General features: G+C 38.1%; 3 protein-coding genes across 6 annotated transcripts; all 3 read right to left on the bottom strand.

Annotated features, from left to right (window-relative positions):
* Window positions 1–32,028: 32,028 nt before the first annotated feature.
* Window positions 32,029–36,625, bottom strand: LOC145086499 (FKBP-like peptidyl-prolyl cis-trans isomerase family protein). 2 transcript variants are annotated; one of them, XM_079024268.1, is made up of 7 exons: window positions 36,471–36,625; window positions 35,708–36,006; window positions 34,715–34,807; window positions 34,439–34,488; window positions 33,859–33,907; window positions 33,297–33,371; window positions 32,029–32,349 (listed from the first exon to the last, which is right to left on the bottom strand). In XM_079024268.1, the coding sequence occupies exons 1-7, from the start codon at window positions 36,499–36,501 to the stop codon at window positions 32,227–32,229; spliced, it is 720 nt and encodes a 239-aa protein (XP_078880394.1). In that variant the 5' UTR covers window positions 36,502–36,625; the 3' UTR covers window positions 32,029–32,226. The 2 variants fall into 2 exon arrangements, with proteins under 2 accessions (XP_078880394.1, XP_078880396.1); XM_079024270.1 differs by having other exon boundaries at window positions 34,715–34,798.
* A 1,283-nt stretch (window positions 36,626–37,908) lies between these two features.
* On the bottom strand, window positions 37,909–44,307 carry LOC145086498 (diphthamide synthesis DPH2 family protein). Of its 3 annotated transcripts, none has more exons than XM_079024265.1 (10): window positions 44,151–44,307; window positions 43,602–43,819; window positions 42,789–42,897; window positions 41,893–42,190; window positions 41,435–41,504; window positions 41,262–41,329; window positions 40,970–41,085; window positions 40,413–40,519; window positions 39,351–39,493; window positions 37,909–38,472 (listed from the first exon to the last, which is right to left on the bottom strand). In XM_079024265.1, exons 1-10 carry the CDS (start codon window positions 44,229–44,231, stop codon window positions 38,222–38,224), a joined length of 1,461 nt encoding a protein of 486 aa, XP_078880391.1. In that variant the 5' UTR covers window positions 44,232–44,307; the 3' UTR covers window positions 37,909–38,221. The 3 variants fall into 3 exon arrangements, with proteins under 3 accessions (XP_078880391.1, XP_078880392.1, XP_078880393.1); XM_079024266.1 differs by having other exon boundaries at window positions 37,909–38,469; XM_079024267.1 differs by lacking the exon at window positions 44,151–44,307 and having other exon boundaries at window positions 43,664–43,815.
* Window positions 44,308–52,911: 8,604 nt separating this feature from the next.
* LOC145089372 (uncharacterized) lies at window positions 52,912–53,863 on the bottom strand. The gene is made up of 2 exons (XM_079027816.1): window positions 53,473–53,863; window positions 52,912–53,321 (listed from the first exon to the last, which is right to left on the bottom strand). Exons 1-2 carry the CDS (start codon window positions 53,861–53,863, stop codon window positions 52,912–52,914), a joined length of 801 nt encoding a protein of 266 aa, XP_078883942.1.
* Between the last annotated feature and the right edge of the window lie 18,226 nt (window positions 53,864–72,089).

Raw genomic sequence — 72,089 nt, 5'->3', positions numbered from 1 at the left:
CAGCTGTTATGTTTCAAAGGAACTCGGATGGTTCCGGTGGTACTCAAACTCAAAACCAAGAAAACAGTCGGGGACACCAAAAAGGGGGTTCCTATAAAGACTTCATGAACGCGAAACCCACATCCTTCGATGGAACTGGAGGTGTCATTTCCCTACCTCGCTGGTTCGAGAAAATCGAATCAATCTTTGAAATATGCGCCTGTGCGGAGTCTGACAAAGTTAAGTTCGCCGCCTGCACCTTCCTTGATAAGGCCCTGACTTGGTGGAACGGCTGAGTCAAATCTTTAACTCTACCGGTAGCGAATGCTATGGGTTGGGAAGCTATGAAGGAGCTTCTACTCGCAGAATATTGCCCTCGGGGCAAACTCCAGAAACTAGAACACGAACTCTGGAACCTAAAGATGAAGGATTCCGAGATAACCTCTTATACTTCAAGATTCGATGATCTGGCGTTACTCTGTCCGGGAATGGTTACCCTGGAGAGTAAAAAGATTGAGAGGTTCATCTGGGGGTTGACCTAGCCAACCAAAGGGAATGTCTTGGCTGCGAAACCAAACACCTATGATAGTGCTAAATGTCTTGCGAAAATCTTGATCGATCATGAAGACAACTCTGATAAGGAGGCTACCACCCCTGAGCCAGTCACAAGTGGAGGTGGAAGCAAAAAGAAATTCTGGAAGAAGCGGAAGGCCTAGAGTACGCAAGGGTCTTCTAAGAAACAGCAAACAGTAGCAGTCCATGCTGCTACTGCCCCTATTGCTGTTTCGGCTGTTGGTTCCACAGCCCAAACTCCTACCAGTGGATACACTGGTACCCTTCCTTGGTGTGATAAATGCAGCTACCATTACCGCATTCATGGTCCGTGTCGCGAAAGGATCTGTAACAACTGTGGCAAGAAGGGCCATCTTGCTCGAACCTGCAGAAAACCAGCCAAATCAACGGACCAATCATCCGGAATGGGAATCAGTCCAGCCTGCTACAATTGTGGTGAAGTAGGGCACTTCAAAAGAAATTGCCCCAAAGCAGCTACAACCGCTGACCCCATTGTCGCCGCAGGTATACTTCTCTTTGATAATTCTTATACCTACAACTCTTTACGATTCTAGTATCAGAAGGGAAACTTTTCACGAAATACTTTGATGCTATGTTGAACATGTAATGACCGAGTCTCATTCATGTTGTTATCCTTGGTTTCGAAAGGGTCGCTCGCCTAGATCTTTTCCTCGACCCGTCTCTCGCGATCTTCGGCATCAAACCTTCGTATCATTTCATGCCTTAAAGCTCAAAAGTTTTCCCGATATGAATTGCCATGCACCCCTCGTTCCTGTAATCATTGAGAAACGGGAAGTCAGCAGCTCTTTCCCCTAAATGTCTTTCTCGAAGAATTCCCGAGAATTCCTTTCGAACGTTTAGCTTAGTTTCGCATCGGCCTAATCTCTAGATCTACTTCGTGACCGAACCTCAGTGAGAATGACATGTTCAAAACGGTGACCAAGAACTGATATAATCACTACGGATTAGTAGTGATATCCTTTCGGTCAAATCTCTTTCCCTCGATCATGTAGCCAAGCAAACTAGTCGTAACCGTGTACTTCTCCAACGTCTAAGGCAATAGGGATATTGTCGGCACTGGAAATACCCATAGAAACCTGTCGATTCTTGGATCCCATCGACTAATATCGCGGTCTTACCCATAAATTCTTCTAAAGCCATCAAACCCTTAGCTACCCGGCTCCTTGAAGATGTACTTTCCTGTTGGAGCGTATGTTCTGTTGATGGCTTTATCCCAGAAAAGCATGATATGCTTTGAGAAGTGTGAAATACTTCCCTCGTGATACAGTAGACTCTTCGTGATCCTCATAGAATCGATTTCGTAACTTTCCAACTCCGGCTACCCTCAGAACTTAGTAACATCCATCCGGTACTTCACGTCTCGAATTCTTAGAAGTATTTACCCAACGAAACCCTAGTGATTCCTTTGAGGAAACCGAAGTCGTCCAGGGTTGAAACCTTCATGAGAGAACCGATTGAGATCGTAGATTGAGAGAGAGTCAATGTGCGAAACAAAGTCACGTCCCGATAGTGAGAGATCGATAGAACGCCTAGTGTAAACCCGACTCCGCTTGAGAGCATGATCGTTCGAGGCAACAAATCCATTCGTGTCTTATTCTAATTCATGATCTATATCTTAATCTTTGAATTTCGGGACGAAATTCCCTCTAACAGGGGGATAATGTAACAACCCGAAGTTGTTCATCGTCGAAAACCCATTCTACCCGTATAACTCGCCGTATATCGAATTGTTCCGATGTCGTTTTGGGTTTAGTTAATTAAACGTATATGTTTAATTGATGCTAATGAGTGTCCAAACCTCTTAGGGTGCGACCAAAAGCCCCGTTTAATGCCGGTATCGAGTAGAATTCCACCGTGTCCAAGTTTTGCAACCTATATAAACGTGTTAAACCTTTCATTTGAAGCTTTTTCTCTCTCTCTAACCTCTCTCCTAAATCCAAGTTTAAGGGTCCAAAACTCAATTTTAAGGCCTCAAATCCCTAAGGTACCTTCCTAACCTTAATGTATAGCATATTTGGCTTCCAAATTCGGGATTTAATCATGAAATAAGGCCTTGAATGTGAGTTTACGGCCTTGGTAGAAGCTTAGGCCGTAAACACATAGTTAAGGGGTTTTTAAGCCATAAAACCCTTCCAAACCACAACTAGACTTTAGATATGGCTTAATGACTTCATGGAATGGACTTAGAACATTTTAAACATGGATTTTGATGGATTTGAAGGAGTTTACGGCCAAGGCACATGCTTGGGCCGTAAACTCATATATATATATATATATATATATATATATATATATATATATATATATATGGGGTTTTTGTGACCTTAAACGCTTCCAAAACACTAATAAGGCTTAGATATGAATTATGTTGCAAGTTAAGAGAATGAAGAAATGTTCGAAGATGCACCATTGGATTTTGATCCAGCATATCCACCTTTGGAGAAATGGACAAGAAATCACCCAAAAGAACAAGCTCTTGGAAATATACAAGATAGTGTGTTAACTAGAGCTCAACTTCATGCAAAGAATGAAGTTATTAATACTCATCAGGAGTTTTGCATGTTTAATATCTTTATTTCGAAAATTGAACCAAAATCAGTTAAGACTGCATGGCATAGTTAATTAGGTATCTCTTAGTTGGCATAGTTAATTAGGTATCTCTTAGTTGGCATAGTTAATTAGGTATCTCTTAATTTCTTCTACCGTTAGATTGTAAGGCTATATAAAGTTGTTGTAATTTGTAACAGTTAATGTATTGTGTTGAAGATATAAAATTGAACTGTTGTTCATTCGAGTTCGAACTTGTAACAACCCGAAGTTGTTCATCGCCGAAAACCCATTCTACCCGTATAACTCGCCGTATATCGAAACGTTCCGATGTCGTTTTTGGGTTTAGTTAATTAAACTTATATGTTTAATTGATGCTAATGAGTGTCCAAACCTCTTAGGAACTCATGAATTTAGTTCAACATGTTTAATTCATAAATTTAGAAATGTCCTTGCCGGGTTACGGTAACTTAATCGGGTGCGACCAAAAGCCCCGTTTAATGCCGGTATCGGGTAGAATTCCACCATGTCCAAGTTTTGCAACCTATATAAACATGTTAAACCTTTCATTTGAAGCTTTTTCTCTCTCTCTCTCACTACTCTCTCTCTCTCTCTAACCTCTCTCCTAAATCCAAGTTTAAGGGTCCAAAACTCAATTTTAAGGCCTCAAATCCCTAAGGTACCTTCCTAACCTTAATGTATAGCATATTTGGCTTCCAAATTCGGGATTTAATCATGAAATAAGGCCTTGAATGTGAGTTTACGGCCTTGGTAGAAGCTTAGGCCGTAAACACATAGTTAAGGGGTTTTTAAGCCCTAAAACCCTTCCAAACCACAACTAGACTTTAGATATGGCTTAATGACTTCATGGAATGGACTTAGAACATTTTAAACATGGATTTTGATGGATTTGAAGGAGTTTACGGCCAAGGCACATGCTTGGGCCGTAAACTCATATATATATATATATATATATATATATATATGGGGTTTTTGTGACCTTAAACGCTTCCAAAACACTAATAAGGCTTAGATATGAATTTTAGAATATTGGTTTTAGCCTTAGAACACCTTAAACACATTATTTGAAGGATAATTGAGAGTTTACGGCCAAGACTTATGCTTGGGCCGTAAACCCTTCATTTTGGGGTGTAAACTCCTTTAAAGGTGTTAGAAAGCCACTTTAACACCCCTAAAGCCTTAGAATAATTTTTAGAAGTGCATACAAACAAGTTTTTGGCCTTAAAACATAATGAATCACACTTTAGGAGAGTTTACGGCCATGAGGGGGGTCTCATAGGCCGTAAACTCCAAAAACAACTCAAAAGTCCCATAAAATTTCATGTAAGGCCTTGGAACAATTTTAGAAATCACATGTGATTGATTTGGAAGCATTAAAACAATTATTCATGGGTATATAGGAGTTTACGGCCATGATTCCCATGCTAGGCCGTAAACTCCCTTAAGTATGTCCATTGGTGTTTAAAATTCATTCCAAGCCCTTAAACCAAACCTAGAAATTTTCCCTAAGTGTTTCAAGCCAATTTGCACCATAAATCACCCCACCATGAGTTTACGGCCGTAAACTCATGGGGAAGGGGTCATTAGGGCCATAAACTCCCTAAAGAGTTTACTCTTGAAGTCCAAATTCAATATCCTAGCTATATGTGTCCCCAAATGCCACCCGGGTCCCTCCAAACACTTGTAATGGGGTGTTTCCGCGACTAAAAGTGTTTGTCCCTAACAATCAAATAATCTAAGTCCTAATTAGATACAAATGTGTATCTTTGCATTATACTTAGGAACCTCGTGCGTTTGCAAGCCCCGAACCAACGTTTAACATCCTAAATCGTCATGTTTCTCGTCCGGTGAGTTCATACCCCTACGCTTTTCCGTGTTTTTCAATGTTTTCAGGGGGGAATACAAGCAAACTATAACTGTTTTCACAACATAACATTGATGTGTTTCAAATAATATCTGGCAATTTTATAAATACTTTTACTCCTTATGTATTATGTTAAGCATAAGGAATGATCTATCAACTACAACTAAATGGATTTTAGTTAAGAAAATAACCAAACTAATCAAATTATTATGGGAATAATTTGGGGGTTCTTTAGTTCTCGTTTTATCATGTACTGATATGTTTACAAAGTTATTAGATAAACTATGTCTGATTCAGTTTATCTCTGTATCATTTGAATGTATTGCCAGATAGTTTCATTGTATGTATCCATATTCATTGTATTATGTTTCATAATCTTTTGTATGTTTGATATCGTATGAGAACCCTGTGAATAGTTTAGTACTAGTTTGTGAGTTAGTCACTACCCTTTATGGATGATCAGTAAATCCTCCCCGGAAGTGTAATCAGAGTCTCCTGGAGGTAGAGCGAGGAATTTGTGAATATATCTATCTATTCGGGACTGACAATCCCACACCTTAACTGCTAGCTACAGTTAGGAGGGCACGCCTGAGGTGACAAATTCTGGATATCGTCCGACGTCTGACAAGCGTCAAGGAGGTCTCGTTGTCGTATCAGCATGGTTACCCGACTCACAATATGTATTAATATAAGTTCATTCACGGCTTTGGTTTTAGATTTGATTTTATATCAATCTTCTATCTTTAGATCTTATATCTAGTTCGGGACGGTAATCCCATGGTTTATAGTCTATAGGGTTCATATCGATTTCAGGATGTTATTCCTATGGTTAGAATCTATATCTAGTTCGGGATAGTAATCCCATGATTTTATCAAAACATCTTATATCTAGTTCGAGATAGTAATCCTATGGTTTTATCAAATTATCTTGTATCTAGTCTGGGATGGTAGTCCCATGGTTTTCAATCTATATTTTCAAGTATATCAAACGATCTTGTATCTAGTCCGGGACGATAGTCCCATGGTATTAAATCTATATGTAGTACGGGATGTTAATCCCAAGGTTTTCAAACTATTTTTACATCCACAGTTCACGTATATTAAAGTATTTTATATCTAATTCAGGATAGTAATCCCAAGATTCTCAATATATTGTTTTGTGTATTAAACTATACTATGTGATATTAAATCGGTCTTGTACTTAGGAAAATATGGGATTTTCCTGGGGTAACGTATAACACGTAATTGAACTGTAATGAAGGACGACTAAACTGTTTTACATAAGAAAATATGGGATTTTCTAGGATAACAAACCTTTTCGGAAAACTAAAGGAAACTGGTACATTTTTCAGCAAACAAACATCTTATGAACTCACCAGCTTTATGCTGATTTTCAAACCGCTTGTATTCTCAGGTCCACGTTAGACAGGTACCCGGCGATATCTTTTGGTGAAGACGGAGTGCTCAGAAGACTCGTCTCAACTTTTGTTCATATGATATATGTATAAAACTTGTACAATTTACTTTTGAAACAAATGTAAACTTTCAAATATATGTAATGTAATGGTTGTTTACTGTGATTACTATGTACACTGGATTTGATACTCAACGTGGAGTCAACCCCGGAAATGTTTCCGCCTTTGGTTTTCGGGGTGTGACAGATTGGTATCAGAGCCCTTGTTTATAGTGAACGGAGTATACCAAACCTTACATGGTATAAAACTATAAACATTAAGGGGCCTAAGTGCTCTGAACTAAAAGTATCCTTCAAAATATAAGTATTTTCAAAAGTATACAAGTATACCGAGCCGTCGAGATCCGTAACTACAAGTAGAACAAAACATAAGTAAATGGGTGTTGTACGGTGCAGTTAAACCTAGGCAGTTATGTAGTCGTGTCTAGGGTCAATATAGCCTGGCCAACTATATTCATTCGAGACACGGCCAACATGTGCTTGGGAGTGACTGTGGCATGCGGCATACCTAAAACTTACCCAATACCCCAAACAACGAGTCGTCGTTGCAGTGAATCATGAAATACTATGGGAGTATTTCTCGAGTCAATCCTTTGTAGAAAATCCTCGTATACGCGTTGCTCCTTGATCATTCCTCTAGCGATAAAATGTTCTGTCTTGATAACTCTTTCCTGCTTTATCGCTTAATATGGTGTTATATCTGTCTTGATGAGATATCCCTTGTTACATATCTCTTGATTCAATTCAGAGGACTTATGATCTTCTCTTTCCTGATCTTTTTAGATCACGATGCCTCCAAGAAAGAGACCCAGCTCGAAGAACACCAACAACCCTCCGCCACCACCTCCTCCTGAATTTGACCCTGTGATGTTCCAGGCAGCTGTCAATGCCGCGGTGGCAGCTGCTATGTTTCAAAGGAACTCGGATGGTTCCGGTGGTACTCAAACTCAAAACCAAGAAAATAGTCAGGGACACCAAAAAGGGGGTTCCTATAAAGACTTCATGAACGCGAAACCCACATCCTTCGATGGAACTGGAGGTGTCATTTCCCTACCTCGCTGGTTCGAGAAAATCGAATCAATCTTTGAAATATGCGCCTGTGCGGAGTCTGACAAAGTTAAGTTCGCCGCCTGCACCTTCCTTGATAAGGCCCTGACTTGGTGGAACGGCTGAGTCAAATCTTTAACTCTACCGGTAGCGAATGCTATGGGTTGGGAAGCTATGAAGGAGCTTCTACTCGCAGAATATTGCCCTCGGGGCAAACTCCAGAAACTAGAACACGAACTCTGGAACCTAAAGATGAAGGATTCCGAGATAACCTCTTATACTTCAAGATTCGATGATCTGGCGTTACTCTGTCCGGGAATGGTTACCCTGGAGAGTAAAAAGATTGAGAGGTTCATCTGGGGGTTGACCTAGCCAACCAAAGGGAATGTCTTGGCTGCGAAACCAAACACCTATGATAGTGCTAAATGTCTTGCGAAAATCTTGATCGATCATGAAGACAACTCTGATAAGGAGGCTACCACCCCTGAGCCAGTCACAAGTGGAGGTGGAAGCAAAAAGAAATTCTGGAAGAAGCGGAAGGCCTAGAGTACGCAAGGGTCTTCTAAGAAACAGCAAACAGTAGCAGTCCATGCTGCTACTGCCCCTATTGCTGTTTCGGCTGTTGGTTCCACAGCCCAAACTCCTACCAGTGGATACACTGGTACCCTTCCTTGGTGTGATAAATGCAGCTACCATTACCGCATTCATGGTCCGTGTCGCGAAAGGATCTGTAACAACTGTGGCAAGAAGGGCCATCTTGCTCGAACCTGCAGAAAACCAGCCAAATCAACGGACCAATCATCCGGAATGGGAATCAGTCCAGCCTGCTACAATTGTGGTGAAGTAGGGAACTTCAAAAGAAATTGCCCCAAAGCAGCTACAACCGCTGACCCCATTGTCGCCGCAGGTATACTTCTCTTTGATAATTCTTATACCTACAACTCTTTACGATTCTAGTATCAGAAGGGAAACTTTTCACGAAATACTTTGATGCTATGTTGAACATGTAATGACCGAGTCTCATTCATGTTGTTATCCTTGGTTTCGAAAGGGTCGCTCGCCTAGATCTTTTCCTCGACCCGTCTCTCGCGATCTTCGGCATCAAACCTTCGTATCATTTCATGCCTTAAAGCTCAAAAGTTTTCCCGATATGAATTGCCATGCACCCCTCGTTCCTGTAATCATTGAGAAACGGGAAGTCAGCAGCTCTTTCCCCTAAATGTCTTTCTCGAAGAATTCCCGAGAATTCCTTTCGAACGTTTAGCTTAGTTTCGCATCGGCCTAATCTCTAGATCTACTTCGTGACCGAACCTCAGTGAGAATGACATGTTCAAAACGGTGACCAAGAACTGATATAATCACTACGGATTAGTAGTGATATCCTTTCGGTCAAATCTCTTTCCCTCGATCATGTAGCCAAGCAAACTAGTCGTAACCGTGTACTTCTCCAACGTCTAAGGCAATAGGGATATTGTCGGCACTGGAAATACCCATAGAAACCTGTCGATTCTTGGATCCCATCGACTAATATCGCGGTCTTACCCATAAATTCTTCTAAAGCCATCAAACCCTTAGCTACCCGGCTCCTTGAAGATGTACTTTCCTGTTGGAGCGTATGTTCTGTTGATGGCTTTATCCCAGAAAAGCATGATATGCTTTGAGAAGTGTGAAATACTTCCCTCGTGATACAGTAGACTCTTCGTGATCCTCATAGAATCGATTTCGTAACTTTCCAACTCCGGCTACCCTCAGAACTTAGTAACATCCATCCGGTACTTCACGTCTCGAATTCTTAGAAGTATTTACCCAACGAAACCCTAGTGATTCCTTTGAGGAAACCGAAGTCGTCCAGGGTTGAAACCTTCATGAGAGAACCGATTGAGATCGTAGATTGAGAGAGAGTCAATGTGCGAAACAAAGTCACGTCCCGATAGTGAGAGATCGATAGAACGCCTAGTGTAAACCCGACTCCGCTTGAGAGCATGATCGTTCGAGGCAACAAATCCATTCGTGTCTTATTCTAATTCATGATCTATATCTTAATCTTTGAATTTCGGGACGAAATTCCCTCTAACAGGGGGATAATGTAACAACCCGAAGTTGTTCATCGTCGAAAACCCATTCTACCCGTATAACTCGCCGTATATCGAATTGTTCCGATGTCGTTTTGGGTTTAGTTAATTAAACGTATATGTTTAATTGATGCTAATGAGTGTCCAAACCTCTTAGGGTGCGACCAAAAGCCCCGTTTAATGCCGGTATCGAGTAGAATTCCACCGTGTCCAAGTTTTGCAACCTATATAAACGTGTTAAACCTTTCATTTGAAGCTTTTTCTCTCTCTCTAACCTCTCTCCTAAATCCAAGTTTAAGGGTCCAAAACTCAATTTTAAGGCCTCAAATCCCTAAGGTACCTTCCTAACCTTAATGTATAGCATATTTGGCTTCCAAATTCGGGATTTAATCATGAAATAAGGCCTTGAATGTGAGTATGGCCTTGGTAGAAGCTTAGGCCGTAAACACATAGTTAAGGGGTTTTTAAGCCCTAAAACCCTTCCAAACCACAACTAGACTTTAGATATGGCTTAATGACTTCATGGAATGGACTTAGAACATTTTAAACATGGATTTTGATGGATTTGAAGGAGTTTACGGCCAAGGCACATGCTTGGGCCGTAAACTCATATATATATATATATATATATATATATATATATATATATATATATATGGGGTTTTTATGACCTTAAACCCTTCCAAAACACTAATAAGGCTTAGATATGAATTTTAGAATATTAGTTTTAGCCTTAGAACACCTTAAACACATTATTTGAAGGATAATTAAGAGTTTACGGCCAAGACTTATGCTTGGGCCGTAAACCCTTCATTTTGGGGTGTAAACTCCTTTAAAGGTGTTAGAAAGCCACTTTATCACCCCTAAAGCCTTAGAATAATTTTTAGAAGTGCATACAAACAAGTTTTTGGCCTTAAAACATAATGAATCACACTTTAGGAGAGTTTACGGCCATGAGGGGGGTCTCATAGGCCGTAAACTCCAAAAACACCTCAAAAGTCCCATAAAATTTCATTTAAGGCCTTGGAACAATTTTAGAAATCACATGTGATTGATTTGGAAGCATTAAAACAATTGTTCATGGGTATATAGGAGTTTATGGCCATGAGTCCCATGCTAGGCCGTAAACTCCCTTAAGTATGTCCATTGGTGTTTAAAATTCATTCCAAGCCCTTAAACCAAACCTAGAAATTTTCCCTAAGTGTTTCAAGCCAATTTGCACCATAAATCACCCCACCATGAGTTTACGGCCGTAAACTCATGGGGAAGGGGTCATTAGGGCCATAAACTCCCTAAAGAGTTTACTCTTGAAGTCCAAATTCAATATCCTAGCTATATGTGTCCCCAAACGCCACTCGGGTCCCTCCAAACACTTGTAATGGGGTGTTTCCGCGACTAAAAGTGTTTGTCCCTAACAATCAAATAATCTAAGTCCTAATTAGATACAAATGTGTATCTTTGCATTATACTTAGGAACCTCGTGCGTTTGCAAGCCCTGAACCAACGTTTAACATCCTAAATCGTCATGTTTCTCGTCCGGTGAGTTCATACCCCTACGCTTTTCCGTGTTTTTCAATGTTTTCAGGGGGGAATACAAGCAAACTATAACTGTTTTCACAACATAACATTGATGTGTTTCAAATAATATCTGGCAAATTTATAAATACTTTTACTCCTTATGTATTATGTTAAGCATAAGGAATGATCTATCAACTACAACTAAATGGATTTTAGTTAAGAAAATAACCAAACTAATCAAATTATTATGGGAATAATTTGGGGGTTCTTTAGTTCTCGTTTTATCATGTACTGATATGTTTACAAAGTTATTAGATAAACTATGTCTGATTCAGTTTATCTCTGTATCATTTGAATGTATTGCCAGATAGTTTCATTGTATGTATCCATATTCATTGTATTATGTTTCATAATCTTTTGTATGTTTGATATCGTATGAGAACCCTGTGAATAGTTTAGTACTAGTTTGTGAGTTAGTCACTACCCTTTATGGATGATCAGTAAATCCTCCCCGGAAGTGTAACCAGAGTCTCCTGGAGGCAGAGCGAGGAATTTGTGAATATATCTATTCGGGACTGACAATCCCACACCTTAACTGCTAGCTACAGTTAGGAGGGCACGCCTGAGGTGACAAATTCTGGATATCGTCCGACGTCTGACAAGCGTCAAGGAGGTCTCGTTGTCGTATCAGCATGGTTACCCGACTCACAATATGTATTAATATAAGTTCATTCACGGCTTTGGTTTTAGATTTGATTTTATATCAATCTTCTATCTTTAGATCTTATATCTAGTTCGGGACGGTAATCCCATGGTTTATAGTCTATAGGGTTCATATCAATTTTAGGATGTTATTCCTATGGTTAGAATCTATATCTAGTTCGGGATAGTAATCCCATGATTTTATCAAAACATCTTATATCTAGTTCGGGATAGTAATCCTATGGTTTTATCAAATTATCTTGTATCTAGTCCGGGATGGTAGTCCCATGGTTTTCAATCTATATTTTCAAGTATATCAAACTATCTTGTATCTAGTCCGGGACGATAGTCCCATGGTATTAAATCTATATGTAGTACGGGATGTTAATCCCAAGGTTTTCAAACTATTTTTCCATCTACAGTTCACGTATATTAAAGTATTTTATATCTAATTCGGGATAGTAATCCCAAGATTCTCAATATATAGTTTTGTGTATTAAACTATAATATGTGATATTAAATCGGTCTTGTACTTAGGAAAATATGGGATTTTCCTGGGGTAACGTATAACACGTAATTGAACTGTAGTGAAGGATAACTAAACTGTTTTACATAAGAAAATATGGGATTTTCTTGGATAACAAACCTTTTCGGAAAACTAAAGGAAACTGGTACATTTTTCAGCAAACAAACATCTTATGAACTCACCAACTTTATGCTGATTTTCAAACCGCTTGTATTCTCAGGTCCACGTTAGACAGGTACCCGGCGATATCTTTTGGTGAAGACGGAGTGCTCAGAAGACTCGTCTCAACTTTTGTTCATATTATATATGTATAAAACTTGTACAATTTACTTTTGAAACAAATGTAAACTTTCAAATATATGTAATGTAATGGTTGTTTACTGTGATTACTATGTACACTGGATCTGATACTCAACGTGGAGTCAACCTCGGAAATGTTTCCGCCTTTGGTTTTTGGGGTGTGATAGAACTCAAGTTAACAGGTCTTAACTTGTTTTCACTGAACTCAAACCAATAGGTCATGGTTTATTATCACCGAAATATCAAACTCTACGTCTACCAAAATATTCACACTATCCCTTTGTTATCTTGTTCTTGTCATTGTTCTTTGTTCTCGGCAATCATCTTTGTTCTTTGTGTTATTATGTTGCGTATTCATACCATTTGGGTATCATTTGAGGCTTCAAGCTCCATATTTGAAGTATTTGTGGTGATAGAAATCAGATTCATGTTGGTTGGATTTTGGAGCGGTCCAAACGCACATCAGTTGTGGTATCAGAGTTAAAGGTCACCAGAAGTTCCTATCATAGCTGTTTTCGATTGGGTGTTACTGATTTCTTGCCAAATTTGTTATTGTTGTTCTTGTTTTAAAAAAGAAAACAAAAAAATTATGTCGAGTTTGTCAAAGAAAAGTTCCTGGTTCAAAATGTCTCCAATGAGCAAGATTCGAATTCGTGGATGTTTACTTCTCAATTTTGTTGAACAATCGTCAAATCTTATAAAATATGTTAGGTGAAGACCAGAATAGTCATTTTGGCAACATTGACTCTGTTGAAAAAGATCTCGGACCCATCTATGACACCGATGGGGAAGAATAAATTAAAGAATAAGAAGAAGAAATGGAAGAAGAAGAAGATGAAGAAGAAGAAAAGGAAAAATATTCTAGACCCATCTACGACACTGACAGGGAAGAATAAATGTTGTAACATCTGTCTAATTAATAAAAAAAAAAAATTTAATGAACGAATAGTCGCAATAAATTCATATGATTTAGGGGATTATTGGTTTTGGGAAGCCAAATGTTATAAATCGGATCATTCGGGGGTTAAAAAGTAATTTTGGAATTTATTTTGAAAGGATTTTAGAGGCCAAGGGGTTGTTTGGTAAGTATTAGACTTAAATTGTAAAGGATTTCAGAAGGTTGGGTTAAAAAGGTAAATTTCAGACTTAAAATGAAAGGAATTGGGGGAGCGGGGGTATAAAGAGTAAATTTTAGGCCTTTGTTGCAAAAGTGTTTATGGGGAGGGACCAGTTCTGCCATTATTGCAAACTTCTAATATGGAGCGGGTATTTAAGGGTTCTAAACCCTAACCCTAAGTGAAAGAATCAGCCGCCACCCCACCTTATCTCTCCATTTATGGCCGCACACCTCACGAACCCTTCCATCACCGATCATCGTCCCTTGCTTGTTAAAGTTGGAGGACCACCGAGACGCCTCGTTGTGGCTGCTACCGCTGGCGAAGCCGTGAACACCGAGGATAGTCGTCATGATTGTATACTGCCATCTCTCTCTCTTTCTCTTCCTTACCGTTTCTCTCGGTGTTGGACATTGGAAACGTTGTTGCTGCTGTTGGAGGTTATGGCGCTGCTAGGGTCGTGTCTCGGTGATGGATTGTCACCGTTTCCCAACCGTAATCACTTCTTAACTTCCGTTCACGGTTGGACCTACCGCGTGTCGCTGCTGTCGCCGTCATAGTACACCTTCGTCGCCGATGTCAAGCAAAAACCAGTTGAGCCCTCCTCCTCTTCCGTAGATGTTTTGATTATGGTTTTTGGTGGTGGACTGTCACCATTCCTCCCCACCGTAAGTGCCCCTTCGATTTCCGTTCACGACTGGGCTCGTTCACGGACAAAAGTGGACATGGTGGTGTTTGTGCCTGTATGTTGTGATGGTTGAGGCTGCACGAGCCTTGCTTGGCCAGAGATCTGAAGAAAGACCCCACTGCCACCACTCGCCACCACCGGCCACCACCAGGTGGTTATGTGTGTGTATGCTAGTTTAGTGTGTGTGTGTGTGTGTTATTTTTGGACAAAAGCCTTGTAAAATGTAATAGAAAATGGAATGATGAAAGAAAGGAACCCCAACCACCACCGTGAGGTGGCGGCTGCCACCACCAGCCGTCGTGTCGGTGTAACAACCGAGATTCAGGTACAACCGATTATGTAGGCTCGGATTGGACCAGACCTCGGTCCAATGGGAAGAGGGCACGTGCGAAGGGGGTGTCCGAGGAGCGTGTGAGGGGTGTCTCCGGTGTGTCTCATGCGAGGCTGTCCGGTTCTAAGTGGACCTCGGACTTGGTCGAATCAGGAGGTGACACGCGAGGTTGCGGTCCAATCAGAAGATGCCACGTGGAGGCTCGCATGCGAGGGTGACGTGGCAGTTACTGTTCATGCAAATATTCCCGGTTTTTGCTATTTTTCTTTATTTTTTTTGCCAAAACTTGTAAAATTCATAACTTTTGCATACAAACTCCGTTTTTGATGTTCTTTATATGCACGCGTATGTAAAATTATACTCTACGACTTTCGTTTAGACTTCGTCGGCTAATTTTGATTTATTTTTAATATTATTATTTTAAACAGACCGGGACATGAATCCGTTATAAATTCACAACTTCTTCATACGACGTCCGTTTTTGGCTGTTTTTTTTATCGTTTTTGTCTGTTTTTTTATCGTTGTACTACTATACTGAAACTTAGAAAAATCATAACTTCCTCATACGAAGTCAGATTTTGGCGTTCTTTTTATGAAAGTTTTTGGTTTAACATAAACTATAACTTTCATTCAGATTGTTAAGGCTAGAAAGCCTTTTATTACAAATTCAGTTTTCACACTTAACAGTGTTTTGTCGGTTTTGTCGCGGATTTTCGATTGGTCATAACTTCTTCGTTATAACTCGGATTTCAGTGTTCTTTATATTTTTGGAAACCTTGTTACAATCTCTATCACTTGGTTCAACCCAATTTAGATTATTTAATAATTTATTTTTGAGGGTCAATTATGTAAATATACATAGTATGCCAAAATTTCTCTTTATTTATTTAAAAAGAAGTACAAATTGACCTACACTATTACATAAGTTTGAAATAACGGTTTGTTACATTATCCCCCCGTTAGAGGGAATTTCGTCCCGAAATTTACTTTACAGATAGACTAGGGAAAAGATGTGGGTATTTTTGTTGCATTTTATCCTCCTGCTCCTATGTGAATTCAAGTCCCCGCTTTGCATTCCAGCGAACCATCACTATCGGGATGCGGCTTTGTTTGGTTTTCTTAACTTCCCTGTCTAGTATCTCTACGGGTTCTTCCAAAAAATTGAGGCTCTCGTTTAACTCGATTTCCTCGAGTGGTATCACAAGAGTCTCGTTGGAAAGACACTTTTTCAAGTTCGAAACCTGGAAGGTAGGATGAATGTTACTTAGTTGTTGGGGTAATCGAAGTTTGTAAGCTACAGGGCCGATTCGGGCAAGAATCTCGAATGGTCCTATATACCTTGGGTTCAGTTTGTCATGCTTTCCAAAGCATATCATTCCTTTCCAGGGTGAGACCTTTAGCGAAACTCGGTCGCCAACCTGGAATTCCAAGGGTTTTCTCCTTTTGTCTGTGTAGCTTTTCTGTCTATCTCTAGAAGCTTTAAGTCGTTCCCGAATTTGCACAATCTTTTCGGTAGTTTCTCGAATAATTTCTGGACCAATGAGAGCATTGTCAGGAGTTTGACTTCTAGCTAGCTGCGTGTCACCCACTTCAGCCCAGCACAGAGGGGATCTGCACTTGCGGCCATAGAGGGCTTCGAATGGAGCAGCTTTTATGCTAGTGTGATAGTTGTTGTTATAAGAGAACTCAACAATGGGTAAATGAATATCCCATGCCTTTCCAAAGTCTCTCACGCAAGCTCGTAACATATCTTCTAACGTTTGAATTGTCCTCTCACTTTGTCCATCAGTTTGCGGATGGTAGGCTGTACTCATGTCTAGCCTAGTTCCCAGAGAGTTTTGTAAAGACTGCCAAAAACGAGAGGTGAATCTACTATCTCGGTCTGAAATAATAGATATTGGTACACCATGTAGTCTAACAATCTCCTTGAGGTATGTTCTGGTTAGCTTTTCCATCTTGTCAGCCTCCTTGATTGGTAAGAAGTGTGCGGATTTGGTTGATTTATCGACGATTACCCAAATAGTATCATAACCACTTGATGTCTTGGGTAACTTTGGTTATGAAATCCATTGTAATCCGCTCCCACTTCCATTTAGGGATTTCAGGTTGTTGTAATAAGCCTGAAGGTTGCTGGTACTCTACCTTAATTTTGGCGCAAGTAAGGCACTTGCCCACAAAGGTAGCGATTTCGGCCTTCATGTTAGGCCACCAATATAGCTTCTTAAGGTCCAGATACATCTTTTCTGAACCTGGGTGGATGGAGTATCGGGTTTTGTGTGCTTCATTCATAACCACATCTCTGTAACCACCGAACTTTGGTGTCCAGATCCGGTTCATGAAATAATAGACTCCATCATCCCTAACTTCGAAGTTCTTATCCATTCCTCTCAGAGTTTCACCTGCTACGTTTTCGGGTTTCAAGGCTTCAAGTTGAGCTTCCTTGATCTGCGTGGAAAGATGCGAATGGATTGTCATGGTCAACGACTTTACCCGGCGTCCCGAGTATTCTTTTCTACTAAGGGCGTCAGCTACTACGTTTTCTTTACCGAGGTGATAAAGAATTTCACACTCGTAATCGTTCAGTAGCTCCACCCATCGTCGTTGTCTCATATTCAGCTCTTTCTGATCGAAGATGTGTTGGAGACTTTTATGGTCTGTGAATATTGTGCATTTCGTGCCATATAAGTAATGTCTCCAGATCTTCAGAGCAAACACCACTGCTCCTAGTTCAAGGTCATGTGTTGTATAGTTGACTTCATGTGTCTTTAGTTGTCTTGAGGCATAGGATATAACCTTTCCTCTTTGCATAAGAACACATCCAAGCCCTTGATTAGAAGCATCACAGTACACTACGAAATCCTCTACTCCTTCAGGGAGAGACAACATCGGTGCACTACACAAGGCTCGCTTCAGCATTTGAAACGTTGTTTCTTGCTTTTCTCCCGAGCTAAAAGTTACACCCTTTTGGGTTAGAGTAGTAAGAGGCTTAGCTATTCGAGAGCAATTTTGAATGAATCTGTGATAATAGCCAGCAAGACCTAAGAATTGACGGATTTCTGTAGGTGTTTTAGGTGCTGACCAGTTTTCAATTGCCTTTATTTTGGAAGGGTCGACGTGTATTCCTTCTGAACTGACCACGTGACCTAGGAAATCTACCTTCCTGATCCAAAATTCACACTTTGAAAACTTCGCATAGAGCTTCTCCGATCTAAGAGTTTGTAATATTTGACGAAGATGTTGGCCATGTTCCTCTTTTCTCTTTGAGTAGATAAGGATATTGCCAATGAAGACTATAACGAATTTGTCCAAGAATGGACGACACACTCTGTTCATTAGGTCCATGAACACTGCAGCTGCATTCGTCAATCCGAATGGCATCACTATAAACTCGTAATGACCATAACGAGTTCTGAACGCACTTTTGGGAACGTCTTCCTCCAAAATTCGTAACTGGTGATACCCGGATCTTAAGTCTATCTTCGAGAAGTAGTTCGCTCCTTGAAGTTGGTCGAACAGATCGTCAATGCGAGGCAGAGGGTATCGATTCTTGATAGTAAGTTTATTCAGCTCGCGGTAGTCTATACACATGCGGAATGATCCATCCTTCTTCTTTACGAACAAAATCGGTGCTCCCCAAGGTGAGAAGCTTGGTCTTATGAAACCTTTGCTTAGGAGTTCGTTAAGTTGGCTGGATAATTCCTGCATTTCAGAAGGTGCAAGACGATAGGGGGATTTGGCTACAGGGGTAGCTCCAGGGATTAAGTCGATTCGGAATTCGACTTGTCGCTCGGGAGGCACCCCTGGAAAATCATCGGGAAATACATTGGGAAAGTTGCAGACCTCAGGAATGCTTGCAATGTCTTTCACTTCTTGCTTTTTGTCTACCACATGAGCTAGGAATGCACAATACTCCTTGCGAAGGTATTTATGTGCCTTGATGCATGAAATGATTTGAAGGTTCGTTCCGGGTTTGTCGCCATAGATAATAAGAGTTTCGTTAGTTGGCAAATTCAAACGAATAGCTCTTTCATAGCATAGGATGTCGGCATGGTTGGGGCACAACCAATCCATACCTATTATGATGTCAAAACTTTTGATAGAGACCGGCATAATGTCTATTGGGAAAGACAAGTCATTTAAGGTAAGGGTACATCCTATGTATATATCATTGGTGGATTCGGATTTCCTGTTAGCCATTTCTACTGTGAAGGTTTTATTTAGTGGTTGGGAGTTCTGATTTAGTAGATGTTTAAAGTTATGGCTCACGAAGCTCCTCTCGGCACCACAATCAAAAAGAATGCATGCATAAGTATTGTTGAGAAGGAACATACCCATGACCACAGCAGGGTCTGCCACCGCTTCTTCGTGACCTAGTGCTAGAATTCTCCCAACCCCACCGACATTTCCAGCTTTTGGACAATCTTTCTTGAAATGCCCCATATCACCGCATTGGTAGCATGCTCGACTTACTCCAGCGGCAGGTATTTGGTTAAGGGGTTGAGGTGGTGTTCTACAGAATCGGGTAGTATGCCCTTTCCTGTTGCAGTTACGACACTGCATTTCAGGGCAATTTCCGGTGTGGTGAAAATTGCACTTGTTGCAATTAGGGAGGCTACCGGCATAGGGCTTAGTTGGTGCTGAGTAGTTAGGGGCAACAGCAGGTTCAGTAGTAGGTATGGTAGCAGGCACAGTAGTAGCATGGACTGCCACCATTTGTTGCTTCTTTGAAGGTTCTAGAGGAGATTTTCCCTTCCTTTTGTTCCAACCCTTCTTCTTGTTGTTGTTGTTGTTCTCCTTAGGTTGTTCTAGGGCAGTAACCACAGAGTTTTGACGGTTTCCGTGGACAATAAGTGACTGTGCCAGTTCCTTGGCACTGTCAAAAGTGACAGGTTTAGATGCAATGACACTTGCTTGTATCTGGGGCGACAGTCCCCAAATATACCTTTCAATCTTTTTGCTCTCTGGAGCAACCATCTCCGGACACAGAATCGCCAAGTCACAGAATCGATTCGTGTAAGTTGTTATGTCAGCACCGGCCATAGTAATACCCCAGAGTTCTTCTTCCAGTTTCTGAATTTCCCCTCGCGGGCAGTATTCCCGCATCAACATGGTTTTAGGTTCTCCCAGCTTATAGTATTAGCCACTAACAAAGTTAGTGACTTAACATGGCCATTCCACCATGTTAGGGCTCTATCTAAGAAAGTAAAGGCAGCAAATTTAACTTTGCTACCCTCTGGACAGGAGCACATTTCAAAGACTGCTTCTATCTTCTCAATCCGCTGCCTTAAAACCATCACTCCTCCAGTTCCATTAAAGCTCCTGGGTTTGGCATTCGAGAAGTCTTTATAAGTGCACTCTCTCTTGTGCTCATGACTCTCGGCAAGGTTAGAAGGACGTGGACCAGCTCTCGACCCACTAGCACTAGGAGTATTGATATGAGATAAGGCAGCCACTACAGCTGTCGTGACTGCCGCTTGGAACATGGCGGCATCGAATTGAGGGGGTGGTGGTGGAGGTGGCGTCGGTGCTTCCGTTTCATTGTTACGTCTTGGATTCCTACGAGGAGGCATCTTTTTCTATAAAAAGTCAATAGATAAAAAGATAGTGATATATCAAGAATGAATATGAATTTGATATCTCTGAACTTAACCACTTAATTCAACAAGAATCTTGTAAAAAAATTGAAAATGGATGTCCATTGTAAGTACAACTTGCAACTGGATAGATTAAAATGAAGTGGTTATTTTTCAAAGAGTATGAAAGTACATGTCGATTGTATTGGTATATTAAGTATATGTAATTTGGATACTTAACCCTAAAGTAGGTCTTTAATAAACCACAATATTGCAAAAGTATCGACATCAAACCGGCCTACCGAAAATAAAAATTTTCACGGTCGTATTTGAAAAGTATGAAAAATAACACTGGAACATATCCAAAATCCCAAAACTTTGGAATGGAATGTTTATGTAAATTGTAATAACTCTTGTTGAAGTAAAGTGCTTATTATTTTATTGATACTTGATTTATACATATCTTGAAAGTAGTCTATACATTCAGTATATTAAACTAGAAAGTAGTGTAACACTACTTGCGGCGGTTGCTACGACGGTTACTAGGTTCCGCTTCGTCTTGCGATTTCTAGCGCCTTTCTTGGGCAGCTTGATGCTCCCTCAGTCCTCTGATCTCTGATTCGGCAGCATTAAGTTTCCTTTAAAGGGCTTCAGTATGGTGTTGGGTATCATCTTGCATCTCGTCAAGACGAAGGATATCAGCAGCGTTAGCCTGCGCAACCACATTCACTTCTAGGATACGATTGATTGACATCCTTGATTGATCGAATTGTCGGGCAATTCAGTTCACTATAACTGGAAGAGCTCTATCGGTTGTTCCTCCTTCTGAGACGTTATAGAAACCTCGTGCCATTCCGTAGGGAGGGCGTTGGCCGTCTTGTCGACTCCAATGGTTTATGTATTGGCCCCACTCGGGTATGGGTATCGCTTCCTCTTGTCTCGGGGGACGTATCCCCGGGTTGCAGACTTGTATGACAACCCGATATTTCAACTCTTTGTAATGACCTAAAAAGTCAAGTATTGTAACCACTTTTGAGTTAATAAAATTAACTTTGATAATAAAATGTCCAAAAAGTTCTATTTAAATTCCTTCTATGTTTAAATGTCATTAAACCATGATCGTACGTAAAAAGAACGCCCAAATCCGACTTCGTATATTGAAGTTATGATTTTGCCAAGTTCGGCTTAGCAACAGACAACTAAAAACTCGAATCGGAGATCGAGCGACTTTTGGCCGGAATGACCTAAACGAGAATCGAAGGTCTCGGCAATGGTATTTTAGTGGTGAAAAATCTGACAAAAACCGACGTCAGATAAAGAAGTTATGAATTTTTAAAGAAAATTCTTTAATCACGTCATTCTATAAATAAATAATAAAAATAATTTCGGAATTTTCCAACGGAGTCTAAACGAAAGTTGTAAAGCGTAGTCTCACCTACGCGTGGATATAAAGACCATCAAAAACGGAGTTCGTATGAAGAAGATATGATTTTTTGAAGTTTATTAAATAAATTATATATATATTTAATTCAAAAATCCGGTAATATCCGAAGGAGGAGTCAACGTCCTCATCCGAGGTACGCGCCGCGTAACCCCGTACGCCCAGCGTACCCGAGGGCCTTGGTCTCGATCCGTCCACGTCGCCCCTATGCGAGGCTATCCGACCCGCCGTCCCATCCGACCCGCCGTCCCATCCGAAGCCGAGGTAGTCGAGGACTCGGTCATGCATGACGTACGAGTACGCGCTGCGTACGAGCGTACGCCCCACGTACCGAGGCTTCTCAAACCCCTATAAATAGAATGCGAGAGCTTCCGAAAAACTTGCTCATTTCTTCTCTTTTCCCTTGCGTTTTGCCTCGTTTTCCGTGCCTGGTCATTCTTACTCAAGTCCCGAGGGTCGATTTTACTCCCAAGATTTCCGAGAATCCCGAGAAAAATCCGTTTCCCGAGACGAAACTCTGCCCGGTTTTCCATCTCACTATCTTCAAACTTTCAAGTGAGTTCATACCCCTTAATTTACCCTTTTTAATTATTCTAAATGCTTTTATATGCTTTCTAAGGGGGGGAAATACAAGTAGAACACACGACTACTATCGGGTGTTATATATAAAGATTTTTATACACTTTCATTAAGTAGAATCATATGTGATTTATAAACTTATTAGGGAACTCTTGTCTACAAAATATATTACAATGAAATCCTATCTTTAATAATATAAATTGTTGTAATGCATGTATAAACTAAACATTTTCTTAGATTATATGTATATTTTTCTATCTTAGGCTCTACAAAAATCTATGCTTCCATAACAAATGATTCCTTTTATAGGTAGTTCTGAATAAACAAGACACACTTTTAAAACTATAGTAGGTATAGTTTTACGAACAAAATTTCTAACTCTTACGTACTAGAAACACGAATTTCAAGAAGTCACTTTCATATACAAAAACAAACGAAACATTTTAACAAGTAGATCTGTTTTTATACACCGGTTTTTGTGAGACACTAACTTCACGTACGTTCGAGTACACATCTCAAGTCCTGTATTATATACCAGAATCCCTTGGAGGGGGAGCATGGTGTTTGTGTATAGATCTATACGGGCTTGACAACCCGCGCCCTGACTGTTAGCTACAGTCCACCGTTTGGGGTGACAAACGTCATAACATTCCAATGTCTGAAGAACGTTGTGTATAGGCATTCCGAGTCAATAGTATGGTTATAAAACTCACATGGGTATTAAAAATGCATTGATTTACAAGGTTTTCAAGCACATTGGTTATTTTACACTTACATACATTTTAGAAACAAACATTGGTCTTGAGTGAAGGCTACTTTTATACTAGTAGAAAATATAGGATTTTCTAAACACAAACAAACAAAGACAAAACATTTCATTTCATACAAACATTGTCACTTAAATACTTATGAAACTCACCAGCTTAAATGTTGATCTACTCTTTCAAAATTACTTGTATGTCCCAGGGAATCAGTAATTTCAGGTATCATTATGCTTTTGATGAAGGGATGCTGTGGCGCCAGTTTAATCTCGTATTTTGACATCATATTGTAATTGGTTTTGAACATGTAACTTGTGACAACTTGTGGCTCTATATCTGTACCGCTTGATTCGTTGTCCTCAAATGGTTCTTCATCTGAGTCTTCTTCTAGATCCTCCTCCGGATCTTCCACTATCCATCCTTGATTGCCATGATTTGGAAAATAAGGGTCCCCTGGTAAATGATGTCCTGCCATTGTGTCTGTACGAGAATAAGGTTATGAGAAATGCCTGAAAAAAACCAAAGCATATCGATGTTTATAATATTCTTATAGTATTTTATGTTCTGTTCTTAGAGTTTCTTCGGTAGTTGGTAAGTTTTAGACATGTCACAACACTACTATCACTCCCAAATACATGTTGGTCATGTCTGAAATCAATATAGTTGATCAGGCTATATTAATTCTAGATATGATTACATAACTGCCCGGGTTTAACTGTAATGTTCAACATCCAAATACTTTTAAGTTCTTATGACTATGTACTTGTAGGTATGAGGGTTAGTATACTTCTTGTAAAAATACGTAGAATTCTTAAAAGTATACTTGTAGTCAGAGCTCTCAGCCCCAATGTATTTATAGTTTGTATATCTTTTATGGATTGATATACTGAGTTCACTATAAACAATGCGCTGATACCAATCTGTCACACCCCCAAACCAGACGGCGGAAACGTCCGGGGGTGGAGGACTTCATTTGTAGTATCACAATACATGTATCATAGTAATCAAAGCACAAACAACCATTGTATTTAAAAGTATAATATTTACATGTGTTCAATCATTGTATATTGAAACCAAAATAGTAATACAAAAAAAGAAGATAAGATTCCTAATGGCTCCATCTTCTCAAAAAGCTCGGGGAGTACCTGTTATTATTTCCCTGATAATATAAGTAATTTGAAAAGAGAGTATCAACAATAAGTTGAGTGAGTACATAAGTCTTTATGTTTGAACGGGTGTCTTTGTATTTTGAATATGAAAACACTTCTAGAAAATCCCATATTTTCTGTGGTATGTGAAAAGTAGTTTTATTCCCATAAAATTGTCCTATTTGTAAACCAATGTATTTGTAAAACTTGTATTTGAGAGTGTGTCTGGCTTCACCAGCTGTTATTGAAAACTATAGTATACCATTGTACTTTGCATTTTGTAAACTGGTACTTTGAAGATGTACTTACGTTTAGTTGTTTATACATTAACGTGTTGTTAATATCTTTTTAATGAGTTATTATAATCATACTAAGACATGAACGCCTAAAACAAACGCCTAATGAGCGCTTAAACTGTTGATAACAATTGCCACTCATTGGCGTGTATGCCTGACTGTAGCTAGCAGCCTGAGTGCGGGGTTGTCAATCCCGATATAGATCTACACACAACTTGTTTCGATCCCCAGACCAGAGATTCTGGTTATAATGTCAGGGATTTACTTTGGTTGTCTAAAATGAATTAAACAACCTAAATTGAATGTCTCATAAAAAGCATATAAACGTTACATGTATATTAGTTATGAAAACCCAATCATTCTGAAATAAATGATTGACAGTATGTTCTTGACTTAGTATCTCGAACATGTATTTGATAAGTGTAAACCCTTGATTTGTTTTGAATTAAAACCCTTGTTGCATGTAAAACAGTGTATTCATATGAATTATTGTTCTATGTATCATAAATTATACATATTATAATTTATATGTACTTTATGAATTGGTAAATAACTATTTTTGCATGTAATCCTTTGCTCAACATGTTACAAAGGGTGATTAAACTGATGAAATAACTTTTATTTTTATATACATATACAATTTTATATATAAGTAAAATTTGAATGACCTTCGGACAAATAACTGGTACTATAAGCCTTTTAAATCTTATTTATATTAAGTTATATATACAAATATGTATATTTGGGAAAAATATAAGTTTATAAAAGAGTTCAATATTTAAAGTATTTTTGATGCTTTAAAATCAATTTATCGTGATTTGAAATCATTTATTTATAACACAAAGTTGTTGTGTTATACTTGTATTTCCCCCCTTAAAACAGTAGAAATTATGAAAATACGGGGGTATGAACTCACTTGATAGGTGGTAATTTGGACAGAGTTTCGTTTCACGAAAAGGAGTTATTTGTCGAGAAACCGGCTCAAATCGGGCAGAGTTTTGACAGGATAGAGGTTACTTCTCGAGAATTTCGGGGCTTCACGGCTTACTTAGGGCTCGAGTCTTGATACCGGGGCTTTAGGGGTTGTGTATATGAGCTTAGGGGAGTTGAGAATGTGAAAGAGAATGATTTTTGGGGTGAAAAAGTGAAAATTTTCGGAAGCCCTCGCATGCCTTATATAGGCCGAAGCCTCGGATCCGAGGCTTATGCGAGGCTATGCGAGGCTGACAGTTTGCGAAGGGAAGCAGCTTCGGTTCGGAGGTGGTAGGCTCGGATTGGACTAGACCTCGGTCCAATGGGAAGAGGGCACGTGCGAAGGGGGTGTCCGAGGAGCATGCAAGGGGCGTGCGAGGGGTGTCTCCGGTGTGTCTCATGCGAGGCTGTCCGGTTCTAAGTGGACCTCGGACTTGGTCGAATCAGGAGGTGACACGCGAGGCTGCGTTCCAATCATAAGATGCCACGTGGAGGCTCGCATGCGAGGGTGACGTGGCTGTTACTGTTCATGCGAATATTCCCGGTTTTTGCTATTTTTCTTTATTTTTTTGCCAAAACTTGTAAAATTTATAACTTTTGCATACGAACTCCGTTTTTGACGTTCTTTATATGCACGCGTATGTAAACTTATACTCTACGACTTTCGTTTAGACTTCATCGGCTAATTTTGACTTTATTTTTAATATTATTATTTTAAACAGACCGGGACGTGAATCCGTTATAAATTCATAACTTCTTCATACGACATCCGTTTTTGTCTGTCTTTTTACCGTTGTACTACTAATGACGAGACCTTCAATTCTCGTTTAGGTTGTGTCGGCTAAAAACCGCTCGATCTTTATTTCGAGTTTTTAGTTGTACACTGCTATACTGAAACTTAGAAAAATCATAACTTCCTCATACGAAGTCAGATTTTGGTGTTCTTTTTATGAAAGTTTTCGGTTTAACATAAACTATAACTTTCATTTAGATTGTTAAGGCTAGAAAGCCTTTTATTAAAAATTCAGTTTTCACACTGAACAGTGTTTTGCCGATTTTGTTGCGGATTTTCGATTAGTCATAACTTCTTCGTTATAACTCGGATTTCAGTGATATTTATATTTTTGGAAACCTTGTTACAATCTCTATCACTTGGTTCAACCCAATTTAGATTATTTAATAATTTATTTTTGAGGGTCAATTATGTAAATATACATAGTATGCCAAAATTTCTCTTTATTTATTTAAAAAGAAGTACAAATTGACCTACACTATTACATAAGTTTGAAATAACGGTTTGTTACATATATCCTCAACTAATTAGTAGTTCAAAGCCTAATTAGATACAAATGTGTATCTTTTCATATTACATAGGAACCTCGCTCGCGTTCAAGCCCCGAACTAACGTTTAGCACCCAAACCGACACGTTTCCTGTCCGGTGAGTTCATACCTCTACTCTTTTTTCGTGATTTTCAAATGTTTTCAGGGGGGAATACAAGCAAAAGTACAAGGAAATCTTGTATCTAAACTATTATTTTCAGTTCAAATGTTTCATAATTTGTATGCTTTTAATATTGAAAATCGTATTAACCAATAGTTCGAATTGCAGAGTTAACTTTCAGACTAAATGTAGATTCCTTTATAAAGTGTTATAATCTATGTTACATTTTATAATTTACAAAGGATTCATACTAATCTTAAACTAGGATTAATACTAATAAGATACGCCCTCGATAGTAACAGAACGAATACGAAAGTGCAGTTAGGAATAGAACGAATATGAATACGAAAGACGAATACGAAAGAACGCCTTTGGATGAAACTAAGACTTCGGAAATACAGTGAGTGTACGCCTTGAGTGTCACCAGAGTTTCGGAAATAATTCGAAAGTACGCCTCTGGACATCGACTGAGTTTCGAAAACATACGCCTTTGAATGTCGACAGAGCTTCGGAAATACATCTAAAGTACGCTTTTGGAAGTCACCAGAACATCGAATATACAGTTAATGTACGTTTCTGAGTGTATCCAAATATTCGAAAATACGGCTAAGTATGGTAGATATTTGACATTCGTGTGTAGGATAACTAAGATATCAGAATACCTAACTAATACTACAAGTATGCCAAATATTAGTACATTATGTAACGAATTGATAACTAAACTATTAGGAAAATAAGGGATTTCCTGGGATAACATAACGGCTCGTAATTGAATTGTGTAACGAATGATAACTAAACTGTTTTTATAAGAAAATATGGGATTTTCTTGGATAACAACTTTTTCAGAAAACCAAAAGAAACTTATTCTTTTTAAAAAATGAACCGCTTATGAACTCACCAGCTTTATGCTGATTTTCAAACTGCTTGTATTCTCAGGTCCACATTAGACAGGTACACCGCGATCTTTTGGAGAAGACGGAGCGTATAGAAGACTCGTCTTAGTTTTTGATCATATGATATATATATATATATATATATATATATATATATATATATATATAACACTTGTAACACTTTGTTTTCAAACAATGTAATATTTCTATGTAATGTAATGGTTGTGTTTACTACGCTTACTATGTGCATTGGTTACGATATACATGACGTCCTCCGCCCCGGAACGTTTCCGCCATCGATTTCGGGGTGTGACATCGTACTATAGCCTCGAGTGGCGTATGTGTTGTATGTGGTATTTTGGGGAACTCACTAAGCATTTATGCTTACAGTTGTTGTGTTATGTGATTCAGGTTCTAGCGAGGACCGTGGAAAGGCGTCGGCATGATACGTACACACTGAGAGGATTTATGTATTTAAGATCTTGGGATTTGTTTGTTATGATGATATTGGATACAGTTGTTGGATATTGTTTTTGGTGATTGAACTTATGATTTAAAAATGAAAAATTGTTTTGAAAATTTACTTCGTTACATTGTGGCATTGGATATAAGACCAGGTGGGGTAGCCCATGGCATTCCTAGGTAGAGACCATGTAGGGGAGTCCATGGCATTTGATGTAAGACCATGTGGGGCAGCCCATGGCAGTCCTAGGTAAAGACCATATGGGGTAGCCTATGACATTCTTACAGGTTTTATGTATGTCTGGCTTATGTGATATGTGTGTAGCTTTAATTAGCTAATTTTATGATAATTAGTATACTTGCTATGTAGAGACGTGTGATATGTATGTATGCATGATATACGGTAGAGATAGCCTTTGTGGTTGATGGTAGAGACAGCCTTTATGGCTGATAGTAGAGACAGCCTTTTATGGCTGATGGTAGAGATAGCCTTGTGGCTGATGGTAGAGACAACATTTATGGCTGATGGTAGAGATAGCCCTTGTGGCTAACGGTAGAGATAGCTTTTACACGTAATACGATATATGTTATGTGGATTGTGTGTGTGGGGTATGCTCTGGGGGACTCACGAAGCTTTGTGCTTACGGTTTACAGTTTTGGTTTCAGGTTTCATCGATTTGGAAATGAAGGGCTCGGATTGATCGCAGTGCACACACCTATGATTCCGCAATGAATGATTTTGGGACGAACTCTGATAAATGTTTTACTTAATAAGGATTTGACATGTTTGGAATAAATGGTATCAATGTTTTAGCTATAACAAAAATGAAATTTTTACCTCTGATTTTTTGGGTCGTTATAAATTTCTTGGTTGAAGAGGAAATTAGGGAGGAAGAAATTAAAATTTTCAATTTCATGTTGAAAGATGAAGAAGTTGAAGAAAAGGTTGAAAAGGTAGAAGAGATGGAGCAGGTTCTTGATCCCGAAAATGTGGTTGTGGTTAAGGAGAATCCTAAGGTGGAACCGAATGTGCTAGAAGAAGACCCAAAGGTATATTTGCTTGTGGGATGTCAAGGTGTGTTTCCATCAGAGGAGACATAGATTATGTTCATGTGAACCCTTATGTTGTTCTCTCTATTTTGTACCCTCCAAAAGACAATATGGGGAAGTTCCAAATAGCGTTCATGGCGAAGGCGATCATCCAAATCCCAAGTATTTACATGGGAAGAAATTCGTGATGTTTGGACTTCTATTCTTGTGGTTTGCCGTAAATTGGGAAGCCATGATTTTGAGAAGTGTTGATGGTCCTAATGTTGATGGGAATATAGGAAGATGGACTTTGTTCCACAAATGTAAGCCATGGTTGGGGTTGAACTCAGCAAGTTCCTGGAGTTGTTGGAGGAAGATTGACTTTTTTTCATCCTATCTCGATAACGATGACCTTTCTAAATTAAGGGCAATTCTTTTTGAAGAGGGAGGAATTGATACGAATTTGGATTGCCATTCTCCAAGTTCAAGTTCCAATCCAACTACGATTGATCGCAATTGGAAAAGGAGGCGGGATGAGAAGGATCAGAAGCTTTTGGAAGACAATTCTCCAACAGAAACTTCAGTTTGCATTACAATAGGTTGCGACTAGTGGACTGTTGCGAATGATGGATCGCATCGGGATTGTTTGGCAGTGTTCATTGTGAATGGGATTCAATGTGATGTGATTGCGAACAGTTGGAGGTTGCTTAATTACGATTCTCAGTTGTGATTATGAATACATCTTTCATTCCGATAGATTTGGTTCTTGTGGACGTTTGCATTCTGATTGGGCTTAGTTGCGATGAAGGGTATTCCGATGGGCTTGAAGGTGTTTGGTTCTGATAGGTTGCTTGCTACACATTATTGGTATCGATGGACTACCCGGTTCCAATGCAATACATGGATGCGATAGGTTACCTGGGTGCTAAGCTGTGGAATGTGAATACAACTAATTGTAAGATGCGAAGCTTTGGGATGCGATTCTGGTACAAACTTGAGTGAGAAGGGTAGACAGGAGATGATGATGTCGTTCGTTATGGGAGGGAGTTTAGTTGCGATTAGTCCGGGAGAATTGGATGTGAATGAGGAGTCTGCGTGCTGACCTTGGAACTATAAGCCTCAGAAGTCGAAAAGACGCCTCAGAAACTCAAGAGACGCTTTTTATTGCTGGAACTGATTTCTTTAATAAAATCTTTATGACTAGTTTTAATAATTAAATGGCATAGTTAATTAGGTGTCTTTTAGTTTCTTCTACCGTTAGATTGTTAGGCTATATAAAGCCATTGTCATTTGTAAGAGTTAGTGTGTTATGTTGATGATATAAAATTGAACAGTTGTTCATTTGAGTTGTTGCGTACAATTCAAAACTGGTCTTTATTGGGACATGTATCCTAATTCTGATTTCGAACTCAAGTTAATAGGTCTTAACTTGTTTTCGCCGAACTCGAACCAATAGGTCTTGATTTGTTTTCACCGAAGTATTAAACTATAGGTCTAGTTTGATCTTCACACTATCCCTTTGTTATTTTTGTTCTTGTCATTGTTCTTTGTTCTCGTCATTCATCTTTGTTCTTTGTGTTATTTCGTTGTCTGGGTATATACCATTTGAGGTTTCAAGCTCCATATTTGAAGCATTTGTGGTGTTAGAAATCAGAGTCGTGTTGATTGGATTTTTGAGCGATCCAAACACGCATCAAGGATCATAGAAATGTAGCATCCTCAAAACTTGACAAGTATAGTCTAATTTTTGAAAAGTTAAAATGTAGCATCCTCAAAACTTGTATGGTTGGGCATTATATTAAGAGAAATCAAATCGCCTCCTACATTTTATGCCTACAAATATTTACCCACTAAAATTATGACAAATGTCATCATTCGATCATTGAATTTAATTTTATTTGGTGTCCTTAATATATCCTTAATGAGATAATTAAAAAAAATAGTGGAATGATTGACACTTATCATAATTTCAATGAGTAGGAATATTTGCAGGTTTAAAAGTATGAGGTAATTTAATTTCTTTTATATTAAATAACATCATGGGCCCTCACATGAGGATCAATTTAGTCATTTTATCTCTATTTCCTCCCAATGTTTTCTCTTCAATAATGTTTTCAATATCATTTCTTCCCTAGACTTCTCCATTTTTTATTTGCGATCGACCAAAACTGCAACCAAAAAATCGAAGAAATTGTCATTTTTGTTGGTGGGAATTTAAATCATGGCTGAACTTTAAACCTGGTAGACAATTTTGGTCTTGTACGAGTGGACCGAAATGCCGCTTTATCAAGGTGGGTCAACCCACCAATGTTCTTTAAGTCTGTGGACATCGTTTTGAGGGTTGTGGTAAAAAGACAATCTTGAAAGGTCACTCGCAAATGCAAGGATCTACAAGATGTTCAATCTAAGTTGGGTAATTTTTTAAAAAAAATTATCAGTTATTACTTCAAAGTTAAATGATAACAATATTGTTATTTTTAATAATATATAGTTAATCATTTTATTATATTATAGAATTCTGATCGACCGAAAACCTAAGTTTACCCTTAGCACCTTGTTGAATGGATTTTGATTTTTGAAGACACAATAGTGAATCCATGTTTTGTTTGATATTATACCGAGTAAAAATACATACATACAAAACGATAAGTTCATTTTACAAATAAAAAAGATGATTTTGTCCATGATTAGATACATTTTAGCAGTACAACCTTTTACGGGATGATCAAAAGAGAAGGAAGGGTAAATTAGGAAGATTGTATTTGAGTATTTTCCTTTCAGGGTGAGCTCTATAAACAAACATACTATGGACATGACAAAAAGTAGGTAGTAATAGTATATATTTCATATTACTATTCTTCTTCTTCATCGTCGAGACCTGGTATGTATTCCAAACTCACATCGAAAATGACAGGACTATTTGCAGCGACTCTAGGCCGTCCTGGAGCTGAAGTTAGGCCCTTGGGAAATGCCAACTACATCAACACAAAAATCACATAATTATAGAGAAATTAAATATCCTTCTATTTTTTGTTCCTACTTATCATCCTACCCATATAAAATTGTGACATGTGTCATATTTTGGATAAGATTAATAATATTTTAATACACTTGTCATCATTTCAAATGAGTAGAAGGATATATAATTTCTCATAATTATATCATCCTACTTTTATTTATTTATTGATTATCGCATAATACACTCATTTCTTTTTACTACAGCATTGTACTTAAAAAATTTTTATTAAAAAATTTACCTAGTTATAGCATTTTACTTTCAATTTTTTTTCTTATACTTTTCAAAATCTACCATTATGCCAATAAATATTGCATTGTATCAATTGAATAGATTTTTCAAATTATAAGCTTATAATTGGAGGAAATGAGACTGGGATACTATAATAAGCAAATCAACTTTTGGACCAACTGGTTCACTCTTTAATTAAACACAAATGCCCCCTCTCATCGTCACTATGAATGGTTTTTAAAGACCAAAACCTAACACAAATAAAGACCAAAAGTTGACAATAAATAGATTGTTTTATAAAAATTATCAATTAAAGTTTCTAAAAACACGGCATGGATTTTTTTATCACCAAAAGGCTAGTTATGAATACTTGGGCCATGTTAAGGCTGGTCAAGAAGATATTTGAGAAAATCACGACAGACTTGGGTAAATTACGTCAAATCTGTAAAAAGTTAGGACTTATTGGGTAAATCGCATTTATCTATTATGTTGTTTTTTTGCATCAAGTAAAGAAGAAACACTCTAAAAGCTTATTAGATTAAATCTTATCCCCATTAAGTAAAAAAGAAACAAAACCTTATTATGATTAAATAATGTTATCTGTTTTTCACTTTTTTCTAAAAAGAAGAAACCAATTCTTGTTGTCAATTGTAGCATATATATAAACAAACTTACAGATCCTGGAACATATAGTCGACGTTTTCCTCCAACCTTCATGCTTAGAATCCCTTCATCGAGTCCTTTAACAACCTGCATTCAGCGATTTCAGTCACTATCCAATTCCATGGTGCTAACACAAAGGGCTAAAACAGGGCTAGCTTATAATGCTGTTTAGTTTCGGAACATCTTCGACACTTGAGGGACTAAATATGCCAAAAACTAAAAGAATGAAAGATAAAAAAATTTCTTATTACAACATAGTATACTATTCTCAATTGCTCTAAAATCCAAATGTATAAAGCAATTGTACTTTGAAAAATCTACCATGATTACCAATCGCTCTGATTGCAAATAAATTTCAAAGTACAATGCTGTAATCAGAAATAAGTTGAAACTTGAAAGTACAATGTTGCAATAAAGAAAATGAAAGTACAATGTTACAATCAACAGGAAAAATTGGAAAGTTCATTTCTATTTCTTGCATTTAGACATTGATTAAACAGAGTACAATGTTACAAACCAAACGAAACCATTTCAGCTTATGTTAACAAAAAAAGAAAAACCAAATGGAACTTACTTGACCTGAGCCAACACGAAATATGTAAACCTGACGCTTTTCCAGAGAGCTGAAAATTTCCAAGAACCCAACTACTTCAGTAGAAGCCAAAAGAGAAATGACAACTTATAAAAAAAAATAAAAAAAAATATAAAAACACACATCAACATGTGACTTGATATCTGATATCTGATTGCTGATAGAAAGAGAAGGGCACGTTGTATGGAAAGCCAAAGAATAGATTACTGGACAATTGTTGTTGATAACCAAAAATAAGGGAGTGTTTGGTTTGGTTTGGTTCGCGGAATTGGAATTTGAGATTCCATCCCTTGGCTTGTTTTGAAAAGTGAAAAATATACAAAAATACAAAATTCTATCACAGATTTTGAAAACCATTTTCACTCACATGTAGGCAGGCCATAAACCATTTTCTCTTACCAAACAAACTTATAAACTTAAAACTATAAAAATTCCATATGAAAACAATGGAAAACAAAACGAGTAGGTGGTATTGGTAATAGGGTTCTTAATTAATGATACAAGTGTCGATCATTGTACTCACAGATACAAATTTATAACAAGAGTTCAGTCAGCAAATGACCTGTCGAATACTTGTCCAGATGGAACCATTGCTACATAGTTTGCAGCCACCTGAAATCAGCAACAATGATATGATATCAGACACAAGATTTCTAGGGCCATTTTCATTCATGTCTTTTCCACTTTTTTCAGATGGACGAAAAGTTGTAATTTTTGTCTCACATCAGTCCTAGTCCAAACACAGTAAAAGTCCTGTTGTTCTGTTTGTTTGTTATGGCTGGAATAAAGCATAATACTGTTTTAGTTACAATTTTAACTTTAATCACCATGTCCATACCTGATAACCAACAGGGGGGGTAGGGCCAGAACCAACTTTTATATCCTTGTATTGCAAACCAGACACTGTAGTTATCATAGGCACCTTCATAACCTCAAAATATGCATATATAAGTACAACCCATAAAACATATTGATAAGTAGATGAATTGAATGACCTTACATGCTAATACTTGGAATAAACTTGTATAACTTGTTGATTTTGTTTCACTTAGCCGCCTAAACGTGTTCTAAGAGATTTTATCCTCAGCTTCTTAAAATTGGTTTATTTTTTTTCAGGTGGATGAGCAATTGTGCGTAAGATATCAGTTACCATTGTAAAACAAAATTGAATATAACAAAAAAAAAAAACGGAAAACTACAAGCTTGAAATGAAAACTACAATCAAAATTAATACAAACTATTGCAATTTTAAAATTCCAATACCATGTCTAGGCTTTTATATTTTCATTACGCCAGCATCATTAAGTCTAAATGATCTCTTTCCTATATTGCATAAATGCATTCTTAAAATTTTAGTGCACTTTCCATAACGGAAGGGCCTTGGCTTCGGGTAGGATATCTAGAGCATATGCAATCCTCAATATTTTCAAAAAGGGTTTTCTTTTGGCAAAGAGGGCACACATTTTTCAAAAAGAGTTCAATGCACATTTATGCAACAATGGGGTTTTCTATAAGAATTAAGAAATATGCAAGGATGTTTCATTTAAGGACCAAAAGATCAATATAATACCAATAACAATTAAACCGTGGTAACATAATTGAAACACTACTACTTAAATATGTAAAAGACAAAACATTGTGGCATAAATAAGTATTTAACTGGTTCCAGGTCCTAAGGTGGTCACAATGTTGTGTATCGTGGTCTTAAAATGAAGTTTGGACACATTTCTTGCATAATTGGGAAAAAAAACGTGAGGCATAAATGTGTATTCAAAACCCTTTCATAAACTACCTAACCACAAGTAGAGGGATATATGCAATCTCACCATACATTTTCAAGCTCCTTCTCGCAGGTTTCATCACATAGTCTTGGTATCTCTTGTGGTGGCAACCCAGCAGCCTTGGCATTTAAAGACTGAATTAGAAGGCTTGAAGCACTAACAGTAATAGCTAATCCAATTCCAATCACATCCCGCCTTTTAATTAATGCCATGTCATCCTCATACCCATACCCAACACTTTGTGAAGCTTTCGCCCTAAGTCCCAAACTCATATATTTTGCAGGAACTCTTCTTGGTCTGCCTCTGGTTATTTCATAATTATTGGACAATTTCACAGCAAAAGAAGAACCTGCTACGTAGCAAGACTAGTTCATTAACTATGTATTTCATGTCCATACAAGTAAGATACTATTGTCCAAAATGTAATGATTCAAGAGCAAATGAATATGGTTTCTTGTATGATCCATGAATCATCTTTTTGGTTCCTAAATATCAGTTTAAGTTTAACAAGAGGATGCATTTCAACTAAATCCCCCATTGGTCAGTTAATCTTCAGTTTAAGTTTACATATTTCTCCATATCCCTTGCCTTTCCTTCCCCAATGAACACCATCACATCTATTTGTTCATGTGAAATATGCATATAATCTCTAATTTCTATCAAAATTGCAACAATGTGCATTACCGCAATGCTTCCTTCTTTCCATATATTGTTTAACCTAAAATTACTCAATTTCCCATTAAGAATTCGTGAAAACGGAAATGTTAACGGCTCGTTCAGACTAGCGATCGAGAGCAAGGATATATGTATTACCTAGCGGAAGAAGGAGAGAGGCGGACGCCATTCTTGATCCAGATATGAAGTGAGTATTGTTGAGCGAGCTCGATTTGGAAGACTGGATAATGGAATCAGAGGAACGGTCACCTTTCTTCTGATAAAGAAACAAATAGCGGTAGCAAATGGTTTAGGAAATTAGAGGCGTTAGAAAACATCTCAAAATAAAAAAAATGCAAAAATTATATTAGAAGAAAGACAAAACTGCAGAAATAGTCCCTTTAGTTTGTCAATTTCTTTGTATAAAATCTAAAAAAAATTTATTAGCAAAAAATGTTCTAATTTAATGGTTTTGTTATGGTTTTAGTTTATCTCGTATTATTTAACAGTTTAGCTGTTAGCTTTTTGAAAATGATAGTTTTACATTTTTGCAGTTGTATCTTAACAAAATTGCAAAAATGGTACCTATGGTACGTATTTTTTGGGGTTTTAGTCCAAACCTCGACATTTTAGATTGATGGTTCTTTTGAAGTAGTTTCGTTGCGTTTTTTGTCCCTTGGTAAACTGAAATGACTGTAATGTCCTTCTGATATTTTTTTTATACTTTTTTCTATTTTTTTATGTCAACATGGAACAACGCCGTCAATACCAGCTATCAACGGTTCTAAAATAAGAAAAATAAATAAACAAATTCAGTCATTAATGATTGCTTAATCAAAATATAATGACAAATAAATCAAAAGAAAATGTCCAATAACTAAAAATGACCTTAACCCATTATTAAACTATTAAAATTGGCAGCTAGTTGTTGCTGAACGAAGGAGTTACAGAAAAGGCCAAATATGCAACACAAAAGTTTAACAAAATTTGTAAGTTATCATAAGTTTGTGCTTACCTACAAGAAGAGCTTCTAAAATTATTGATGATCAAATTCCAAATGTTTGCATGATGATGGAACCTGGTTTTCAAATGCCTCATGAAGTTCAAACTAATTTTAAAAAGAATCAGAAGCCATGGATGAATATATGAGGACAACAAACTATGGTGATGTGGAATATATTCATGCTCCTATATCAATTGATTATTCCATTAAAGTAAAACCACAAGTTGAAGATTTACATTGATGGAAAAAACGAGAAGATGGGCTATAGTAAAAAGAAACTGAAAACCTGTTCAATTTATATAAGATTTACTCATGCTGAATTGGTACTTTCCCTATTCCAATTACTTTGAGAAAATTTCCATCTCCACAATGTGTCAATTGACCACAGTTAACATAACAGAGTCAGCTCTATTGGTTGACCAAACAACTGCAACCACTGTTGATTTCCTAACAGCAATCAAAATTCAAAAGCTTGTGGTGAATGTCAAAAAGACTTGAAAACGCGTTGGCTTCAATTAAAAATGTCGCTGATTCCACGCACAAATGTCACAACTGTGGAGGCAAAGGCAAATCACATATGGCTAGCGATTCCACTAATAAAAGATTATGATGTTTATTTGTTGAAAAACGAACTCAAAATGTCCAGTCTCCATAATAAGCAAGCAGATGCTTTGGTCAACAAACAACACGAGAAGATGAGAAAGATAATCAAAATGCCCTGAGATGCCTTGAACCTAATCGCTCTCTCTCTCTCTCTCTCTCTCTCTCTCTCTCTCACGTATGGATGGATAATGGATTATCATCTTGTTCACCATTAGGGAAAGAAATAACAAGTATGATGAATGAATATCCAATTTCCTTTATAAGAAACAGAATTACAAGTTTACAACATAAAGGCGATTTGGATCTAGGTGGTGCTTTTGCTTGTTTCATTGTCATAGCCTGACGCCTTACCTGTTCTTCCAATTATGAATGGCTCTGGCCCATTACTATTACTATTCATGTCAAGACCTTGAAAAGACCGAGAAGCAAAAAACTCTAACCCTGATCTTGCACTTCCCTTAACCATCATCTTATCATCCTTACCATGCTCCTGCAGTGCACTTTCTGAATTCACTAAAGAAACAACTCCATCTTCATCTCCACCATTCATATCTGCTTTAAAATATAAATAATACAAGGGTTAAATTAAATTAAATTAAATGCAACAAGTAGCAATGTACTTTGCACAACTATAGCGAAATCAAGTTTTAGTGTTATAATCGGATAGACCTTGTAAACAAAAATAAAACAACTACAATGCTATAAGTGATAGACTTTTATTTATGCCTGCATATGAGAAAAATTGAAGGAATTGATACAAAAATAAATGGAGATAGGTTTATGTTGTTATTTCTTGCATTGCATCTAGTCTTATTTATGCAAAAAGTCAGATATATTTTTGTCTTTAAAACAATAATATAATTTCTATTACAGTTACAGATGCCCAAAAATACCAATGAAAGAGAATCCTTTATTTATCTGGACATAAACTTTACATCTTCTCCACAACCCAACCCAACCCAACCCGACAACAAAAGAACATTTAACAGGATAGCACTTGTACTTTTACAATTTGATGGATTTAGTCGCTCAGTTATAATCTATATAGTATTGTATTTTTTTCAACCATCTAAGTAAAAGATCTTTCCAGTTTACCTGATATTAGGGTAAAATACGGAAAGCACAACCCACTAGCACCATCTTATCAATTTTTATTTCATAAAAATAAAAAATAAAAAATGGTGAAAGTACAATGTGCTTTTATCTGGCATTTTGCCCCTTCTTAAAACCAGGTAACTGATTTTAAAAACAGTAAAGAAAAAGTATAATGGTTTAATATAGAAAATAATTAATCAGACATGACACTTAGTTTCTACTTTCTAGGATTATTTTGTACAGACAGTAGTAGTGTAGCATTTTCGGGTGGGATAAAAAGTTGGAATTTCTTGTATCTAAGTCACAAGTAAGATGTGGCCTAAAAGAAATAGAAATACCTTGTTGGAAATCAGGATCTTCTATGTAAGCACCTTTAAGGAACGAAAAGCGTGCTTCTTTTCTTGGCATGGGCATCATGTCCATACCGACCACAGCCAACTCCTGAAATTCCATTATGTATTTTCCAGTCCACTCACTTCCCCTGAAACATGCATGTAAACATGTTATGTTAATACTTAATACTAACAAACATCGCAACCTACTTTACTCTTGCTACCAATAATATTACTCTATTTTTACACGCAACCTACTTTTTTTTTCTCATAATAGCATTTTATTTAGCAATAATTGTAATGTCCTTATATTTTTTTACCTATAATAGCAATCTCCTTATATTCTTTTTTTTTAGTAAATTACACAAATGGTCCCTATGGTTTAGGGTAATTTGCGCGTTTGGTCCCTAACTTATTTTTTTAACTCGGAAGGTCCCTACTGTTTGTTTTTTGTTACGCGCTCGGTCCTGTCTTACGTAAAAAAGACTATTTTGCCATTTATTTAAATAAACACACCCTAACCCCACCCCCCTCACATTTCCTTACCTGCCCTCACCATTTTTCCCTATTTAAATAATAGTCTTTTTAGGTAAGACGGACCAAACGCATAACAAAAACAAAAAGTAGGGACCAAGCGCATAACAAAAACAAATAGTAGGGACCATCCGAGTTTAAAAAATAAGTTAGGGACCAAACGCGCAAATTACCCCAAACCATAGGGACCATTCGTGTACTTTACTCTTTTTTTTACTAATAATAGTAATAGCAATGTTCTTTATCTTGAAACCAATATAGGCAAATTTGTTACACATTGCTGTTATGAGGAAGAAATTGTACATATGCTGCTGCCTATTATGTGTAAGTAAATTGCTATCATGGGTAACATAAAGCAGGCTTTATCAGTGAAATTTTTTTAAGTACGCAGCTTTTGTGGGTATATAAAAGTAGCTAGGTACATTTCTATTGGTAGGAAGAATATAGTATGTTGCTATTTTGCTGCAATTTTCCATAATACTAAAAGTTGAAAGTGATAAACAGAGGAGGATGGTATAAGTCCTATTTCGGTACCTGTTGAAAGCGAGAATAGCTTCAAAAGGAGTAATAACAGGAGCCAAGAAATCTTTACTATCCAAAAGAGCAGTTTGTGCACAAGAGATATAGATGAAGACATTACACTGCAAAATTGGAATTTAAAGGAATTGGTATCTGCAAGAATTGGAATGTAAATAGTGGCAAATATACCAACTGGCCTTTTCAGATTTCTTCTTCACGAAACTTTTTTTAAATACTTACTTGCAAAAATATCTAAACCACTTGTCTTCATGAAACTTATTTTAGGTAATAATTCATATTAGTACACATAAAAACAAATTACAAAACAGATATTAAACAATGAATAAGAAAAAGAGAAAACCAACATACTACGATGTTATTAATAGGGTTCAGAAATGGTATTCCAATTTTGTACTCATATGCAACCAATTCCGACCGATTAGCTAACCAAAAATTTCCTTAGTAATTTTCATAATCCATGATGACAATCATTGCAAGAAATGGAAATAAAGTTAACAGAACCACACAACAAAATAATTGATAATAATTTACAAGAAGATTGTAAAGTTTACCTCTGGAAAGTTGGCAAGTTTTGAAGGATTTGGTCTTCCCATGACAAGCGTGTAGGCCTTCTTCCCAGCTCTTGTAATCATCTCTTTTATTTGATGGATCATACTTAGATATCCAGCTGCATATACAACAAATCAATCAAAATAACATCTTTATTATTATTATTATTATTATTATTATTATTATTATTATTATTATTATTATTATTATTATTATTATTATGTTATTCAAGTAACAGATACAACAAATACAACAACAGATAAGCTCATATATAACATAATATAACAAACATACCAACACCAAGTGTTCCCACCAATATTCCTACAATTTCAGCATCTTTTGCTTTCTCAACCAGGTAATATCTGCATAAACATTATAAAGATGAGAGACTGTTCGAGTAGTAGTAAGATTAACATGCATGTTTTTTCAATTTTTGTACAGACAGTTAGTTAAGCGACAAAAAGTACCTACGCTTGAGAATTCTTCGTTGTTGAGACGTATCTGTTAACATTTCATTTTCTGTTGCATCGTATCTAACTGAAAAGTTACCCAAAAATAAATAAATAAATAAATAAAGAGATAAAAAAATGACTAATTATCAGAAGAAAATATAATCACAATCAGATAACTAGTTGCTTAAAGGTATAAGAGATTCCAATCCCTGTACCAACTTTATAGTTGGTACACAAAATTGAAATCGGTCTCAAGGGAAAAAGTGATGTATAGGTAAAGTGGCTGAATGAGTAATGATGTGTGTTTCTTTTCTAGACTGAATAAACCAGCCTTACATTCGAAAAAAGCAAAAGTTTAAACAGTATTAATCAACAGAGGAAAAAAGAAGAAAGGTAGATTAAGTAAAAAAGAGGCAAGCATGTATAGCTGTACAGATAGAAGAAAGGTAATTAAGTGAAAAGTATTTGAGTACCTATTTCACAAGCGTTGAAGGTAAGTACAAGATTCGCAAAAGCTGAATTATCAGGCCCGATAAAACACAATGAGTAGTCATCCATAGTGTGACCCTCATTTAAACTCCAAAACAATCCCCCGATCCTATAAGTTGTTGTTGCTGCGTCTCCATTCATTTCAGAACCTTTTGTTGGACTTGGACTTGGAATCATAGCTTGACTCATAACATCCGCAAAATGCAGTTTACATCTTGCTGATGCTGATGCTTCTATTATGATATCTTTTAATGCATGCTCATATTCCAATCCAAAAAGGACCTTCATTTACTCACCAACAAAACTATATTAATAAATGTTTACGGAACCAAAAATTTTTAAGGAATGTGATCCCTTAATTCTCAAGGACATAACGGAGCAATATAACCCACTTTTATTAATGAACACAAATCTTCCACCAAATTTATTTTCCAAAACAAACTAGAAAATATATCTTATTTGGGGTTTAATAAATAAAAAGTTTATTCATTATAGCTAAAGAATGTGTAAAACTGTAATATTGCAATTTATACATGCTAACCAAACATCATCATATAATGGAATGTGATCACTTATTCCATTACTTGGCATTCTATTCCATCAAACCAAACAGACCCTTCAGAGTTACAAACTGTACAAGTTGGGAACTATAAAATCCCAAGGAAAAGATGGTATGTGCATCTATTAGTTCGGCATCATGACTTGAATGATTATTGATCCCAATCAAAAGAAACAAAATTGTATTAAATTGTTTTGGAAGTGATTAGTACCTATATCTCAAAACCAAATTCAAAATTTAAAAAAAAAAAAAAAAAAAAAAAAAAAAAAAAAAAATCTACTTCCCACCACAAGTTCAAAAAAGTAAAGTTACTCAACTTACCATTACAGGCTTCGTAGTAGACAATGCATAACCGCACAGATGTTTAGCACAGTTTGATGCATTTATTGGAGCTTTCCCGAAAACGAAGAATGCCGGAAGTTTAGTTGTCCTAATATGAAGAGCAACACACAATGAAACTCAGCAGCTTAATAGCACTTATTCCAAAAAGAATTAGATATCTTTTTTTTCCCCATAAAGACTTGTATGGGGAAAGTGGCTACATGGATAATGATGTTTGATTGTATGGATAAAGTGTTGTATACAAAAAAGTTTTTTTCTTTTCTAGACTGGAATAAACTGTTTGAACATGACTAAATGACCATTTTACCCTTCCATTCCAACAGCAAAATGGAACAATATTCATCAATGTAACATGAGATGGGTTTAGAGGGAAAAAAGAAGGGAAATTAGGTAAAGGATTGATGTCTTCATACAATAAGCCAGGTTTTTTAGCTTACTAAATTAAGTGCTTAACCAACCCATTAAGCACATTCCCTGTGTATCTCAACAACTTCTATTTCATTTTGCCCCATTAAGAGTTGTCCAGATAAACTGTTATCTGAATAAATGATGTTTGGAAAAGGACAACCCACTTGGGGAAAAGGGAAGGCAAGAACAAATGAGGGCAAATTTGTGAAAATTACAACTTAATAGCAACACCTCTCTATTAAGTCAATTTTTCTGCATTAAGTCTAAAAGAAACACTCACTCATGAGTCATGACTCATGTATAGCTTACTTAGCTTACTGGTTTGAGTCCATTAAGTCAAAAAGAAACAGCACCTAAAAAAGACTATAAATGTAATGTACTCACGGGCTTAGACAGGTATGTCCATAATGAATGACACAGTCGGCATTAATGTGAGATGCACCAACCTCATCAACACAGCAGCTACCATAAGTAGTATCAGCCATTACATACAACCCAATATCCTTCACTTCATTATCGTCTCCTTTGCAACATAACCCAAAAAGCGCATTACGTAGAGCGCCCACAACTCGAGTGGAGTCCTTTAGCAGTTCATCGGGGAACTACACGTTAAAGAAATTGAGTCAGTCTCGAAATTATTAACAGATCAACGTGAAACTGTTCTAACTTTCTTTTCACATGGCAACACTGATTCAACTCAATTCGGAGTTTTGAACTACCAGTTGTTAATTTAAAAATATAAAACAATAAGTTTAGGCCTAATTCCGTAAAAAGTTATAAACCAACAAACAAACTCTATAGCAGAGAAGCTAGGGAATCAGCAAAATTCGGCGTTTAATCTGGTTGAAGCGAAGTCCTTTTGCTTCATGTACTAGGGTTTTGCGTGAATATTTAGAAAATGAAAATTGAACAGAGCACCCATACATGGAGTACCTGTAAAGCTACCCTTTTGAACTTATTGCTGCGAATGAAGGTGGCAACGCGCGAAACCTCGTATTTCGATTCGAAATCCATAGGAGAAGAAGAAAGAACAACGTCAAGATGGTGAAAAGCGAAAACCTTGGAGTTTTAGGCTCAAGTATATAGTTATATATAGTCTATACGATGTGAACAAACAGGCTATTCATAGATCTTGTGCTTAATTTACGATCTACAAGATTGGGCCAAAGACCGGTACTTTTTGTAACTTCAAACTAAGCACAAGGCCCGTTTCCCCGTTTCCAAATAAGGTCCTATTCTAATAAAAAAATATTTTTATTCTTTTTTTGAGATGTGTCATTTTATTAAACCTTTTAATTAATGCATGTTTTATTCTTCTTTTGTCATGTGTCACCATATTATGTCTACTAATTAATACTTGTCACATGTCAACCTATTGATTATTATTTTAAATTTTAAATTTTCCACTATATCTACATTAAATTAATAGTATTAAAATAAAATTAATACAAATTATAAAGTGATATAATTTCACATATTTATTTAAAATCAATAATTATAGCTTTATATAACTAAAAACTCTCCTAATTAATAATTTATTTAAAATAATTGATTAATAACTTTGAATTTTCACTAAAAAAGCTTAATTAATTTTGTAACCGTGGTTCCCACGGGTTATAAACTAGTTCTTAATAAAAACCTCTCTTACATGTCACATGTCTATCTTTTAAAGCAACTTCTGCCACATGTCATGATTAAAGAGCTCTTCAATGTCTTTTTCCCGCCCATCCCTTTTATGTGAAAATTTTAAAATCAAATTTTAAAGAATTACAAAATTCAAGCAAGTAATTTGTAAACTAAATCCTCAAATCTTAGGCCAATTTGAAAAGAAAGTTCTACACACAAAGAACGACAACAATGAAGGTAATCTCAGGAAATCAGCTCCCAAATCCTTCTCTCTCCTTTGAAACCTTAAATTATTGCTTCCTAATCTTCAAGTCTCATTCTCTCCAAGAAAATTTGAAACTTTTGAACTAAAAACAAAAAAAGGTAGACGATTTATATATGATGATTTGCAATAAGGAAGAGGCAAGTGGAAGGAGAACAATTTGCAATAAGGAAGAGGCAAGTGGAAGGAGAACAGACTATTACAAGACCCTTCTTACACATTTGCTCTTCTTCTCCAAGGTTGCAGACACCGTTCGATTCTTCGAGCACATCGTCTTAATCCTTTGATTCATCGATCGATTGTAGAACATTCTTCCACGAAAATCGACGATTCCTCAACTTCTTCAAATATTCAAGTAAGATTTTTCTTTTTCTCGAGATCTGATATCAATTTTGAGTTTTGTTTGATGTCGATTTTAGGTTTTGTTAACGAAGGAACAAAACACCTTTATTTGCTATGATTTTATGACTTCAGTCTTGATTTTCATTTATTGCGCCTTTGATTTTAGGAGCCAATAGGGTTTTGTTCAATCTTTGCTCTGATTTCCGATTTTAGGTTTTTTATTTGATGATTTTGAAACTATGTTAAAATTATACCTCTATGATTGTTGCTCAACGTGGATTCATACATGTGCTGGGGATTCAACTTCCAAGAATTTGCAAATGGAAGCCACTGGAGAAGCTAATATCGATAGCTTGTTGGATAAAATTAAACCACCGCTACTCGAAGATGCGGGTCTTGAGGATTGTGCACTGCCTCTGGACTCCATACAAGAATTCTTCCTGAAGGCGGCCACCATTGTCCGCTCACATATTTTCCACAATTTCGATGATGAATCAGAAGGAGATTGCATCAATGATCCATGGCCTGGAAACGAATCTGGAGGTGATAGACTCATTGGAATCACAACCGAGGCTGATCCTTCTGGTGCTTGTGCTCCAAAGAAAGGCGGTGAGTTGTCGGAGATGATAGGAGATGATGTTGTTACCTTCAGTAGGGAGGGTATGCCAGATAAGGTGGTGGAATCGGAGGTGCCTGAGGAGGCAGAAAAGTCATGTGTTGACGGACTACAAGGATTAAAAATTGGAGACAAAAAGGTTAACGGAGAAATTGAAGGTAAGAAATCTGAAAGTGGTAAGAAATTAAACGAGGATGATGAAGAAGACGATGAGAGAATCCCGGTTTTGGCTGAAGTTTGTATATGATTAGACTGTTTGACCTTATGCTTGTAGTAGCACTATAGCAGTAGTTATGTAGTATCTATTATATGTTTTTTACAATGAATCCTTCAAATTATGGTTCAAATTATATGATAGACTATGGTAAATGTTTTAGTTGTTTTTAAGATTTACTTTGTGTTTACTTGATAGTTGATTGTGATACTTCTTAGGTACTAATATGCTTGAATCAACCAAATGGCGGATGTTCATGTTTGGAAATATGTGGTCAGGATTGTTGTCTTTGTCTTCTTGGTTGTATGTTATGCATCATTATTTTTTGGTAAATACTTAACATGATTATATTTTTTTGCTTTATGGAATAAGTTGGATTTAATATTTTGTTTGTTATCTCCATGCATATATTATGTGCATCCTTCTCAATAGCATTTGCACTTACAGATCAAACCAATATATTTTACTTTGTAATTTACACTTCAGTCCCTACAACTTCATTGGTATCCTAGACAAGGTCCCAAGTCCAATATGGAAGCTGCGGTAACAAACATATATATTCTTTAATCGTAGAATTTGCATTGTACTTTTGTTTATTGGTTTATTAAACTTATGATGGTTTTTTATTTAAAAAGGAGATCCATGAGGTGTGGATGAGGTTATTTCTTCATAAATTAATAAACAAAGATACTATTGTTTCCATTTGGAATCTGTGATTAAGTCTAATGGGTATTCAATCTATCATCAGTAAAATAATTATTGAACTTGAAACAACATTGAATTGTCTTGGGAAACCCATGGCTACAAATTCTAGAGTAAGTGTGATCAATATTTTCAAGGTTAGTCTGTTTGGTGTAAAGTGGTAACTCGATGGATCTTTTGCAGGGTAAATTATAGTATTGTAATTTAGTGTTTTTTTAGTATTACCGGGAGTCTTCGTATTTTGATAAAATTACCCAGTTATAGCAATGAAAATTACTATATTTTGATGGTGTTGCTATACTTGTGTTTTGTGACTTCAATTTGTTGATTAACCTCAGCAGCCCAGGTATGAAAGCTTTTGAACGTGCACACATTGGACCATCAAACCACCCAATAAACCGACATTTGGATCCCTTCAAAATTGAAGAAACAAAAGAAGATTGTAACACGTAATGGGAAATTTATGCGGAAATCAAAAAAAGAACCTTTGCGTACCTCAGTAGGGCATCCCCAGAAGCGTCTACCTGGATTTTTGTCAGTCCATGCGGTGCGAACTATGGTCATTTTACCACAAAAAACAAAGCACCATTTTTTATTTCGATTTCTTGAACGAATCAAAGACGATCGCTTTGTTGAAGAAGACGTAGTTGAGAACGACGACAAAGAGGGATTGGGATTCGTTCTTATAGCTCTCTTTTATTAATATAATATAAGGGGCATAAATAGGGAGCAACCAAAATACCCCTAATTTGACTAGTCAAACATAACTTAGCAGAGGGAAACAGACGAAAGTTAACCCTTTAGACCAAAGACGCAATAAAATGAAAACTTTGGACTTGTGGCGCTAGCCCAAAATTTTTTGGACCAAAGTGGCAATTTTGAGCAAACCACAAGGACCATTTGTGCAGTTTTGTCTTTTGAAAATCAAAGAGATGATTCTAAAATGCAAAAATTTTATGGCTTAATTTCAAGCTTCATCAAATAAAAATGTCGCAAACATTAATTAAGTCATTGAAGGATTTTATACATCTCTTCAAAATGACAAGGAAGCTCTTTCTGGTATTCGTTTTGGAATTCGGAAAGATAATGTTGATCATCACACATCAATTACAAATTCAATTTTAAGGTTGCAAAATGATCTTGATCATGAAAATGGGATCATGGATGCTCTTTCTGAAGTAACTTAGAAAACAAAAGTTCAAAAGGAACAACTGAAGCATGCAATGATGGAGCTTCACAAAATAAATAAAGAATTGCTCTTGTTTGATGGTCTGAACTTTGAAATCAATCAGCGTCTAGTAAAAAATGTTGAGAGCAAGGATGCTCCTTATGTGGACTTCACAAATGACTTATGAGAAAATGAAGATGGTACTTGAAAAGCTAAATGAAGTTTTTTAATGTTACGTGTAGCTTTGCTACTGTGCAACAAGGGGCGATGAGGAAGAAGAGGAACAAGAACAAGAAGCTACTAAAAATGAAGTTCCTATCAATAATCAAATTCTAGAAGTTAATTTGAGAAACCCTTATGAAACAGGAAAAATGGCTAAGTCTGATGCTGCAAAAGTAGCTCTTGAAAAGCAAACTTTGAAGAAGAAATGGAAAATCTCAGAGAAGTGAAAACTAGTCGGAAGGGTAATGTATCTTCCAGATCAGGCAAAGGAAAACTGAATATCATTTTGGAACATTAAGATGAGTTGAATCCGAAATTGTTTGAATCTGAATTGGAAGAAAGAAAGAAGTGTGATAAAAAGCTTGTTGATGTGCATTCATTAAAGGCTAAGATTAAAGTATAAAAAGATGTAGAAAAGAATGCAAAGGAAACAATTGGCGCAAAGAAGGGTATGTTCCCTGGATGGATTGTAGATCGGATTCAAAAAGAAGCCATTGATAATTCGAATCTATATTGGTTAGAGCCTCAGACTTCTTCTTAAGTTACGAATGAGATGGACTATCAGTTTGATGCTCCGATGACTGCTAGGGCTTTCGTATTTCATTGTTTTGAATCAATTCAAAAAGCTCATCTATTAAACAAAGGGATTAACAAGAAGTTGTTTACTTTTTATGTGAAAAATTCAAAGCCACAGTTTGAATCTTGGAGGTTGGAGAGAATTGTTAGGTTAAAAGTTAGAAAACCAATGACTGTTGATGGTTATCTAATTACTGGTTTAAAATAGTATAGAGGTCGCAGTCAGACTATACATGGACTTTCATTTTCAGATATTCTATTCTTAAATCCTTCTGATTGGATATCATAGTTGAAAACTCTCCCCCTCGATTTGATTTTCAACATCAAAAATGGATCCATGAACAATCTTTAATAATTCATCTCCATAATTGTCAATATCCCTAGCTTCATAACCAACAACACGATTCGATTCATCAAAGAAATAATAGAAGTCGTCATCAAATGTCATAATGGGAGAAGTTTTAAGACATCATAAAGGAAAACTTTCTTCACATTGAGATGCTTCATGTTGAAAGGATTTGATGAACTTGTCATCAAATGTGATGTAATAACTTTCTTCAATCTTTTTGGACTTCTTGTTGAGAACACGATATGCCTTTGAGGTAAGAGAGTACCGAAGAAAAATTGCTTCATCGACCATAAAATCAAATTTGTTATGATGCTCTTTTGAATGGTATATAAAGCACCTGGAACAAAACACATGGAAAAATTTCACATTAGGCTTGAAATTGTTCAACATCTCATAAGGAGTTATTAAAAATCATTTATTAATGTAAGATCTATTTTGAGTAAAGCATGTTGTTCTACTTGCCTTAACCTGAAAACAGAGATGTAAGTTTGTGAAAGAAAGTGTCGTTCTTGTAGCTTCACAAAGAGATCTATTTTGTCTTTCAACCATACCATTTTGTTGGGGTGTGTAAGGAGATTAGAAGTTATGGCTGATTCATTTATTTGTCAAAAATTCCTCAAATGCTTGATTCTTGAAATTAGACTCGTTATCACTGTGAATTTTTCTCACTGGCATTCGTAGTTGCAACTCAACTTGTTTCAGAAAGTCAATCATCTTTTGTGTGGTTTTAGATTTCTGCTTAAGAAAGAAAACTCATGTAAATCGTGAAAAATCGTCAACAATAACAAGTATATACTTACTACTACCAGTGTTCTCAATTGAAGATGGACCACACAAATCGATGTGAAGTAATTCAAGTGGTTCAACTATTTTGGTATTCATGTTAGATGAATGACTTTTACGACTTTGCTTTCCAAGATCGCATGCAACACATAAATGATCTTTTTCATATTTGAGCGATGTAATTCCTCGCACTAGATCACCCAAAACAAGTTTGTTGATATCTTTGAAATTAAGATGCGAGAGTCTTCTGTGTCACAAATAATTGTCATCTGGATTCGCTTTTGCAAATAAACAGATAGATGGTTTCCCTTCAATAGGCTTCATATTTCAATGGAGGCATCTCTCCTTTCCTTTTAGACTTTAAAAGAACATTATTTTATTCCTTATGTTCAATCACTAATCTTTCATCATATAATAATACTTTCAATCATATACGTACAACCAATTGAAAAACATTTATTAAATTGTGTTGTAAACCTTCAACCATGGCCGACTCAATAGGTTTGGAGGCTCTAAGTGAACCAAAAATTTGGGGCCCTTTGACATTTACTATACTTAATGTTATAAACCCTCCTCTTAACCATTCATGCCATTTGGATAAAGCAAAAAACAATTAAAATATAAATTACATAACTTAATAATAAAATAGTGTGTTTTAATCAAAGACATTATATAAGATGTCAAACAAGAATCTCATTCAAAACAAAATCAAATTATGAGGCCAAACCACAGAATTCTGTCCAACTACCACATGGCAGCCTAGTTTTTGATTTAATCTCAGCCCAAGTGGAAGTTATTCAGCAGCCCAATATCTTTTATATTTTGAGAGACCATTTTTCATTTGTTATCTTATTTAAGCTATGCAAAGTGTCCAATTTGACAGCCCAAAATTATTTTAAATCTTTGAGCCTATCACGTGAGGATGAAGTTAACAAAAATTGCACCAAAACAACTAAACAAGAGGAATGGGATGACTTATAAAAAGGTCGCACACATTTTTTGGGGAGGATCCACACGAGAAAAAAAAACAGAATGAAGCAAGAACGAGAACGGCGAACTTAAAGATTTATTTAGCATCAAGACAATCTTAAATTCTTGTAGTAATTTTTATATTTCGTTGTTTGAATTGTAGTTTCCGGAGTTTAGCAGTGGGACAAAGCTTATGCAAACATTACCGTTTCAAATTCAATGACAGCAGAATAGTAGATTTTGATTTTTGAGAAATGGAGAAACCGAGAACAACAACGATTCATTCGACAATCTTTTAGTGTGGAACGGTGGAAGAATCGATTGGAGAAGAATGCCTAGAATCGAGTCTGAGAATGGAGAAAACACGAAAGTTTAATCGTCTTGAGTCTTAGACGTCGTCGCAGGCATGATTGTAGTTGAAAGAATCGAAGGCGTGATTTTTTTGTGGAATTGGGGTAGGGCATGGAGCGAGAATAGATGGAGTCTAGAAGCGGACTTGAAATTAAATGGGCCCCCTTACAATTGGGGCCCCTAAGCCTTACCATTAGTCACTAAAGCATAAGGTTTGTCGTACCTTCAACATAAACGATATTACGAATTGTTATTTCTCCATTTGTTATAATGTCATATCTTTTATTTCTCGTGTGACATTGTTTACATGGGAGCAAGTTTACATAACATGTATTTACATTGTAACTAAAAATTACGGATATTTTGTATTTACATGCATCCATTGAGGCATTGGTGGATCCAAGATCAAAGTAAAGGGGTATCCCTAACAAAAAAAAATCGTGAAATATAGAAAAAGAACAAAATTTTCTAGAAAAAAATTACACTATTAAATTTTTTTTTTGATGGGTATCCCGAGTTATATAGTAAACTAGGTTAAAACTCGTGGAACCCACGGGTGTTGATTTTTAATTGAATTTAAAAATGAATTATTTAATAAAATAATAGTTCATTAATTTTGACAACTTATGATTTGTAATATTGCATTTTTCAATAAATTTTTTATCTGTAAGTATTTAATTACAAACTAAATGGTAAGTATTTAATTAGAAATGATGATTTTTGAAAACCCTTATTTTTTGTGGATGATTCTTGTTGGACATACGCAAATGATGCATTACCAACGTGTGTAATGAAATTAACATAAAATACAACAACACGTAATTATAAATAAATAAAGTAATATGATGGATTAAGTGTGATTTGCTAAAAATGAATAAAATATGCTACACAAAAGTTGGCTACAAATTTCAAAAAGCTTCCTTATAAACAACATTGGAAGTTTTATTTGTGAGTTTGTCATCGTTATCTAAAATTAATAATTTTAATCCCTCTTTGCTTTGAACTATAGATAAGGCAACATACAATTGTCCATGTGAAAAAACTAGATATTTCAGAAACAAACCAACCTTTGATAACGATTGTCCTTGACATATATTAATAGTCATTGCAAAACATACGGCCAAAGGAAACTGTCTTCTTGTGAATTTGAAGGGAATCTTTTTTTCTGATGGAGTTAAAGACATTCTTGGAATAAAAGTCCGGTTTCCAATATTAGTTCAAGTTATTATACGTGCCTCAATAACACGTTTCCCCAATGATAACACCTGTAGTCTTGTGCCATTACATAAGCCATTTTTCTGATCAATATTTTTCAGTAACATTACTGGAACACCAATTTTTAAAACTAACTTATGATTTGGTAAACCGGATACTTTAAGACCATTTAATACATCAGGAGAGTATAAATTTGCATCAAATTGATCATGGACAAATTCGGATTCACATATGCTGTCTAAACTTAAATATTCAACTTCATCTCCTGGAAACTTCTTAAGCAAACGGTCGTTTATTTCCTAGACAACTTCATTTTTTGGAGCAAGTATCGCTCTTTCTTGGAAATAATTTATATCGCTATAGTTCTCTAAAATTGAAGGATATACAAACTCAATTAAAGAACCTATAGGATCAAGTGAATCATTAATGAGAATATCATACGGAATATTGATAATTGTTTCACCGTCGTTCGGACCACCAAGTTTGCCTTCTCTTATATCCAAAAGCCAATTTGCAAAATCTCTTATTTTTACTATATCAGATTGATTCCTTCCAACAGTTAGCCTCATGTTTTTTGTTAATCTATGGACTTTGCAATGTTGCCATAAATACGAAGAACTCAAAGAAGCATTTACAATGTTCTGTCTACTGCCACTCGGAACAACAGGTAGAATCTGTCTAAAATCTCTTCCAAAGACAATAACTTTCCCTCAAAATGGAATATTTGAGATGGTTGAATTTCTGCACCTTAACAAATTTTTCAAAAGTTCGATCTAAAGCTTCAAATGCATGCTTATGGACCATAGGTGCTTCATCCCAAATTATTAAAGAGGTTTTTCTTATTAAGTTAGCCAACTCACCGTCTGGATTTATTTTACAAAAAGAATCCTTTGTAAGTTCAAACGGAACTATAAATCGAGAGTGTGCTGTTCTACCACCGAGTAATAATAAGGAAGCAATACCGCTTGAAGCAACATTTAAGACAATATTACCTTTAGATCTAATTGCTGCAGATATTGTTTTCCATAAAAAAGTTTTACCCGTTGCACCATAACCGTAAACAAAGAAGACACCTCCTTTATTTTCTTGAATAGCACTCATGATGTTTAGCAAAATGTTACGTTGCTCATTTGTTAATGAAAGAAACATACGATCATAGTCATTCTTTATAACGGGAATGTCGTAATCTAGCTCCTCGGTGATAAGTCGATTGTTTGAAGAAGAAACGGATTCAACATCTGGGTATGGCATGTTTTTGAAGTTTTTGAGAGTAGAGTTGTTTCAAAGTAAAATTTGTTCTATTTCGAACAAAGTTAAGTTTTTAAGTTCATCTACTCCGAGTGACAATTCTGCACAAAAATATTAAATAATTAATAAAATATGTGTTCGATATTTAATAATTTTATTACTAAATATTTAATGGGTGTTGAATAATAAAAAGAAATTAATTTAAATAAAAAATAAGAAAAAAGTGTAATACCTGTAGACTTAAATCTTTGTCGTTGGTTATATAGAATTCCATCTGCCAGATATTCTCATGTATTTTCCCAAACGACCTCTGGTTTAGACATACTATTACACATCAACAATGTAGCAAATAAGAAGCGTAGATAAAAACCAGATCCAGAATGACTTGCTTCTTCAATTGCCTCAATGTATTCCTTGTCATCATCTAATAGTCTGAGTGCATAACAAGCATCTCTAAAAGAAGAATGTGTTTCACCATTTACCATGCAAATTTCATCAAATGATGTTGGACCTTTTACTTTATTTAAAAGAATCCTTAAGAAATATGCTTCACCTAGTTTAGGTGAAACCGAATGAATTCTACCGATGGTGTAACAACGAAAATTTTAAAACAAAATTTTCATTTCTAAAAATGTATTTTCATCCAAAACAAGGCATAAATATCCAACGTGTCATGTCATAATACAATCATATAAATCCCAAGATCATAAATCATCCATCAGTGTGTATAGATCACGCCGGCGCCTTCCCACGGTCCTTGCTAGTACCTGAAACACATACACATCAGCTGTAAGCATAAATGCTTAATGAGTTCCCCAAAATACAACTTACGCATATACGCCTTTCCAGGCCCTGACCTTCCGGTCCATGTGTCTCAGGGGACTTCCGTCCCTGCTGGGTAAACCTTCCGGTCCTACCCACGCCAACCTTACGGTCCACATTACAACGCCTTCCGACCCATAACATAATGCCTTCTGGCCCATATCAATCATATCATACATAGCACATATAACAATTAACTTATCACATATAGCACATATGTCTCATACCAAATCCGACCTTCCGGTCACACAGTCAAAACCCTTCCGGGTATAGTATAGTAAGAAGACTCACCTCGTGAATATCGATAGCTAGCAAATCCCGAAATCACACGTGCTCGATCCTCCGAGCTACAATATCCCTATATCATCATACGTCTCTTATTAACATTTTTACCACTAAGGTTGACTACCCTTATTAAGTCAACACTAGTCAACTCTTGGTCAACGGTCAACGGTCAACTTTGACCGGACTCGGCGAGTGCACTAGGGCGACTCGGCGAGTCTAGATGTTTTCATCAATCTCTCTAGGATTCCCTTTTGACAGGTCGGGTACTCCCCCTGACTCGACGAGTTCCACCTGGAAGAATCGCGGGGCCACCCCGACTCAACTCGCCGAGTCTCAAGAACAACTCGGCGAGTCCCAGTGCAACTCAGACCACCTGACAATCCTTTCTGACTCGCCCTAACTCACTGAGTCAACCTATGACTCGACTGGACCACTCACTGGGCGATCTGAGGGCAATCTTCAAGCTACTCGCCGAGTCTGATCATCGGACTCGGTGAGTCCATGCCATGCAATCACTCAAACTCGCTTCTAAGGTCAGATCTGCTCCAGCAATTCATAGATCTGGCCTTCCTAGACTGATTCAACACGTAAAGTCCTTATCTTGGTGTTCATAACACACCCCATGGCTCATAAATGGCATTTTGACCTAAGGCATAAGGATTCCAATCCAAAACCTCCATTGATTCACAAAAAGCTTGGGCAAAGGGACACTCTGGACCTCCAAGGGTCCAGATCTATGGTCTAAATCGCTTAAGGGACCAAGGGAGCACTAGATCTAGCCACAAAAGGGTTCAATAAACCCTAAATCAATATAACATCAACATAGAAGAGGATAGCTCGAAGATATTACCACAATAGTGATGCTCTGGACTCCAAACTCTCAGAAAATGGCTCCTCTTGCTTTCCCCCTAGCTGATCCTCCCTTTCCCTTGCAAGATGACACCTCCAAGATCAATAATGGCCTCCTACTTTGCTCCAAACGCTCACACTCGATTAGGGTTTCACTCAAGGGACTGGTGAGCACAAATGACGGCCATAAGGCCCTTTAAATAGGTCCCAAACCCGAGAAATTAGGGTTTCATTAAACAGCGCGGACTCGCCGAGTCCAGGCGCGAACCCGCGTCCAGAATCGCGATCCTACTCGGCGAGTCTGAGCTCCAACTCGCCGAGTCCCCTCACAAAACAACAAAAATTGAAAGCATAAAAGATACCTGGAAATCCGGGCTGTTACAACTCTCCCCCACTAGAACTAGACTTCGCCCTCGAAGTCTCGCTCTGAAAATAGCTCCGGATGCTGCTCACGCATCTCACGCTCCGGCTCCCAGGTCATCTCCGATCCCTTCCGATGTTGCCACTGAACCAACACCAGAGGTACCTCCTTGTTCCTCAGAACCTTGATCTTCCGATCTCTGATGGCCACTGGTCTCTCGGCATAGTTCAGGCTCGCATCCACCTGAATATCCTCTAATGGAACCACAGCCGACTCATCGGCTATACACTTCCTCAACTACGACACGTGAAAAGTGTCGTGAATCTGCCCCAACTCTGCTGGCAACTCCAAACGATAGGCTACCCGGCCTACCCTCGCAATCACACGAAATGGTCCAATATACCGGGGCCCCAACTTGCCCCTCTTCCTGAATCAGATCAATCCTTTCCAAGGAGAGACCTTCAGGAGAACGAGATCGTCGACCTGAAACTCAAGCTCGGATCGACGTCTGTCCGCATAACTCTTCTGTCGGCTTTGGGCGGTCAACAACCTCTATCTGACCTGTTGAATCTGCTCTGTCGTCTGAAGCACGATCTCTGTACTGCCCATCACTCTCTGCCCAACCTCTCCCCAACAAATGGGGGTCCGACACCTCCTTTCGTACAACAACTCAAAGGGCGGCATACCAATGCTCGAATGATGGCTGTTGTTGTAGGAAAACTCTGCCAAGGGTAAATACGCATCCCAGCTACCCCCAAAATCCAACACACATGCTCGGAGCATGTCCTCAAGCGTCTGAATCGTCCGCTCACTCTGACCGTCTGTCTGGGGATGATATGCGGTACTAAAATGCAGTCTAGTACCCAACTCCTCATGAAATTTCTTCCAGAATCTGGAAGTGAAACGCACATCACGGTCCGAAACAATCGAGATCGGCACCCCATGCCGAGATACCACTTCCCTTACATACACCTCTGCCAACTTTTCCGCTGAAGAACTCTCACTGATGGCAAGGAAGTGAGCGCTCTTCGTCAACCTGTCCACAATCACCCAAATTGCATCAACTCCTCTGGCAGTCCTCGGCAATTTGGTGATAAAATCCATGGTGATTTGTTCCTACTTCCACTCGGGAACCTCCAATGGCTGCAACTTGCCATGCGGTCTCTGGTGCTCGGCCTTAACCCTACGGCAGGTCAAGCACCTCTCAACAAACCATGCAACGTCCCTCTTCATACAGGGCCATCAATACTCTTTCCTCAAATCCAAATACATCTTCGTAGCCCCCAGATGGATCGAAAACTTCGACCGATGAGCCTCTTCCATCAAAGTAATACGCGTACCGCCCACAAACGGTACCCAAATCCGGCCCTGAAAAGTCATAAGCCCTCGTCCATCCGTAACGAACTCCGAAACCAACCCAACGACTCGCTCCTTCTTCTGCATCTCCGATTGCACAGCCTCGGCCTGTGCCCCACAAATGGCATCCAGTACCGGAGCTATCACGGTCAATCTCAAACATATATCCCGCAGTGGAGTGCTCTCCGCCCTGCGGCTCAACGCATCGGCTACCACATTAGCCTTGCCTGGGTGGTACAGGATCTCGCAATCATAATCCTTGACCACATCCAACCACCTCCTCTACCGCATATTCAGGTTGGGTTGATCCATCAAGTACCTCAAACTTTTATGGTTCGTGTATATCGTACACCGAACCCCATACAAGTAGTGACGCCAAATCTTGAGGGCGAACACTACTGCCCCCAACTCTAGATCATGAGTGGGATATCTCGTCTCATGAGGCTTCAGCTGCCTCGATGCATATGCTATCACATGCCCCCTCTGCATCAGTACCGCTCCCAGCCCCAAAATCGATGCATCATAATATACTACAAAATCCTCCATCCCTTCCGGGAGAGCTAATACCGGGGCTTCACACAACCTTTGGTGAAGTGTCTCAAAGGAGGTCTGCTGCTCGGGACCCGATGAAAAAGCAACACCCTTCCGGGTCAATCTGGTGAGTGGCACTGCGATCTTGGAGAAATCCTTGATAAATCTCCGATAATACCCTACCAACCCAAGGAAACTCCTGATCTCAGAGGGTGACTTCGGCACCTCCCAATTCATCACCGCCTCAACCTTGGCCGGATCGACCAGTATCCCTTCCTGGTTAACAAGATGTCCCAAGAACTGGACCTCCCGTAACCAGAAATCACACTTGGAGAACTTTGCATAAAGCTTCTCCGATCTCAGGACCTCCCTCAAATGCTCCTCATGCTGCTCTCTAGATCTCGAATACACCAGAATATCATCGATAAATACAATCACCAATCGATCCAACATCGGCCTACATACTCTGTTCATGAGATCCATGAACACCGCCGGGGCATTGGTGAGCCCAAAAGGCATCACCACAAACTCATAATGTCCATAACGCGTCCTGAACGCTGTCTTCTGGACGTCCTCATCCCGCACTCTCACCTGATGATATCCAGACCTCAAATCGATCTTGGAGAACCAAGATGCTCCCTGCAACTAATCGAACAAATCGTCGATCCTCGGTAATGGGTAACGGTTCTTGACCGTCAGCTTGTTCAACTCCCGGTAATCAATACACATCCGGTGTGAACCATCCTTCTTCCTGACGAACAAAATAGGTGCTCCCCACGGCGAGCTGCTAGGCCTAATAAATCCCTTCCCCAGCAGCTCCTGAAGCTGCGAGGATAACTCTTGCATCTCTGGAGGTGCAAGATGATAAGGCACCTTAGCGATAGGCGCGGCCCCCGGGACCAAGTCGATACTGAACTCCACTTGCCTCACAGGAGGCACACCCGGCAACTTGTCGGGAAAGACATCAAGAAACTCACGCACCACCGGAACCTCCTCAACTGAACTCGGCCTCTCGGAAGTCACTCGCGTATCCATCACATACGCCACAAAACCCTTACAGCCCTGCTGTAGACACTGCCTCGCCCTAGCGGCCGAACAAAAAGCTGATCCCGAACGTGTACCCTCTCCGTATACCAAAAGAACTCCCCCACTAGGGTCTCGTATGGTCACCAACTAACGCTCGCAGTCGATAACCGCGCCGAATCTACTCAACCAGTCCATGCCCACAATGACACAGACATCACCCATCGCAATAGGAACCAGATCAATCAGAAACTCAACCCCGAAAATCTCTAACACACATCCACGGAGAACCTCCGTGGCACAAATCACTCTCTCGTCAGCTATAGAAACTCTCAGAGGCCGACTCAACGGCTCACAGCTAACACTGATATGCTGACTAAAGGCCAAAGTTACAAAAGACCGACTCGCACCCGAGTCAAATAACACTAAAGCAGGTACAAAGTTCACAAGGAAAGTACCTACACATAACATAACATAAGCATAATATCTCAACATCAAAATAAATACATGAAATAAAGCATACCTGCCACAACATCAGGTGCAACGCGGACCTCCTCCGCTGTCAACTGGAAAGCTCTCCCACGAGCCCTCGGGGCCTCGGCCTTCACTGGTCGAATCTCAGTAGCCCTGGCAGCAGGTGCAAATCCCTGATGAAGCTGAGGGCACTCGGCCTTCCGATGGCCGGTCTGGTTGCAATGAAAGCAAACCATAAATCCCTTGGGGCAATCCCTAGCGATGTGCCCCTCCTTGCCGCACTTGTAGCAAGCACCTGATCGACATGTCCCCTCGTGACCCTTGTCGCACTTTCCGCAAGTGCGGCCCTTCGGACCTCCCGTCCTCGAATCGGCGGACTTAGTCCGCTTGGCTGCCGGCTGAGACTGAGCCGGCCGCTGATCCACCCGTTGAGACTCGGCCTCCTCCCTGGCCTGGGTCTCCAACTCGATCTCGCGCTTCCTGGCATTTGCCTGAAGCTCAACAAAGGTATGACATGTTGAGTTCGACACGAACTCCCGGATATCCCTCCTCAACACACCCAAGTACCGGCTCATCCGAGCCTGCTCTGTGGACACCTGCTCGGGGCAGAACATCGCCCTCTCATGAAACTTCCGCATGATCACCGTAACTGAATCAGTACCCTGCTTGAGGGTCAAGAACTCCTGAACCAACCGTTCCCTCTCCACCGGGGGAACGTACTCGTCTCTGAATATAGAGGTAAACCTCTCCCACGTCACAGCTGAAATCTTTGCCGAAGTGAAGTTCGCCGTCACGAACTTCCACCAATCCTTCGCTCCCAGACGGAGCTGGTTCAAAGCGAACCGTACTCTCAGATGCTCCGGACATGAACAAGTGTAGAAGCATCCCTCGATATCAGCAATCCATCTCATCGCAGCGATCGGATCCTGTGTCCCATCAAACTCAGGTGGCTTCGTGTTGCTGAACTCCCGAAACAGCAACGAGTCACCTCCCTGTGGTCTGGCAGCGGCCACAGCTGCGGTAGCTGCAGCGGCTGCAGCCTCAGTCAATGCGGCGTACCGCTCATCAAAGGTCTCCATCAAAGTGGTCTTAATAGACCCAAACATCTCCGGAATCTCAGCCCGGATCGCTGCAGCCACCTCCTCATGAATCATCTGATGAATCTCCTCGTCACCCACACTGCTCGTACTCGGTCTGTGGCGTGGTCCAACCATGATGCCTCTGAAATACAACATAGAACTATCAGAGACTTTATCGAGCATAATCACACTCGATAACTCAACCCTACTCAGTCTCCGATACCCAAGGATTCTTACTTGGGTCGCCCACTGACCCGGTGTCTTCGGTAGTACGGGCCCAATATTACCGACCATACCGCATCAGCATTCATCCCAAGTCCTCCTCCCCAAACCCCGGATCTTGAGTACTCTACTCTTGTTATGCACTAACTACCCACTCGCTCACAAAGCATCTCATAGCAACAGACTTCCCTAGACTAAGGAATCACAAATCAGGCCACTCTAGTCCTATCATGAATACCTAGTCTTCTAGCATGCATAACAATTCATATCATATCATATCTCTTAACACAATGTTGTAAGGGTATTTTGGGGATCTTTACCATTCGGGCGCTGGCTGATTGTACACACTGCTTCATTTTTGTTTACCACAAAATCCTTTATAAAAATTTTATGCCTTTGTTTTTAAAAGTTTTCCTCAAATCCTCGGTTTGAGTTCAGTTACGCCCGAAGGTGTACCCGAATCCCTCAAACTAAGGCTCTGATACCAAAGTGTAACAACGGAAATTTTAAAACAAAATTTTCATTTCTAAAAATGTATTTTCATCCAAAACAAGGCATAAATATCCAACGTGTCATGTCATAATACAATCATATAAATCCCAAGATCATAAATCATCCATCAGTGTGTACAGATCACGCCGACGCCTTCCCACGGTCCTCGCTAGTACCTGAAACACATACACATCAACTGTAAGCATAAATGCTTAGCGAGTTCCCCAAAATACAACTTATGCACATACGCCTTTCCAGGCCCTGACCTTCCGGTCCATGTGTCTCAGGGGACTTCCGTCCCTGCTGGGTAAACCTTCCGTTCCTACCCACGCCAACCTTACGGTCCACATTACAACGCCTTCCGGCCCATAACATAATGCCTTCCGGCCCATATCAATCATATCATACATAGCACATATCACAATTAACTTATCACATATAGCACATATGTCTCATACCAAATCCGACCTTCCGGTCACACAGTCAAAACCCTTCCGGGTATAGTATAGTAAGAAGACTCACCTCGTGAATATCGATAGCTAGCAAATCCCGAAATCACACGTGCTCGATCCTCCGAGCTACAATCTCCCTATATCATCATACGTCTCTTATTAACATTTTTACCACTAAGGTTGACTACCCTTATTAAGTCAACACTAGTCAACTCTTGGTCAACGGTCAACGGTCAACTTTGACCGGACTCGGCGAGTGCACTAGGGCGACTCGGCGAGTCTAGACGTTTTCATCAATCTCTCTAGGATTCCCTTTTGACACATCGAGTACTCCCCCTGACTCGACGAGTTCCACCTGGAAGAATCGCGGGGCCACCCCGACTCAACTCGCCGAGTCTCAAGAACAACTCGGCGAGTCCCAGTGCAACTCAGACCACCTGACAATCCTCTCTGACTCGCCCTAACTCACTGAGTCAACCTATGACTCGACTGGACCACTCACTGGGCGATCTGAGGGCAATCTTCAAGCTACTTGCCGAGTCTGATCGTCGGACTCGGCGAGTCCATGCCATGAAATCACTCAAACTCGCTTCTAAGGTCAGATCTGCTCCAACAATTCATAGATCTGGCCTTCCTAGACTGATTCAACACGTAAAGTCCTTATCTTGGTGTTCATAACACACCCCATGGCTCATAAATGGCATTTTGACCTAAGGCATAAGGATTCCAATCCAAAACCTCCATTGATTCACAAAAAGCTTGGGCAAAGGGACACTCTGGACCTCCAAGGGTCCAGATCTATGGTCTAAATCGCTTAAGGGACCAAGGGAGCACTAGATCTAGCCACAAAAGGGTTCAATAAACCCTAAATCAATATAACATCAACATAGAAGAGGATAGCTCGAAGATATTACCACAATAGTGATGCTCTGGACTCCAAACTCTCAGAAAATGGCTCCTCTTGCTTTCCCCCTAGCTGATCCTCCCTTTCCCTTGCAAGATGACACCTCCAAGATCAATAATGGCCTCCTACTTTGCTCCAAACGCTCACACTCGATTAGGGTTTCACTCAAGGGACTGGTGAGCACAAATGACGGCCATAAGGCCCTTTAAATAGGTCCCAAACCCGAGAAATTAGGGTTTCATTAAACAGCGCGGACTCGCCGAGTCCATACCTTGGACTCGCCGAGTCCAGGCACGAACCCGCGTCCAGAATCGCGATCCTACTCGGCGAGTCTGAGCTCCAACTCGCCGAGTCCCCTCACAAAACAACAAAAATTGAAAGCATAAAAGATACCTGGAAATCCGGGCTGTTATAGATGGCTTTTCCTACTTTCCTTCGCTTCCAAAACCGACCATTTAATATCCAAACAAACTTTGTAGGAAATTCAACATATGTGAGTTTTCGTGCTTCACTGTCGATTGAATTACACTCCATCCAAGATGTGAACTTTGAAGCCGCAACAGAAAGTTTGTCAAGAACATCGTCAATATCATCGTCTTCGCCATATACAATCTGCTGTTGATTAGGAAGATGAAAAGGTAGTCTGACAACAGAAGGATATCTGCAATGAACATCATATTTAAAAATTCGCCATGATGCTTCACATGCTGATAAATATCTACAATCGTAATATTCAGCTATTTCATCGACCGCATCATTATTTTCACATTCATTGTTGGTTGGTACAACAACAACTGTAGCTCTATCAGGACCCTTATTTATGTATTTAAACAAATAGTTTATAGAAGATCCCTGATTGCACCATTCAATATTAATATGTGCCTGGTATATTTTCAATAGATATTTGTTGTATGGAACAACATTTCTATTATCCAACCTTACACCTGATTTTTCAACAAAATGACCATCGTTTCTTCGCCTATATAACAGAAAACCATTTTGATCAACAAATGAATGATTACAGAATTGTTTTGGAAAGTTTTTAGAACACCTTTTATCCACCATGCATGGACAATTCATATTTTCAGCTCCACATGGACCATAAATCATAAACTCATTCACAAGTGAATACACTTCAGGATCTTCAATTTTGTCTGGTATCTCTGCTGAAATTATCGGATCGATACATTCAACAGTTGGTAGCTTGTTGTCAGAATGCATGAATAGACATATATGACTATGCGGCGAACCTCTTTTTTGAAATTCAATGGTATAAACATCTATAAAAGAATTTGCCAAAAAAAGAAAATGTAATTAGATTTTAAAAAAATATTTAAAATATAATAATAAGATCAATGTTTTATAAAAAATTAATAAATATAGTTTTAACTAGGTGGGTAACCCCGCGTTGCGGGGGGCAGATGTGAGTTTTTTTTTCGGTACCTTAAAAGTTTAAAGGTTTGAATTCAAACATAATAAAAAAAAATATCACATATAACAGAGATTTAATTATAATTTGGGTATTCATATATAAATAAAATAAAAACATGTGTACACAATCTCCAGGCACTGCAACCTTACCTTCTATATGCTTTGTTTGTCATTCTCTACCCCACCCTACCCCATATAACTCCAAAAAAATCTGTATGGCAGTAAATAAGGTCAGTTTAGTAATTTTACTTTGTTATATGTTCTTGGATAGATGAGTAAATAGGAATTTATAAAGTTTCGAAAAAATCAACTTTTCTCTTACGTTACCTTTCATGTTAAATACATGTTTTACAACAAAATTTTATAGAAAGTCTTATAAAAATAACTTCCTAATTGTAAAAACTATAAAAGGGTTATAGGAAATGTTGAAAAAACTTCCAATCTCCAATATCTTCATGAAGAAAAGGTTTCACTTCGATTGTACAGAAAAAATCACTTATACTTATAAAAGATGTATAGAAACAATGCACCATTTGGTTAATATGTAAAGAATGTTGGTGTAATTGGGATTTCTTTTGGGTACGTTGTCTTACTCTCTTTAACACCTCTATTAAAAGATGATGTAAAACACATTGGTATTTTGGAAGATGGGATTTTGATCAAAGGAATCACCTATATAATACTATGAAATGGTGTGCCCTGATGATGTAGCGGTTTCCCACTTCTAACCTTGCCAAATTCCCCTACATATAAATGATCCATGTCGGTGAAAAAATTACAGAAAGGGTCCCCGTGCCAAAAGAAAAGATTACAGAAATGGTCTTTTTTATGAAAAAAACATTATACAAAACCTGTAACGTCTTACTTTGATTTTTTTCTTATTAGGCAGTATACTATCAAAATCTACCAAATTATGAAATATTTTGTGTTTTGTAACAAACTTTTTATTATTAAGGAAACAAAGTTATTATTTTTTGTTGTGGCTGTTGGTTAATTTCATAAAGGTATCAACTAAGTACATTGGTTTCTAGTGGGTCTGACAAAAGATCAATGCTTTTATGCGTGCTTCCCATGTTTTTATTTTTACAAAAATCTCATTGCTTTTTATGAATGCTTCATGTGTTCTTATAAGATTGATTTTCTTTTATGGGTACTTCATTGTTATAAAGGTTTAAAAACATCGAAAAATATGGTTCCAAAGTCAAGTCAATGTTTAAAAGATGTAGAACAAAGTACCAGCTATCTTTGGTTACTACTAACTTGTTGGCATCAAGAACAATTGCTTCACTACCTGATTGGAGAGCCAACAATTAGAGAAGCAACACCTGCAGATAAATTTACAGATAAATTCAGAGTGAAACCAACAGAAAAAGCTAAAAAAATCAAGTAAATGTAAAATAGGTACTAAACTTATTTATTCAAAAATGTCGTCTTTCAAAGCTAACAAATTGGTGTTTCTATACAATTCCACTGCATTTTAGAGTATCAGTCGAAAATAATGAGATTACTACACAACAATCACAAAAGTAGAACATATTTCAATTTCCACATGCTTTGTTATCTCCTCTTCAGAAGCAGCTATGTTACATGTAACACTTTGAAACATTTGTTTTTCTTCAATAGGAGTATCCATTAATGTCCGTAGCTCTATTAAAGATGTTGCAAGATCTTGAATCTAAAAACATTAATCGATAAATTTTCATAAAATAAAGTCAAAATATAAATAAATACAATTTGAAATCATCTAATTACTATAATAAATAAACTCCATTACTCACTTTTTGCTTTCTTTCTATTTTAATCTCTTGAAGTCCTTGTATGGAAGTGGCTAGCTTTGAAATTGTTTCATTACTTATGCTTTTTGACATGTTTGCGCCTTCAGATAAAATAGGATGAATTACTTGAATTTTTTGATTAAAATCCATTCCTAACACCAAACAGAGTGAATTCAAGGAACTCATGTGGCCTAGAACTTGCTTCAAACGATCACTCTGGATATTAACATTAACAAAATATTAATAATTCATTATATGACAAATTATTATAATCTGATAGACAAAATAAGATCACCTTCTCCTTTTGAAGTGTTTGCAGCTTGGTTTAAAGTTCTTGAAGGTTTCTTAAAGGGAGATAACCTTCTATTCGGAATAATTCTAGAATCGAGCGTATCGGGTTACGGCAACCTAATCGGGTACGACCAAAAACCTCGCCTAACGACAGTATCGGGTAGAATTCTGTCGTGTCCAATTCCCGAACACTATATAAAGTGTTTTAAGACTTCATTTGAAGCCTTTGGCCAATTTCTCATTAAACTCTCCTAACCTCTCTCCTCAAGCTAGAATTAAGGTCCAAATCTCAAGTTTAAGGCTTCAAATCTTTGAGGTAACCTCCCTAGCATGTTATTCAACATCTTTAGCCTTCAATTTGATGATCTAATTAAGTTTTGGGACCAAGAACATGAGTTTACGGCCAAGGAGCAAGCTTGGGCCGTAAACTCCACTAAATGGGGTTTTTAAGCCAAATTTACCCTTCCAAATCATAGTTGGGACTTAGATATGACCTTGAGGCTTAAAAATCTAGACTTGGAACACATTAAACATGAATTATAAGGGACAAAAGAGATTTTACGGCCAAGGGTTGTTCTTGGGCCGTAAACTCCTCTTTAATGGGGATTTAGTGCCTTAAAACTTGTCCAAATGCCTTGTAACTTAACCAATAGCTTTGTGGTAAATTCTATAACCATCTAAAAATAGTTTTGGGGTTTGAAACACATAAAAAATGCCACATATAGGAGTTTACGGCCTAGGAACATACCCTTTGGCCGTAAACTCATATATCTATGCCAAATGATGCATTTAATTCATTCCAATGGTTTGCTTAAATTTCTAAAATCACATGTGATTGTTTTATGTACCAAAATCTAAATTTTTATGAGTATGGGAGAGTTTACAGCCATAGAACATACTTCTAGGCCGTAAACTCCTAAAAATGTGTTTAATGGTAACCTAAATTCATAACAATGCTTGGAAAATTATCTAGAATCACATGTGATTACTCCTTGCGTCTCAAATCAATTTTTCTATGACCTAGTAGACTTTACGGCCGTAAACTCCAACTTTAAGGCCATAAACTCCCTTTTAAATGATGTTAATTCATTCAAGTTGTTCCAAGGCATTTTAGAAATCCATTCTAGCAATCCCCATGTCCATTCAAGCCATTAAACCCTCAAAATCACACCAACATGAGTTTACGACCGTAAACTCATGTGTGGGTGTGTTTTGTGGTTGTAAACTCATTTAAATTTTTACTTTTGGAGAGTAAACTCAAGTCCCAATTCCCTAGTGCCATATTACGTCCGAAGATGTCACCCGGGTCACTCCAAACGCTCGTTTTGAGGTGTTTAACCTCGTTGGAGTGTAATGTCCTATATAATTAGTGGTTGTAATCTAATTAGTATTATATGGACATTATTACATTTTACATAGGGACATCGCGAGTAAACAATCCTCGAACCAACGTCTAGTATCCAAAACCGACACATTTCCAAGTCCGGTGAGTTCATACCCCTACCCCTTTTTCATTGTTTTTCACTGTTTTCAGGGGGGAACACATGCAAAGTACAAGGGTTTTCTTGTACTCAAAACTTATTTTCGTGTGTGTGTTTCACATTCCATTTGCTTTTAATACTGATATACACAACTGATAACCAGTAGTACATACAGATCACTTAAACATTTATTTGTGAAATGGGTTTTATAAACTGTTATGTTTTATATATTTCACAAATGGTTTCCACACTTTATCAGTTAAAAGCATGACATTATAACACATGAACAATATAATTCGTACACTGTCTTGTCCTCGCTAACATTCCACGGAGATACGCGAATGGAGGATTATCCTATTATTACTAGTAAATTTGTTATTCCGTATTATTGGAGACACGTCCTCGGCGAACACTCCACAGAGATACGCGAGTGGAGGACTACACCCATAACCAGAATCTCTGGGATTTAGAGAGCGTGACTTGAGTGTATAGATCTATACGGGGCTGACTACCCCACACCTGGCTGCTAGCTACAGCCGAACCGAAATGGTTCAAGGGTGACGAAAGTCATAAGGATTGTGGATTACTTATTGCCACAAGGTTGTGGACTACTTATTGCCACAGGTTCAGTCTTTAGTATGGTTATGGAACTCGCAACTAGGATAACAGAGATTTACTTATAGTAATAATGAACCACTTACTACATTTTACAGATAACCAGGTTTCAGTTTACATCTTTCACATCTTTTACATCTTTTACATCCTTTACATAAGATAACCAACATTCAGGAAGGTATGGGACCTTCCTGGGGAACTTTGTACATAACCAGGTCTAGTGGAATACATCTTTCACATTGAAAACCAACATACAAGAAAGCATGGGGCATTCCTGGGTAACATATACATAACCAGAAAAGTGTAACAAACTGAGTAACATTACATCTTTTACAATAACTAATATTCAGGAAAGTATGGGACTCTCCTGGAAATACACTGGTACATAAAATAAATAGAACAATGAATTGGATAACCAAACTATACTTTACTTTTGTGAAACAACAACCAACTTTTAAGAAAATATGGGATTTTCTTGGCGTGTGTTACATTTTCAGAAACAAAAAGGAAACATAAACATTTTCACAAAACAAAACTACTTATGAACTCACCAGCGTTATGCTGATTTTCAAACCGCTGTGTTCTCAGGTCAACGATAGTACAGGTACCCGAAGACTTACTTGATTCAGGATGGTGTGCGTGCAAGGCTCGTTCATTTTGTTTATATCTATATTATGTATCACAACTGTATAAACTGTGTCTTTTGAAACAAATTGTAAAACTTTTAAATATGTAATGTAATGTTTGTTTCACTTTACTTACTATGTACATTGGATTTGATACTCAACGTGGAGTCAACCCCGGAAATGTTTCCGCCTTCGGTTTTCGGGGTGTGACAGATTGGTATCAGAGCCCTTGTTTATAGTGAATAAAGTATACCAAACCTTACATGGTATAAAACTATAAACACTAAAGGGCCTCAGTGCTCTGAATTAAAAGTATTATCAAACTACAAGTATTTTCAAAAGTATACAAGTATACCGAACCGTCGAGATCCGTAACTATAAGTAGAAAAAAACATAAGTAAATGGGTGTTGTGTATTGCGGTTAAACCTGGGCAGTTATGTAGTCGTGTCTAGGGTCAATATAGCCTGGCCAACTATATTCATTCGAGACACGACCAACATGTGCTTGGGAGTGATTGTGGTATGCGGCATGCCTAAAACTTACCCTAATACCACCAACATCGAGCCAGTATCGTAGCGAATCATGAAATACTATGGGAGTATTTCTCGAATCAATTCTTTGTAGAAATCATCGTACACGTATAGAACCCCGATCATTCCTTAGCGATAGTTTACCTGCTTCAATAACTCCTTCCTGTTTTATCGCTTATTTGGAATAAATATTTGTCATATCTCTCGATTCAATTCAGAGGACTTATCATCCTCTCTCTTTCTTGATCTTATTAGATCAAGATGCCTCCCAGAAGAAGATCCAACTCCAACAACCCTCCGCCACCTCCTCCTGAAATCGATCCCGTGTTATTTCAAACAACTGTTACCGCCGCGGTGGCAGCTGCCATGTCCCAGCTAAACACCGGTGGTTTAGGAGGCAGTAATCAGAATCAAGATGGTAACCAAGAACGCCGTAAGGAGGGTTCCTACAAGGACTTCATGAATGCGAAGCCTTCTTTCTTCAATGGCACTGGTGGTGTCATTTCCTTATCCCGATGGTTCGAGAGAATCGAATCCATCTTCGAAATCTGTGCCTGTGCTGAGTCCGATAAGGTCAAGTTCGCAGCTTGTACCTTCCTTGATAAAGCATTGACCTGGTGGAATGGCCGAGTCAAATCCTTGACCCTCCCTATAGCCAATGCCATGAGCTGGGAAGCTATGAAAGAACTCCTCCTTGCTGAATATTGTCCCCGAGGTGAAATGCAGAAACTAGAACACGAGCTCTGGAACCTGAAGATGAAAGGTTCCGACATTACTGCTTACACTTCCCGATTTGATGATCTTGCCCTACTTTGCCCTGGTCTAGTCACCCCTGAAAGCAAAAAGATCGAGAGGTTTATTTGGGGGCTAACCAATCCGACAAAAGGTCATGTCTTAGCTGCTCGCCCAGATACATATGATAGTGCTAAGACTTTAGCCCAAGCCATAATTCACCACAGTGATGATGTTGAGGAAGCCACCACTACCACCCCTAGGTCGACTAAAAGCAGTGGTGAGAAAAGGAAATTCTGGAAGAAGAAGAAGGGTCAATCTTCTCAAGGATCCTCCAAAAGACAGCAAACAGTAGCAGTCCATGCTGCTACTACCCCCGTTGCTGTTGCCTCTGTTGTGGGATCCACAGCTCCAACTCCTACCAGCCGGTATGTTGGTAATCTCCCTCTTTGTGAAAAGTGCAAGTATCACCACAACCCCGGTCCCTGTCGAGAACTATCCTGTACCAATTGTGGTAAAAAGGGGCACACGGTCCGATTCTGCAAGGCTCCAACCCAATCAGCAAATCAATCCTCTGGAACAGGCGTCGGTCAAGCCTGTTATAACTGTGGTGAAGCTGGGCACTTTAAAAGGAACTGCCCCAAGAAGACTACTGCTGACAACACCGGAAGGGTCCTCGCTATGGGACGGGAGGAAGCGGTCGCCGATCCCACTGTTGTATCGGGTACGTTCCTTCTCGACAACTCGTATGCTAATATTCTTTTCGATTCGGGTGCTGAAAGAAGTTTTATTAGTCATGCATTCAAACATAACCTAAAACATGATTCCCAACCTCTAACCGAAATATTTACCGTCGAGATGGCAAACGGAGAGAAAGAAAGTGCGAGTGAGGTATTCGTAGATTGTACTCTTACCCTGAATGACCATTCATTTCCTATCGATCTTATGCCGGTATCCATAAAGAGCTTTGATGTCATCATTGGCATTGATTGGTTGAGTCCCAATCATGCAGATATCCTTTGTTTTGAAAAAGCCATCCGTCTCAACCTTCCTTCAGGTCAAACCCTAGTGATCTATGGCGATAAACTCGGTTCCAACCTTCGTATCATTTCCTGCATCAAAGCTCAGAAACTCCTGCGAAAGGAGTGTATTGCATTCTTGGCTCATGTAATCAACGAGAAACAAGAAGTTAAAGACCTCGCGAGCATCCCCGAGGTCTGTTATTTTCCTGATGTGTTTCCTGAAGAGCTTCCAGGAATCCCTCCCGAACGTTAGGTCGAGTTCCGTATTGACCTAATTCCTGGAGCTACTCCTGTAGCGAAGTCTCTGTATCGTTTAGCTCCAGCAGGGATGCAGGAATTATCCAGTCAACTTAACGAGTTGCTTAGCAAAGGATTCATTAGACCGAGTTCCTCAACCTGGGGAGCTCCGGTTTTGTTTGCCAAGAAGAAGGATGGATCCTTTCGTATGTGTATCGATTATCGCGAGCTGAACAAGTTGACTGTCAAAAACCGATATCCTCTTCCGCGAATAGATGACCTCTTTGATCAACTCCAGGGAGCCAGTTACTTCTCTAAGATAGACCTTCGGTCAGGGTACCATCAGTTACGAGTTCATGAAAGTGATGTGTCCAAAACAGCTTTCAGGACTCGATATGGACACTACGAGTTCGTAGTGATGCCCTTTGGTCTAACCAACGCACTGGCAGTGTTCATGGACCTGATGAACCGGGTGTGTCGTCCTTATTTGGATAAGTTTGTCATAGTGTTCATCGATGACATACTCGTCTACTCCAAAAGTGAAGAAGACCACAAACAACACTTGAGGCTAGTGTTGGAGACCCTGCGATCCAAGAAGTTATACGCAAAGTTTTCCAAATGCGAGTTCTGGATACGGA

Source organism: Lactuca serriola, chromosome 2 (genome assembly GCF_051521515.1).
Source record: "Lactuca serriola cultivar US96UC23 chromosome 2, Lser_US96UC23_V15, whole genome shotgun sequence".
NCBI classification, from domain to species: Eukaryota; Viridiplantae; Streptophyta; class Magnoliopsida; order Asterales; family Asteraceae; genus Lactuca; species Lactuca serriola.
This window is presented reverse-complemented; position numbering and strand designations above follow the sequence as displayed.

Bases quoted from the DNA above. Each gene is read 5' to 3' on its own strand.
- LOC145086498 (XM_079024265.1), bottom strand. From the start codon at position 44,231: ATGGATTTCGAATCGAAATACGAGGTTTCGCGCGTTGCCACCTTCATT. The intron at 41,505-41,892 runs GTACTCAAATAC...GTAACTTTTCAG, and splicing joins CTTCAACGCTTGTGAAATAG to TTAGATACGATGCAACAGAA. The intron at 39,494-40,412 runs GTACCGAAATAG...TGCATGTTTCAG, and splicing joins GCTATTCTCGCTTTCAACAG to GGGAAGTGAGTGGACTGGAA.
- LOC145089372 (XM_079027816.1), bottom strand. From the start codon at position 53,863: ATGCCATACCCAGATGTTGAATCCGTTTCTTCTTCAAACAATCGACTT. The intron at 53,322-53,472 runs GTGAGTTGGCTA...TTCCATTTTGAG, and splicing joins TTGTAAAATAAATCCAGACG to GGAAAGTTATTGTCTTTGGA.
- LOC145086499 (XM_079024268.1), bottom strand. From the start codon at position 36,501: ATGGCGTCCGCCTCTCTCCTTCTTCCGCTAG. The intron at 34,808-35,707 runs GTATGGTGAGAT...GCATATTTTGAG, and splicing joins GCGAGAAGGAGCTTGAAAAT to GTTATGAAGGTGCCTATGAT. The intron at 34,489-34,714 runs GTATGGACATGG...TGCTGATTTCAG, and splicing joins CCCCCCCTGTTGGTTATCAG to GTGGCTGCAAACTATGTAGC.